The 72089-nt window shown below is 46.0% G+C and overlaps 1 protein-coding gene across 5 annotated transcripts; it reads left to right on the forward strand.

Moving 5' to 3' along the window:
- Positions 1-3574: 3574 nt before the first annotated feature.
- Positions 3575-49924, forward strand: LOC119952425 (potassium channel subfamily K member 10-like). Of its 5 annotated transcripts, XM_038776186.1 has the most exons (9): positions 3575-4625; positions 5142-5628; positions 5717-5855; positions 7718-8040; positions 13095-13212; positions 24454-24614; positions 31116-31302; positions 44330-44472; positions 48420-49924. In XM_038776186.1, exons 3-9 carry the CDS (start codon positions 5771-5773, stop codon positions 49023-49025), a joined length of 1623 nt encoding a protein of 540 aa, XP_038632114.1. In that variant the 5' UTR covers positions 3575-4625; positions 5142-5628; positions 5717-5770; the 3' UTR covers positions 49026-49924. The 5 variants fall into 5 exon arrangements, with proteins under 5 accessions (XP_038632114.1, XP_038632099.1, XP_038632106.1 ...); XM_038776171.1 differs by having other exon boundaries at positions 5142-5855; XM_038776178.1 differs by having other exon boundaries at positions 3575-4126; positions 5142-5855.
- Positions 49925-72089: the final 22165 nt, after the last annotated feature.

Consider the following 72089-nt stretch of genomic DNA (forward strand, 5'->3'; position numbering starts at 1 on the left):
AGCACCTCCAACAAGACAGCACTCCCTCAGCACTGCACTGGAGTGTCAGGCTAGATTAATAATTGTATACAAGGACATATCTTATGCAATGCCATGCCTGCTCTAGAGAAGTCATCACCGTAGTAGGGATTGGGGGAAGAGATGAAAATCCGCAGGTCGCTAACCCTCATCAGAAACGATAAGAAATTAGGGCAGCTCTGTTTAGGCAATGGTGAAATAAATCACTGGGAAAAGTATTATATAACTGCTGAAATTGCTTGGGAAAGTCGCCAGGATCAGTCACTCTTCACTTACTACCCAGCTGATGTGGGGAGTAGATGCACCATGTAATTCTCGGTCTAAGTTATCCTCAGTGTGACATGAGTGTAAAGGCAGGAAATTTGGATTTGTAACATCACAGGTCCTTGTTATGACATATCCAAATGAGGCCACTTTGGATTCAATGGTTGGATTGCAGGAAGGACTAAAAAGCACAAGAGTAATAAGGCAGAGAGTCAGCAAAGACTGTTTCTGCCCAAATTTCTTTCCACAATGTTATTTGTCCTGACTATGCACCTTACACACAACAAAATTGTTCACCCACAGAGCTGAAACAATAATGGGAATGAGATTAAAGTGAAAAAACTTGTTCAGGAACTAGCTTTGGCATCTTCTATAGAACATAGAACATTACAGCGCAGTACGGGCCCTTCGGCCCTCAATGTTGCGCCGACCCGTGAAACCATCTGTGTTGTAATTTCTATAATTTGATGTTCGGAATGAGATAGAAGGTACACTTACACAACTGTAGTGCCATTACAAAGTAGCCATGATGTGGAGATGCTGATGTTGGACTGGGGTGAGCACTGTAAGAAGTCTTACAACACCAAGTTAAAGTCCAACATGTTTGTTTCAAACACTAGCTTTCGGAGCGCTGCTCCTTCCTCACCTGATCGCCTTCCCTCAGCTGATGAATCAGTATTCTTCCATGTTAAACACTTGGAAGAAGCATTAGGGGTAGCAAGGGTAAAGAATGTCCTCAGGGTGCAGGCAATCAATGTCCATCACCAATATCGGCTTAATCGCACTACTGACCAAACTGGCCAAGCGGTGAATGACATTACTGCCTGACTGGGCTAGTGAAGGTAGTCAGAGAACCAACATGAGGAAAAAGCCTACTTGACGTCATCTTCACTGAGCTATCTGATGCACAGGTCATTCATGCCAGTATTGATAGGAATGGCAACCTCACAGTCCTTGAGGAGATGAAATGTCATCTTCACACAGAGGTCACACTCCATTGTTTGTGTGGCACTACTACTGTGCTAAATGGAGTTGATGCAAAATAGATCTAACAGTCTAAGATCGGGCATCGTGAGGCACTATATGCCGTCAGGAGCAGCAGAATTGTATTCCATTCTAGTTTGTAATCTCATGGTCTGGCAGTGCTCTCAATCTAACGTATCATCAAGCCAGAAACCAACCTTGGTTCAATGAAGAATAAAGGACAGCAATCTAGAACCAGCACCAGGCATACCTAAAAATGAAGTGCCAATCATCCGTGCTGATAGTAGAAGTAGTATGTCGTTCACAGAGATAAGTGATTCCAAAACCAATCAATCAAATCAAAGCTCTGCAGTCCTGCACATCCAGCTGTGAATGGTGTTGGGCATTTAACAAATAACAAGACAAGAAAACTCCACAATAATCATCATTCGCAATAATGGAGGACCACAGCGTATAAATATAAATGACAGGACTGAAGCATCTTCAGTCAGAGGTGCTGAATGGATGATCCATCATGATCGACTCTTGAGGTCCACACCATAGAACATCCAGTGCAGAAGGAGGCCATTCTGTCCATCGAGTCTGCACAATCCATTTGAGCCCTCACTTCCGCCCTAACCCCTCCTATCCTTTTTTGGACGCTAAGGTCAATTTAGCATGGCCAATCCACCTAACTTGCATGTCTTTGGACTGTGGGAGGAAACCAGAGCACCCGGAGGAAACCAAACAGACGGGGGAGAACATGCAACTCCGCACAGACAGTGACCCAAGCCGGGAATCGAACCTGGGACCCTGGTGCTGTGAAGCCACAGTGCAAGCGACTTCTACTACTGTGCTTCCCTCACCATCGCAGATGTCAGTCTTCATTGAATTAAATTCACTCCACATGAAATAAAGAAACAACTAAGCATACTGGATATAATGAGGTTTGTGGACCTGACAAAAACTGTCTGTGGAACTGAAGACTTGTGCCTTTCAGGTCAATCCACGCCCCTAACCAAGCTGTTCCAATACAATACATATAATACAATATCATATATTTGACAAAGTACAAAATTGCCCAGATATGTTCTATCCATAAAGAGCAATCTGGCCAAATTATATCCCCCCCCCCCCCCGTTTGCTCTCGATCATCAGCAAAGAGGCAAAAGGTATCATCTACAATTCTATCAAGTGACACTTAGTCACTAATAACCTGAAGTACAATACTCAGTTTGGGTTCCATCAGAACCCAAACCTCATTGAAGCCTTGGTCCAAACTGGAACAAACACGTTGAATTCCGAAGGTGAGCTGAGAGTCATTACCCTTGAACTTAAGGCAGCATTTGACTGAATGCAAAATCAAGGAGTCTTACCAAAATGGAAGTCAATAGGAATGACTGAGATAACTCTCCACTGGCTGGGGTTATACCCAGCCCAAAATAAGCTGGTTGTCGTTGTTGGAGGCTATCTTCTTAGTCTCAGAGCACCACTGCAGTATTTGTCAGGGGAGTGTCCTAGGCACAACCATTTTCAGCTACTTCATCAATGACCGACCCTCCATCAGAAGTGGGAATGTTTGCTGATGATTGCAATGTGCTCAATTCCATTCGCAACTCAGATAAGGAAATGACCAATGCCCACATGCAGGAAGACCTGGGAAACATTCCGGTTTGGATTGATGTGGTCCATAACAGTCACAGCAGTCAAGTACCTGGCAGTGACTATCTTCAACAAGAGAGTATCCAACCACCTCCCCATGATATTCAATGATATTATCATCAATGAACCCCCCCCCCCCCCAACAACATCCTGGGGGTCACCATTGACCAGAAAAATATTGTGGCTATTTGACCAGGTTAGAAGCTGGATCTTTAGTGGTGATGAACTGACCATATGACTCTCGAAAGCCTTTCTACCATTAAAAAGACGCAAGTCAGGTGTGTGAAGGAATACTCCCCATTTACCTGGATGAGTGCTGCTCCAACAACATGCCAGAGGTTTGACACCACCCAGGACAAAACAACTTCCTTGATTGACACTACCTTAAATGTTCACTTCTTTCATCGCCCACACACAGTGACTGCAGTGTGTACCATCTAGCAAGATCCAGCAACACACCAAGGTTTCTTCGAGAGCGCCTTCCAAACCCATAGTCTCAACCCTCTCAGAAAACAAGGGCAGCGGGTGACTGAAACACCATCACCTGTAATTTCCCTTCAAGTTTCATACTATTTGACTTGAAAATATATCACCATTCTTTCATAATTTTTGGGTCAACATCCTAGAATTCCCTACCTAACAACACTGGATATAATGACACCACGGGGACTGCAGTAGCTCAAAAAGATGACTCATTATTACCTTCTCAATTGGGAGAAGAGCAACAAGTGCTGGGTGACCAGCAATGTTCACTTCCCATGAACAGATACAAAATGGCATAGCAGTTGAATGGCTGGTTTCGCCTAATATTTAATGCGTTTGGGTCCGGCTAATTCCTGCCATGTGCCTACAATACAGAGATAGCCGCTAAGTTTAGTGGAGCAGGAGAGATGCCAATCGGTTATTGTGGATTAGAAATGAAGGCATACACGCTGTATCAGTTGTTCTAGCAATGAACATTAACAGGGTCAAACTACAGATACTAAAGTTGCAGAGGGCATTGACACGGTCACTTTGAAAACACTGTTGAGCTTTAGCACATGGAGGTGATGGTTGGTTGACTGCGGACTGACGAGTAAATCACTGGAAAGGGTTGCTGTGGCTTTATTAATGATAGCAGGTGGAGAGGAAACAAGGGATGGGCGAACTTTGGAGAAAGAAGCACCGCAGAAATCCTCACTCGGCTACTATGTATGATCTTACAGTCTGCCAAAGATAAGTATGGTTGATTATATTTACGCTATTGTATGTATCCTAATCTCATCCTGTTTTGTCCAGCGTTGACAATTTGGAAAAGGTTGCGTTTGTTGACACCTTTTACAATAAAAGGGTCAAACGAACCGGGTTTCCCTCCCAGTTATTTTTAAAAATGTAACTTTCTGTTGTCCAAGTCTCCTTTGTTCTCCTTGTCCCCCCCTCACTCGGGGCCAGCAGTGGTTTGCAGATGAAAGCGCCGCCCGGCCAATCCCGGGCTCATTAACATTCCGCACAGGTCCAAGATAGCGGCTGCGGCACAATGCGATAAGTCATGGAAAAAGCAACCAGCTGAACTTCTTTCTGTGTGACATCGATGCTGATTTGGTACAATCTCCCGCTCCCTTGTTTATCCCTTTTATTTGCTTGCACCATGGCCACGCCTGGACGTAGACGCATGGGGTGCACAGATGCGCTCCTCCATATGCATTAGCCAACACGTTAACACAAAATCAGATACTACAGTATGTGTTCATATTTTGGATCCGATTTGTAAAAGCGATGCACTGCACCCCCTCCCAGGGTCACAAATATGTGCAAGTTAGGTGGATTGACCATGTTAAATTGCCCCATAGTGTCCAAAGATGGGCAGGTTAGATGGACTGACCATGTTAAATTGCCCCTTACTGTCCAAAAATGTGCAGGTTCGATGGGGTTACGGGGATAGGGTGGGGGAGTGGATCTTGGTAGGGGTGCTCTTTCAGAGGGTCGGGGCAGACTCGGATGGGCCGAATGGCCTCCACCTGCACTGTAGGGATTATATGGTCCTACAATATTCAGATGTGCTTTTGGAATAATAACTTTTAAAGTATTTGCAATCAGAGATTTACTATTGCACCAAGTTATATGTGGTCCAATAAAGCTAACTGTGTGTGTGTGGGCGATGGGTAAATGGTGGAATGTTACAACAGCCTCTTAACGAGACCAATGCATATATAAGAGCCGAGATGCGAAGTGATATATCTCCATGTATTCTGCAGGTAGACAGGAGCAGCCATTGCGACCGTTCCCGAAGCAATAAAGTGGAGCGTAAACAGCCACCTCCCTGGAGAGGAGCCTGCCCATCCCGTCTGACGCTGCTGACCGTCTTTCCGCTCTTTTGTGTGGGGAATGTTTGATGAGGGTGGCTGCTGCCTGCCGCAGGATACTGCTATGTGCCCACCAGCCGAGGGTGGCTCCGACTCGCTACTCCACCTAACAACAGGAGCCCGCCACACACAACACACACAGCCCCCATCTCCAGCCAAGAGGAGGAAAAAAAACAACAGCCAGTGCAAAGCCACTCCAAGCCACTCCGGAAGCCAGAGCTGCGATTTTCTCCATTGATAATATACTTTGGTTTTAAATTGCCACAAACGAAGCAGACGCCTGCAATTCGCTCTGCAGTGGTGAGATCATCCAGGCATGACTCCTTTCTGATGTTGCCGAGCTCAGCCCGGTTTATGGTTTCCGCGTTAATATGTGTCTGTGGGTATATATTTTTTTTAAAATCTCTTTATTTTCTCGACTGGTTTGGAATAAAACACGGACCTTACACAAAATGTTGACTCCAAAGGATGGCCTTTCATCTTAAGACCGGGGATTCCGAGTAACTGACTGCAATTTGCGAATGCAAGGGAAAAGAAGATTTTGGCGATCCAAGATGAAATTTCCAATAGAATCGTCAAGAAAACACACTAGTTGTGACCCTCCAGGTTCGTCGCTGTACTGCAGTAAGAATGTGTGTGTTTGTGCTATTGCAATGCGTGTTCCACGAATTGAACGGTACCTGTCCCCTGGGTTGATAGTCTGAGCCTATTATTTAAGGTACAAATGCTTCCACAAAACGGTGGACAACTGCGTGAGCGAGTGTGACTGTTGTGCCCTGAAGTGGCCCAATCTCCCCCCCCCCCACCCCCCACCCCCCCATTTCACTCTCAATTGCTGGAAATAATTCATTCTAATGGGGTTCCCCACTCCAGGTCCTGGCCGGACCATTTTTTTGTTGTTGAAAGGATTCATTCTCTGCTGTTCGGGCTCCTGGCCCTTTCGATGGGTCACTTTGCATATGTAAATCTTTATTCATTCCAAAATGCATGGTGGGAATCGCTCGCTTTCCGTTTATTTCTTCTTTGAATCGATCGTTTCCCACACTTGAGCAGCTGTGGTGTGTGTGTGCCGAGCTGGTTGGCTGGTGTGTTTTTTTTTCCGCTTTATTGCAAGAACCCGGTTAGCAACACAGCTGAACACAAAAAAAAATACCCGCAGTCTGGTGCGGAGGAAGCAACAAAAAGCTCCTCTGGGCAAAATTGCTACGAAATAGATCTTTTTTTCTGACACTCTCCTGTACTTCGCTGACATGTCAAAAATGGCCAATGAATATGTTTGCACCCCTTCAGCGTTTAACCCCCTCCCCCATTCGCTATCGGGCTATTGCTGCATTGCCAATATTCCTGAGTTTGGTGAAAATGGTTCACCACCACACACATTTGGCACCACCATCACAGACCAGTCAACAGTCCCGCTTCCCTCCCGCTGGGAAAGTGTATTGAGGGCTGTATGTGAGGAGGGCAGTGTTAACCTTCCACAGTCAATGACATCATTTCCAAGCCTCTTTGCATTTTTCGCCACAGAATGGTCTTCGCCAGCACATCCGCCAATGTCCCCAACGGCTTTCGACAGGGGTATGCAAATATCCAAACCGATCTGCGGATTGACGGGGTTGGGCTATCCGCTGTTACAAACGCTCAGCACCCACCGGGAGTGGAGTGTGTGGTGTCTATAAAGGAGCTATCCTTGCTTTGCGCGCAGAACGGATTAGATGCGTTCAAACCGACCCTACACAAGATGCCAGTTCCCGCCAGTACTTTGAAAGCTCCGAAACCATCAGTGGCTCTTGAAACAATACCGAATAGATGCAGCCATATATATTGCAATAGATTTGAATCTGATCGAAATGCAAACGCATGGTATCAATTAACACATAAAGTTGGCATAGTTAGCCAGAGTCAGCATTATTTTAGCTGGGAAGATCTAGGTGTTGGTCGGGGACAAATGAAGGATTGAATTGGCAAAATGCACTCTCCCCCCCCCCCATGTCTGAATCCTACCCCAGAGTTGAACAGCCCCATTGACCCCCTACATGCTGAGGAGGCACTGACCCAGTGCCCCGGTGTCTTACCTCCCTCACTCTCACTCAGTAACTTCTTCTCTGAGAAACAGCACACAGTGCCAGGACCGTCACGAGGGAGCGCTACTGCCATTGGCCCCTGTTTAAAAGTATGAAAATACCATTCCGGCAGCAGGAACACATTTCACAGACTAAACTTGAAGGAGGGTGACTTGCACACACACTTTAAACAGAGGGCGTTTCACTCGCCCCACACCTCCAGGAAACATCTGTGATCACAAGGTCACACTCGGAAGGAAAGTCTGAAGTTAGTGTGTATCCTTAACTGGGTATCAGAGTGTCAATGAAAGCTGCAGATGTCCTTCCTGGGCTCGCCACAGAGCTGTAGGTTATTGCCCTCCTTCCATCCTGGGATAGGAGTTACTCTTCCTTTATTTTCTGTTTCAGTCGCCGTGCAAGCCACCGTGCAGGCCTGTGACCCAAAGAGCAACGGGCACTACCCGGTGTCCAGGTTGTCCATCTCCTCCAGGACCACGGTGGTATCCAGCATGGACACTGGCCCGCAGAGCTCGCCCACCGTCATGAAGTGGAAGACAGTGCTGGCCATCTTCGTGGTGGTTGTGCTTTACCTGGTGATCGGGGGGACGGTCTTCAGGGCGCTGGAGAAACCTTTCGAAAGCCAACAGAAGGACAAGATCACGATGGAGAAATCCAACTTCATTCGAAACCACCCCTGCGTGAAGCCCGGGGAGCTTGACGCGCTCATTGAGGTATGAACATGAACTGGTTTTGTGTGTGCTACGAAAATGGTTGGATAAATGCATTGTGCGGAGCAGCCCTAATTCTTCCCATCCAAATAAAAATCATGTTGAAAGAGAATTACGTTTGTTCGGTTTTGGTAAAGGGGAAGCAGTTTTTGTTTTTAAAGGGGGTTATTGTTCAGGCTATAATGCTCAGCCGTGTAGACAGGCCATAAGATCACCTTGAATCCACAATTAACCACTAACCACAGGAAATCACGTCAATTCATTCCCATCACAAACCCCTTTTTTTTTCAAATTAACACCTTTTATTTCCCACACTTGAGCACCTCGGACGTCTTAAAGATTGCACGCTGTTTGTGGTTGAACCTAAACAGGTCCGGGTTATTCATACCGCCCAGAGGTAATTTTTGAACAACTATCTCGGGTGTCGTTTATAACTCGCGTGGGCATTTCCAAAAGGCGCGGTGCCTTCAAACGCCACTGCACTAATTTCACTTTTGATTTCGATATTAACATAATGCATCACCATGACAACGCCGATAATTCCCCAGTCTCCCATCAGCCCATAGACAGTGGTATCACCCAAACAGTGAAGTACATTTGGTATTGGCATTGGGTCAGCCACTTGGCCAGTGGCTGCCAGTCAGATTGTGCAACGCAGGAGACAGGAAACAAAACACTGAACGCACGTGCTAAATCGGGCCGATCTTTGTTTTTTTAAAAGCCATCAATTGAACAAGCCGAGGTTAATGCATCATTTGCATTACCGTCGCATCATTTCTCCCGAATACAGAGAAAGACTTGCAATTAAACACCCATGCGAAGTGTAGGAAAGACAGCAGCCAATTTGCACTCAGCAAACCCCACAGCCATCAATAGCCGGATAACCTGTTTTATTTCGTTACGTTGGTTGAGGGATCATTCCTGGTCAGGAATGAATTATCCTGCTGTTCTTCATGCAGTGTCCTGGGATCTGTTACCTAGGGGAAGTGGGCGATTTAAGGACAAACTGACACATATTGGGAATGAGCAGAATCACAATTCTTGAAGAATAGTGCGCGAATTACCAGAATTTGTTCCAAAAAAGGCAGTTGAGTTATACATAGGAAGCTATTGTAAGATTTGTAACAATTTATTTTCGAGATTTTTTCCTGTAACTTTGTTACAATTGATATTGTCAGTTGAACAAATATGCAAGATATGATTATCTGACGAAAGGTCATCAACTGTTATATACATATTACTGTGAAAATCCCCAAGTCGCCACACTCCAGCATCTGTTCAGGTACACTGAGGGAGAATTCAGAATGTCCAATTCACCAAACAAGCATGTCTTTCGGGACTTATGGGAGGAAACTGGAACATCTGGAGGAAACCCAGGCAGATACAGGGAGAACATGCAGACTCTGCATAGACAGTGATCCAAACTGGGAATCGAACCTGGGACCCTGACGTCTGAAGCAACAGTGCTAACCACTGTGATACCGTACTGTCTGATGTTAAATGTACAGTGGAACACTTAACTGTATACGATGAAACTCATTCGTTCTCAAAACAGTTACAGTATAAAACACCAAATAAATAAAACACTTTAATTCCTGAGGCATAAAAATACTCCCAGCCGAGCTACATTACAAACTAACTTTAAATTTAATATTGTGGTTTCAACTTGCTGCTGATTTCTGGAATGGCCTGCAGGAGAGTATCGCAGGATCTTTACAGTGTACGAGAAGGCCGTTTGGCCCATCAAGTCAGCCCTGGCTTTCTGATTAGTGCATTGTAGCTACTAGTCCCCTTAACCTTGCACAGCACATGTCTTTTCTTTTCAGATAGCAATCCAAATCCCCATTGAGTACCTGGATTAAACCTGCCCCCACCACCCTCTCAGGAAGTTCGTCCCAGACTCCAACCACCATCTGGGTGAAAATGGTTTTCCTCACATTGCTTTTACTTCTTTTGCCAATTATTTTGGAATGGAGTAACTAAAGCAACAACTTGTATTTATATAGACCATTTAACATTGTCTCAAGGTGCTTCATAGAATTTACAGTGTAGCAGGAGGCTACTCGGCCCATTGAGTCTGCACCAGCCCTTGGAAAGAGCACCCCACCCAAGCCCGCACTTCCACCCTATCCCCGTGACCCAGTAACTCTACCCCACGTTTTTTTTTTGGGCAGTAAGGGCAATTTAGTGTTGCCAATCCACCTAACCTGCACATCTTTGGACTGTGGGAGGAAACTGGAGCACCCGGAGGAAACCCACGCAGACGCGGGGAGAACATGCAGACTCCGCATAGACAGTGACCCAAGCCGGGAATCGAACCTGGGACCCTGGAGCTGTGAAGCGATTGTGCGAACCACTGTGCTGCCATGCTGCCCATTCATAGGACCATTAGAAATGGCATGGAGTCACATAAGGAGATAGTAGATCAGATCACCAAATGATTGGTCAAAGAGGTAGGTTTTTAAGTAGTATTGTAAAGGAGAAAAGCAAATAGGTATAGAGATGGTAATTCCGAACTTGGGACCTAGGCAACTTCAAATGCAGCTACCAATGGTGGAGTGATCAAAATTGGGGATCTCCCGAGAACTCATAAATGGATGAGAGCAGGGAACTTGGAGAGTTGTGAGGCTGAAAGAGATGACAGAGAAAGGGAGGGGCAAGGCTGTGGAATGTTTGAGAACAATTATGAGAATTTTAAAATTAAGATGTTTCTTCACTGGGAACCAGCATGGGTCAGCAATCACAAGGGTGACAGGTGAATGGGACTGAGTTGAATACAGCAGCAGTGTTTTGGATACCCTTCAGGTTTTAGGAGGTTGGAATGTGGGAAGATGAGTGTTACAATTCCTGTTGAGGTTGTTAATGTCTAAAGGGAAATTTGAACACTCAGTGATTAACTGAAAGAGATTATGCCACAGGATTTCACGTTTTTAAACAAAAGCAAATTTTACTGCTCTATATATATATATATCTAAAAAAAAAATAAAGCACGCTCTACCAACTTAACGCTATAATTTATCAAGATCTAGATTAGAGTATATTTACTTCTCTTTTTGGAATTCAAACCAGTATGCTACAGCTCTCCGGAATTTGCTTTTATTTCTCCTCGGCATTCCAGCTATTCTCTGAGGTATGAAATTTCAAGGTGTTTCTTCCATTAACTTTTGACTAAGCGATCCTGAAACATTTGTTCGAAACCTCACAATTGTGGATTTCTCACCTGAAGCTAAGTTTTTACAATGAGAGTTATTGCAGTTTCATTCCCCGCTCCAAACTGGGAAAAAATAATCTCTTTTCCATCAAGAACTTTTGTCTCCAAACTGAGCTCAAGCTCCCGCCGCCCCCACACATTCCGCATGATGAATTATAAAGTTAGTATATTCTCTGCTTGAGGTGCAGGCCTGGCTAACATTTATCTTTTTGTCCATTGACTCAGTGGGCTGTAATACTATCTGCTGTTCTCAAATTGAATTGCTGACTGTCTGCTTCTGCGGGCAAACACACACACCGATTAACCCGACACAAAAAGTTAGTTCCTTCTTCACAAATTAATTGTTTTTTGAAATTCCATTCTTAAAGTTACAAAGCCAATACGCAGAATAGACAGGGCAAGACCTTCATCCATCTCATTGCTTGCTCAAAAATCCAATTCAAATTGAAAACAATTGATGGTCTCCACAGGTAAAAGGTAAAATCACCATATTCCCAGATGACCATAGGGTGCTTTCCCCTTTGAGGGGGAAAGCTGACTGGTGGTGTTTTAATCTGAGGATCACCACACCTCAGGCGACGGGCAAGGTTGAGAAGGCGAGACCTTCATGAATAACCTCCACAAGAGAGACATACAAGACCCAAGCTGACATAAAAGACATTGCACTTTGTCTTGGGCTCGATCTGACGCTTGATCTTAGCCAAAAGGCCAAGAAGTGATGCACAATTCCCTACAACCTATCTCTGTGGAAGCTTGGCATATCTGGGATGTTCCAAAACAGGAATTCACATTAATTAACTCTCGGCTTCAAAACCAAACCTTTAAATATGAGATCCACATGAATCATTCAATTTATAATTAAGCTCGGGCATTCTCCTTAGACTTACTGGTTCCACCAAGAACCTCCTTTGTTTACAAATGTCCTTTTAACTTTATTTCATCCAAGATGAATAAATAATCAAAATCTTTTATTGAGGTAAGTGTAAACCACCAGGTTCTATCACAAGCTTAGACATGGATCATTCATTGCTTAATTTTCTCCCTTCCAATTCTGACCTCATGAAACAAATATTCTGAACTTTAATTACCCATGACGTGTTTGCCCTAACCCTTACCAGTTCCTCAACCAAGTGTTACCGTTGAACTTGCATTTGATACTTTAATCCCCAATTTAAAAGGTACATTCCTAAAACTAAATGTTATGCCTCTAAAATACATGAATTTGGAATCAGATTTTCACACCAACCATAAGTGCATTGATATAGTTAAGTCTAGAGGTAATGAAGGCATGAATGAAGGTTTCAGCAGCAGATAAGCTGAGATAGGGGCAAAATCAGGCAATGTTAGGGAGGTGTAGATCGGCAGTCTTAATGACACATATATGAGGCTGGAAGCTCATTTTGGGGCTGATGTGACACCAAGGTTGTGAACAGACTAGCTTAATCTCCGACTGCTGCCAGGTAGAGCAACGGGAGTTCTGCAGTTAGGGAACGGAGTTTGGAGTGAGGACCATAAATAATGGCTTCAGTCTTCCCAATATTTAATTGGAGGAAATATTTGCTGATCCAGTCCTGGGAGTCCGATAAGCAGTCTGATAATTTGGCAATAGTGGACCAACCAAGTAGGGGTGGTCGTGAGGTAGAGCTGGGTGTGATCAGCGTACACGTGAAAACTAACAGAATACTTTCATAAGGCTTTGTGGGCCCTGTGCTCTAGGTGGTTACATGCATTATTTGAAGACCTCATTAAGCTATTGATCTGTGCTCTCACAATCAAATGCTTCTATTGCTTTACTGTGGATTTTTAAAAAAGTACAATTTATTAATGTTGAATTGTTTCTTTCCAGCATGCAATTGAGGCTCTTGGCGCTGGAGTGAATCCTGTAGATACTTCAGCTAACAATTCAAGTCACTGGGAACTTGGTAGTGCCTTTTTCTTTGCTGGGACTGTGATAACCACGATAGGTAATTTTTAAAAATGTTGTTACCAATATTAGTATTATATGTGAAAACCGTTTCACTACAATATAAAGCAGTCCAGAATAGGAGGCAGTGGCGTAGTGGTATTGTCACTGGACTAGTAATCCAGTAGAGGCCCAGGGCAAGATATAATAATAATCTTTATCAGTGTCACAAGTTGGCTTACTGCAATGAAGTTACTGAGAAAATCTATGGGGATCCGAGTTCAAATCCCACCACAGCAGATGGTGAAATTTGAATTCTTTAACAAGTCCGGAATTAAAAAGTCTAATGATAACTATTGTCGATTGTCATACAAACCCATCTGGTTCACTAATATCCTTTAGGGAAGGACTGGTCTGGCCTACATGTGACTCCAGGCCCAGAGCTTAACTCTCAAATGGCCTCGGAAATGCAGGACAGTTAGAGATGAGCAATAAAAGCTGGCCCGGCCAGTGATAACCACATCCTGTAAACAAATTTAAAAAAAATCTATATGAAGCTCTTCTCCTTTTTATTTTTTACAATCCCCTTCTCTTCGTACATAAACTAAACACATGCTGTACCAGTGTCGTAAATTAAGATGCAAACCTACGGTGGACAAACAATGGCTAAGGTCTGCAAATCCCTCTTCTCTTGTGTATTTGCTTTGTTCCCTATTTTGAATGTTAACCAACGAATGCACAACTGGAGTATGATTCAAAATGAAAAATAAGTCATCTAGTTGAAGTGTTGGATCAAGAATTCAGAATTAAAACTGAAGCGTGTTTGAGAACACATTATGCTGATTGCAGCAAAGCTGAAGTTACTGCTGTAAACCGTATATACATACATAAAAATCTGTCTCTGATACTATTTTCTTCCTGTTCTTCTCATTAATTTATTCCAAAAGTTTGTTTCTGTTCTTGAATTTGCTATTAATTTGGGGGAAACACGCAATGCAATAATAACCAGTATGCCCCTTTTCTGAACCTATCCTTCCTTCACATTGATTACATTATTCCTGTTTGTGCGTGCCCTGGAGTCTAGCTAGTGGAACAGCTACTTTCAAATGGCTCTGCCCTCTCCATTGAGCTCTCATGTTGGCCCCTTGATCTGATCTTCTTCTGTTCCTTGCAACAGCACCACAACCTCCACTTTAAGCAAAAAGGCAAAGGGGCAGGTCCCAAATCCACCCCAGCCAGAATGGGGATCATCTCCATGACATTGGCAACAATTTTCTTTATCTTTTCTTGGGGTATGGGCATCAATGGCATTTGCTGCCTTTCAAAGTGACTTGCTTGGCCATTTCTGTGGGCAGTGTAGAATTAACCACATTGCTGTATATGTGGAGGCACATGTAGTATATAGAAACTTAGAAAATGGGGCAGCATGGTGGCACAGTGGTTGGCACTGCTGCCTACGATGCTGAAGACCCAGGTTCCATCCTGGCCCTGGGTCACTGTCCGTGTGGAGTTTGCACATTCTCCTCGTGTCTGCGTAGGTTTCACCCCCACAACCCAAAGATGTGCAGGTTAGGTCGATTGGCCACGGTAAATTGCCACTTAATTGCAAAAAATAATTCGATACTCTAAAGTTTAAAAAAAATAGAAACATAGAAAATAGAAGTAGGAGAAGGCTATTCGGTCCTTCGAGCCTGCTCTGCCATTCATTATAATCATGGCTGATCATCCAACTCAATAGCCTAATCCTGCTTCTCCCCTAATTCTTTGTTCCCTGTGAGCTCAAGTGCTATAGCTAACTGTTTCTGGAAAACATGCAATGTTTTGGCCTAAATTGCTTTCTGTGATAGCAAATTCCAGATAAGGGTGGTAGATTTCCCTTTCTAAAGCACAATAGTGAACCAGATGGGTTTTTACAACAATCGGTGATGGTTTCATGGTCACCATTACTGAGACTAGCTTTCAATTCCAGATTTTATTAATTGAATTTAAATCCCCCCTGCTGCCATGTTGCCAGGACATTAGCCTGGGCCTCTGGCTTATTAGCCTGGGCCTAGAAATTGCTAGCCTCAGCCTCTGGTTTACTAGCCTGGGTCTCTGGTTTACTAGCCAGGGTATCTAGATTACTAGCCATGTGACATCACCACTATGCAACCATCTCCCTGCTATCTGATCCATACCAGCTGTCCCCAAAAGCAGCCCAAGCTGCTGTTGCAACATGCATGTTGTAGTCTAGAACAAGCAATAATGATGCAAGAGGTTCTGATTATTTTACCATTACATGGATGACCAAATATCACTGTTAATTTTACCAAGCACCATTGGTATATATTGGAAGAATTCACAAATTGACAACCTGTTTGACCACATTGTGAACACACCTTCCATCAGGTCTGGAAGCAGAATCTGAACCTAAGCAGGACTTAAACTTAGAGCTTCTGGCACTGTTTGATGCACTATCAATTGACCATAGTCACAGACCACAATTCACCTGAGGAAGGAGCTGCGCTCCGAAAGCTCGTGTTTGAAACAAACCTGTTGGACTTTAACCTGGTGTTGTAAGACCACAGAAGTGAAGTTGTAGTCTGAAACTGGAGGCTTTAATAGATAAGATGTTTCCCCAGCAGCTCAGGTACAGAAAGGAAGCTGTGGGGAACACACGGGCTCTTATACCCCGCCTTACAGGGCGGAGCTACCTTACAGCTCTAACCAATGGGTGACTAGTGTTACACACCATTGGGCCAGTGAGCAGCGAGCCTTCTCCACCAATAGTCTCTCAGCATTGCTGGTTACCGTAATACCTCTAGTCATACTACCACACTGTTTGTTGCAACACATGACGTCCTGTGCCTTAATCAAGTAGCGAAAAGCAATCCATTCCTAAATACTAATCATGCATTTAATGAATCTGGAGCATCAAATCATAAAGAATAAAAAGTATTGGCTGAATCTGACGGGAGTGTAAGGAAAGATTTACATTTATATAGCAACTTCCACAACATTAGTAGCCCCGAAGATACTTTACAGACAATGAATACTTCTGAAATGTAGCCACCGTTCTAATGTAGGAAAGGTGACAGCTAATTTGCACATAGCAAAATCCCACAAACAGAATTGTGATAATGATCAGAGAATGTGTTGGTTAAGAGATAAAAGGGACTTTCCGACAGTATGGCAGTGTCTGGTTGTTGTACTCCTGGTCAGCTGCGCAAAAAGAAAGACTGAATAAAAATGTCACCTAGTGAAAAGAACGTGCGCATACCTTACATCCAGCAACATCCCCCCTCTCCTCTTCATCAAGATAAATTTAACATTTGCCAAACAATAAGCAGCTATGCTGATTGTGACACGAGCAAGAATTTTGTTCCTGTTGGTGGCTGCTGGCACAATTGTGATGTGAATGGTGTAAAGTTAGTGGGGCTATTCAGTAATATTTACAGTGATGGTGGAGGATGATCTATATCATGCCACAGTCTGAAACTCTTCCTGCCTTTCTCCCTGACCCCAATCAAAGCTTTCTCATGCACGTCGCCTTCCTCAGGCCTTGTACTTATAAAAAAAACAAAGAGAAACAAACGCAAGGTACAAAATAGAATAAGAAAGGCAAATGGAATGTTAGCGTTTATTGCAAAAGGACTGGAATATAAAAGTAGAGATGTTGTTGCAATTGTATAGGGTATTGTTGAGACCACATCTGGAATATTGTGTCCAGTTTTGGTCTCCTTATTTGAGGAAGGCTGTGATGGTATTAGAGGCAGTTCAAAGGAGGTTCACCAGATTGACTACAGGTTGAAGGGGTTGACGTATGAGGAGAGATTAAACAGTTTGGTCTTATACTCACTGGAGTTTAGAAGGATGAGAGAGGATCTGATCGAGGTATATAAAATATTAAAAGGGATTGATAAAGTAAATGTAGACCAAATGTTTCCCCTTTTGGGGTAATCTAGAACAAGAAGTTACAGTTATAGTTGAGAGACGGTAGATTTAAAACTGAGATGAGGGGGAACTACTTCTCGCAGATGGTGGTGCGTTTGTGGAATTCGCTGCCCCATGTGGTGGAGTCCAAATCATTAAATGTTTTCAAGAAGGAGATAGATATATATCAGATTTTTTAAAAAACAGATAAAGGGGCATGGGGAACAGATAGAGAGGTGGCTGTGAGACCAGGAAGAGATCAGCAATGATCTGACTGGCGGAGCAGGCTTGAAGGGCTGAATTGCCTACTTCTGCTCCTAATTCCTATGTTCCTACGTTCCCAATAGGAGAATTGAATACAAACATAGGGAGGTTATGCTTCTGTTGTACAAGGCTCTGGTGAAACCACATCAGGAGTACTGTGTACGGTATTGGTCACCTTATTGAAGGAAGGCTGTGAATACATTGGAAGCAGTTTAGAGAAGGATTACCAGACTAACACTTGGAATGGGAGGGTTGTCCTATGAGGAATGATTGGACAGGCTATGCTTGTAGCTGCAAGAGTTTAGAAGAGTAAGAGGCAACTTGATTAAAACCTTGAAAATCTCAAGAGATCTCGACAGGGTGGATGTGGAGAGGATGTTTCCTCTTGTCGGACAACCTAGAATTTGGGGTAACAGGTTAAAAATAAGGGTTCGCCCATTTAAAACAGAGTTGAGGTGAATTTTGTTTCTCTGAGGGTCGTGAGTCTTTGGAGCCCTCTTCCTAAAAAGGCGGTGTAAGCAGAGTCTTTGAATATTTTATAAGCCAGATGTGGATAGATTCTTGGTAAGCAAAGGGGTAATAGGTTATCGGGGGTAGGTGGGATGCAGATTTGAGGTTACTATCTATTCAGTCATGATCTGCAGCGGTTAAATGGCCGACTCCTGCTCCTTGCTCATATGTCCACGCACTACTGGTTGCTTCACTGACAAATCCACAACAGATTCACTAGTTGTCTGTGCATTGGCTCAGTGCTCATTCCTTTTTTAAGTTACGTTTTTATTTGCTTGTTTCAGATTGAAACTTGACTGCATTGCTCTTGTTAACTTGGAGCGGAAAGTGGTCGCACGGTGGCGCAGTGGGTTTGCCCTGCTGCCTCACAGTGCCAAGGTCCCAGGTTCGATCCTGGCTCTGGATCACTTTCCATGTGGAGTTTGCACATTCTCCCTGTGTTTGTGTGGATTTCGCCCCCACAACCCAAAGATGTGCAGTCTAGGTGGATTGGCCACGCTAAATTGCCCTTAATTGGAAAAATTAACTGGGTACTCTAAATTTATTTTTAAAAACTTGGAGTGGAAAACTCCTAACATCATTCACAAAGTGGCTCACAGCTAATGAGTTACTGGAGATTCTTCCTTTTTTTTCCCGTCTGAATTTGAAAAAATTAAAATCGCTTATTGTCACGAGTAGGCTTCAATGAAGTTACTGTGAAAAGCCCCTAGTCGCCACATTCCGGCGCCTGTCTGGGGAGGCTGGTACGGGAATCGAACCGTGCTGCTGGCCTGCTTGGTCTGCTTTAAAAGCCAGCGATTAGCCCTGTGAGCTAAACCAGCCCCTGTAATTTGGAATGACAGGGGGGAAATCTTGCAGTATCGTTTGCCCAAGCGTCCTCACTCCCCACTTCCTCACACACACACTTTATGGTTGACTGAAGGGAACTGGGATGCTGACTGCACCACTGTATGAGAACCAGTTGAAAATCACTGGGTCTTTGAGAAGCATTTACAGTGCAGTATTTACACAGGCTTAGATTTGTGTGGATCTGGTACTAATTGGGTGGGCCCAAGGGAGAACTGACTTTAAGGTAAGTCCTTTTGCGAATAAGTGCTCATTACTAATGGTTTTCCAAAATTACCTATATTTCACAGAATCGTGACCGTGCAGAAGGAGGCCATTTGGCCCATCATGTGTGCACCAGCTCATCCAAGTGAACATTATTACTGCCATCCTCCTGCCTTTTCTCCGTCCCCTTGCACATAAATTAAACAATCATCTAATGCCCTCTTGAATGCCTCGATTGAACCTGCCTCGATCACACTTCCAGGCAGTGCATTCCAGACCTAAACCACTCGCTGTGTGAAAAAGCTTTTTCTCACACCACATTTGCTTCTATTGAAAATCAGTTAAAATCTGTGCCCTGTTGTTCTTGATCCTTTTACGAGTGGGAACACTTTCTCCCGATCTACTCTGTCCAGCACCCTCATGATTTTTAACACCTCAAACAAATCTCCTCTTAGCCTCCTTCTCTCCAAGGAGAACAGTCTCAACCTCTCCAATCTATCCTCATAACTGAAGTTTCTCATCCATGGGACCATTCTTGTAAACCTCTTCTGCTCTCTCTCCAATCCATTCACATCATTCCGAAAGTGTGGTGGACAAAACTGTACACAATACTGCAGTTGAGGTCTAACCTGTGTCTTGTATAAGTTCAGCATAACTTCCTTGCTCTTGTATTCTATGTCCCTATTAATAAAGCCCAGAATATTGTACACTTTAGCAGTTTGGATCAGTAATTGGCTAGCTGAAAGAAAACAGAGGGTGGTGGTTGATGGCAAATGTTCATCCTGGAGTTCAGTTACTAGTGGTGTACCGCAAGGATCTGTTTTGGGGCCAATGCTGTTTGTCATTTTTATAAATTACCTGGAAGAGGGTGTAGAAGGATGGGTTAGTAAATTTGCAGATGACACGAAGGTCGGTGGAGTTGTGGATAGTGCTGAAGGATGTTATAGGTTACAGAGGGACATAGATAAGCTGCAGAGCTGGGCTGAGAGGTGGCAGATGGAGTTTAATGCGGAAAAGTGTGAGGTGGTTCACTTTGGCAGGAGTAACAGGAATGCAGAGTACTGGGCTAATGGCAAGATTCGTGGTAGTGTAGATGAACAGAGGGATCTCGGCATCCAAGGTACATAAATCCCTGAAAGTTGCCACCCAGGTTAATAGGGCTGTTAAGAAGGCTTATGGTGTGCTAGCCTTTATCAGTAGGGGGATTGAGTTTCGGAGCCACGAGGTCATGCTGCAGCTGTACATAACTCTGATGCGGCCGCTCCTGGAGTACTGCGTGCAGTTCTGGTCACCACATTATAGGAAGGATGTGGAAGCTTTGGAAAGGGTTCAGAGGAGATTTACTAGGATGTTGCCTGGTATGGAGGGAAGGTCTTACGAGGAAAGGCTCAGGGACTTGAAGTTGTTTTCGTTAGAGAGAAGAAGGCTGAGAGGTGACTTAATAGAGACATATAAGATAGTCAGAGGGTTAGATAGGGTGGACAGTGAGAGTCTTTTTCCTCGGATGGGGATGACAAACACGAGGGGACACAGCTTTAAATTGAGGGTGGTAGATATAGGACAGATGTCAGAGGCAGTTTCTTTACTCAGAGAGTATTAGGGGTGTGGAACGCCCTGCCTGCAACAGTAGTAGACTCACCAACTTTAAGGGCATTTAAGTGGTCACTGGATAGACATATGGATGAAAATGGAATAGTGTAGGTCAGATAGGCTTCAGATGGTTTCACAGGTCGGCGCAACATCGAGGGCCGAAGGGCCCGTACTGCGCTCTAATGTTCTATGTTCTACTTTATTAACTACTCTGTCATGCCAATTTCAATGATCTATGCACATCTACACCTAGATCCCACTGCTCCTGCACCCCTTTAAGAATTTTACCCCTTATTTTATATTGGCTGTCCATGTTCTTCCTACCAAAATGCATCACCTCGCACTTCTCCACAGAGAACTTTATCTGCCACCTATCTGCCCACTCCAACAGCCTGTCTATGTTCTATTGATGTTCAACACTCTCCTCACAGTTTACAATGCTTCCAAGTTTTACATCATCTACAAACTTTGGAATTGCCTACTGCAAACTAAGGAAATGACATCATATATCATGAAAAGCAAGGGTCCCAATACTAACCTCTGGGGAACTCCGCTACAAACCATCCTCTAGCCCCAAAAATATCCATTGACCAATACCCTCTGCTTCTGATTATTCAGCCAGTTTTGTATCCACATTACTACTGTAATGTGCCATGAGCTATAACCTTTCTCACAAGTCTGTTTTGCGGCACTGTAATTTTTTTTTAATAAACATTTTATTGAGGTATTTTTTGGTATTATAACAACAACACAATAAACAATGTACATGAAACTATAAACATAGTGCAAAAGCTGTCTCCCTCCCTTACAGGTCCCATCTTTATTAACCCCCTAGTCTAAGCTCAACTAACCCCCCCCCCCCCCCCCCCCCCCCCCTTCTGCTGACGATTAATTTTCCGTGAAGAAGTCGACGAACGGTTGCCACCTCCGGCTGAACCCTAACAGTGACCCTCTCAAGGCGAACTTGATTTTCTTCAAACAGAGAAAGCTAGCCATGTCCGATAGCCAGGTCTCCGCCTTCGGGGGCTTTGAGTCCCTCCATACTAATAGTATCCGTCTAAGGGCTACCAGGGAAGCAAAGGCCAGAACGTCTGCCTCTTTCTCCTCCTGGATTCCTGGGTCTTCTGACACCCCAAAAATTGCCACCTCGGGACTCAGTGCCACCCTTGTTTTTAACACCGTGGACATGACGTCCGCAAACCCCTTCCAAAATCCCCTAAGCTTCGGACATGCCCAGAACATGTGGACATGGTTCGCTGGTCCTCCCGCACATTTTGCACAGCTGCCTTCCACCCCAAAGAATCGGCTCATCCGGGCCACTGTCATGTGAGCCCGGCGAACGACCTTAGATTGTATCAGGCTGAGCCTGGCACATGTTGTTTGGCGCTCTCCACCATATCCGGAACCCCCATCCATACTTCCCGGGGCAAACTGGTGATTGCTACAGATTGGGGACCAGACCAATGTCCCTCTGCTCCCACATGTCTCCTCCATTGCCCCAGACTCTCAGGGCCACCACCACCACGGGGCTGGTGGAGTACCGTGGCGGCAGGAACGGCAGAGGCGCAGTTACCAACGCCCCCAAACTGGTGCCCTTGCATGAAGCCACCTCCATAAGCTCCCATGCCGACCCCTTTTTGCGGCACTGTATTAAATGCCTTTTGGAAGTCCATAAACACCACATCAACAGCATTACCCTCATTGACCCTTTCTATTACTTCTTTAATAGAAAGTCCTTGGTGAAGTTAGATGGAAAGTATTCATTTAATACCCCAGGCACGCTCCCTGCTTCCATGTGGATATCCCCTTGAGGTCCCTAATCGGCACTACTCTTTTGACCACTCTTGATTATTTTGTCAATGCCTATTGAAGACTTAGGGATTCGCGTTTATGTTGGCTGCCAGTCTTCTCTCATAATCCTTCTGCAATTTTAGCCACATACTCTGGAACTTTTTTACTAAACCCCACCACCTCTTTACCGCCTTTTTGCTTGAGACACCTCCTCAAAACCCATCTCTAATTAAGCCTTCATTCATCTTTCAATGCTCGGTGGCGGTTTCTTTTCTGTAAAGATTTTTCGGATGCTCACTATATTAAGAGGTCAAATTAATGTTTTGGTTTGCCATCAGCATATGTGAGTTAGTATTGTAAAAGAGGATGCATTTGTGATCTGAATTGACAACTCTACTGTTCAAATCTTTCAAAGGCCCAATATGAAACAAAAGGATATACAGTGTGCAACCAAACCTTTGAAAATGTTTTTCATGACATTTTGTAAAGGTTCATATGAATTCAATGTGTATCAACTAAAGCGTCCATGTTTTGCTAAAACTATCCAGAAGTGATAATAGTTAGGATTGAAGAAATAAATAGGCATGCTCTTTGTTTTTACCTATCTTAGTCAATAAATAAATGTATTGTTGAATTCCGGAATCACTATTTAAAATCATTTTATATGCATTTGATGACAGAACATTCAGTAACAATGTATAGAGAGATGGAATGTAGTCCGTTCTGCAAATTCATACATAGCATGATTGGTAGCTAGAAATGAAAAGTATGCTGTTCTTCTAGCAAGGCGTACAAACCTCACAATAAGGGTTTCCGGATGACTAGAATTTTAGTTTTTTGTTCAGCATTGTGGTGTAGCAGGATATTACACCATTGCATTAACAGGTAAGGCATTCTGAAATCCCACACCTTATATAGAGACAAGTGGAGTACACTTAATTTTCAAAAGGCTTCCTTTGAAGCACTAATCAAAAAATAAATTAGTTTCAAAATGGGGAACTGCTTTTCTACCAAAAATCTGAGGTGAAGCTTCTTCATCAGTGCTGGGCCTATAAGGTTCTGAAGAAGACTTTACACTACAGCAGGACATTTCAGAGTGCAGGGTTCCCCATCCCATCACTGAAAATATCATCACTCCCGATGACTGCCCCGCAGCTATCCAACACTCTGTTGGCTGCAGACAAGCCTTCCATCCAGATCTGGAGAGGACGTCTCACCTCAGAGAGCTGCTGGACAATCCGATTGTCCGGCAGCTCTCCAGTCCCAGCAGTGTTGGGAAATGTAGAACAGATGTAGGCTGCAGACTTCCTTTGTGCCACTAAGGAAAACCAATTATATAATTAAGCAAATTTTGAATTACAAATTAAATTCAATGATAATTGATCAACGATCTACTATAATAGTGGAACCCTTAGTCAAAGCTCCATTGAGATGTGCCTTTGTAATTAGCTAAACAGTTTAGGTCTAATTAGCATATTATATGAATGTGCTATCTATAATGGCTACAACCGTCATGTATTATAAACAAAGTATGCACAATTAATAACATGGAGAGTTAATGCTGATACCATTCATTTCTCATGCTTATTTTCTCCCTAATATGCAGGCACAGTAAAAACTACAGAACAAAAATAGATTTATTGACACTATATTTCAATCCATCATCTCTGAACTGTTTCTTCTGGGACATCACTGATTTTATCGGTTGAACATTTCTGTTGGGTACACAGGACATTCAGATTTCAAAATAAGGTATCAAAGCTTCAGAACCTAAGCAGAGAAACTGAATATCAATTTTGGATTGCTGTGGTTTCTAAACAGAACGCAAATCGTGGATTCTCAGATACAATATTATATGCGTTGCTGCAGTACACTGAACTAACCTACCCTTTTAGGACTGAACTAACTATATAATTGCTGAAAAGTATTTTTTGTTTCTCCAAGGGTTAAGACACCTGGGAACAAAAGATAGAGTAGTAGTTTAACTGTGCAGGTTTATAGTTCACTGATTTGATCCCTGTTGCCTCTTTCATGAACCCCTGTTGCCACATACATCTTTTATGTATATCTCTGAACTGTTTGATGGTATCGTGTATTCATTCCTGACAACTATCTGTTAAGTAGCATGAGATCAGTATGCCTTTATCATTATATCCCCAAAATCTTTTCTTATTTATTTTAATAGGTTACGGGAATATTGCACCCAGTACTGAAGGAGGGAAAATATTCTGCATCTTGTATGCATTGTTTGGAATTCCTCTCTTTGGCTTTCTGTTAGCAGGGATTGGGGATCAATTGGGCACAATCTTTGGTAAAAGTATTGCAAGAGTGGAGAAAGTATTCAGAGTAAGTTGACAGACATTCATTACTTTATTATGTAATTTTATGTACTATTAATTGTATGGACTACAGAGTGTTCATTCTCAGGAGATTTTAATATACCAAACAACAAAAAAACTAGATTCTAAAGAACAAATAATGTTGCACTAAAATATCCAGGAGCCACACTTCAATGGTGTTATTATATATTTCAAATTATTTTTGTGAGGTAGACATCACTGACAAAGTGAGCATTTATTGCCCCTGTAAAAGGTAGCAGGGAACCATATTCTTGAACTGCTGCATAGTTGTCTTCATAAAACTGAATGGCTTGCTGGGGCACTTTAGCGGGCAGTTAAGCATCAATCATGTTGGTGCTGTACCTGAATAAATGTACAAACCAGAGCTGGTGATGACGGTGGACTGCCTTTCCTAAAGGACATTAGTGAATCGGTTGGGTTTTTACGACTGTCCGGCAACTTTGTCACTTTTATTGTGCCAGCCATTTATTTCTAGAATTTAAAAAAAAATGAGCTCATGTTCCCAAATACCCATTCTCTTTTTGATTAGCCAGTAACAAACCAATACACTTCCATGCTCAATGCCATTCTAATTATTTTTCTGTCATTAAAATTACCAAAAGAAATTGGATCATTAATTCTTTAATATTATGTAGAGTTAAAATAAAGCACCCTTGAAAATACCACACCCAGAACAAAGGATGTTCATTAGCCTCAAACATCCATATTCTTGTTTAAAATTATGTTGACATGTTGAGATACAAGGTGGCTATTTTGCTCTTTTGACCCCAAAGTAGACAAACAGAAGAATTATTTTGCACTCGCCCCCAATTTTGATGACAGTCAGTTCTGAGATAGAATGGCGCTGGGTAAAAGAGGGACTTGAAAATAACTGTTTTGTAAATGCAACACTCCGGGTGGTCGGGGACAGGGCAGGATGGAACCCCGGCACATAGGACCCTTGGCACTGCCAGCATGACACCCTGGCAGTGCCACGAGGGCACCCTGGCACCATCAGGAACCATTGCCAATTTTAGCAGGTGTAAGGGGGGAGTTCCAAAGCGACAAAACAAGGTTGTGTGAGGAGAGAGGCGTTGAGAAAGGGCCGGAGAAAGATCGGTATCTGCTGATCAAAATGGCACCCCGATCTGTGAACAACGGTTTCTGCTGGCGAGATCAACTTGCCAGCTGGGAATCCCTCTAAGTACAGCCTTGGTGGGAAGGCCACACAAAATGGCACAGTGCCGTCGAACCTGTCCAAAAGCAGACTTAAACATTTGTCCGCTGAATGGCGGCCAGAGATTAGTAATTTGTAAAAACAAATGCGAACTCCCAGTTACGAATTGAAATAATTACAGCACAGGGTTTCACATTTTAAATACAAACATTTACTGCACAAGATTTAAACAAAGCAAGCAATACTAACTGAACACTTCGGACGCGATTCTCCCAAAAGGTAACAAAGTCCCCTTGCGAGCACATTTAGCTGCATGTTTCCTGGCGCTCAAAGTGCCGAGAAAGATATTCATTTCGACTTGCATTGTATAAAGTGCCTCAATGGGGAATGCATGGCCGAGGCCACACATAGCCCCATTTTGTACAGTGGGGAACTCCTTGGGCCGGAACTCCCCAGTGCAAGAGATTGGTACACCATTTTTAAATGGCACTGTGAGTGCCGGGAAGCACATGGCTAAACGTGCTCGCTCGGAGACGATCTTCCCTTTTCGGAAGATCACGCTCATAATCTCCAATTCCAAAACTTCTCCTTTGGTCCGGGAAACCATTTCAATCATTTAAACACCTGATTGGTGCAGCTGTAGTTGTCTCCACCAAGGAAACTGAGAGAATTAGCCCATTGTTTAGTCTCCAACACTTCCCACCATGACCTTATTCAAGAATCATAGGCCACTCTTTGATTTGCTGTTACTTCAGGTTTGTTTACCAGTTTCTCAAACCAGATGTTTTCAATTATCCTAGAAACCCCACCTAAAATGTATATGCCTGAAGTATATGAATCATAAAATTACAGGGGCGGGATTCTCTGACCCCCCCGTCGGGTCAGAGAATCGCCAGGGAGTGGCGTGAATCCCCCCCACCGCCGGCCGCCGAATTCTCCGGCACTGGAAATTCGGCGGGGGTGGGAATCGCGCCGGTCAGCCCCCCCCCCCCCCCCCCCCCGGCGATTCTCCGGCCCGATATGGGCCGACGTCCCGCTGCTGTAATTCCTGTCCCGCCGGCGTGAATCAAACCACCTCCCTTACCGGCGGGAGAGGTGGCGCGGGTGGGCTCTGCGGTCCTGGGGGGGGGGGGGGGGGGCACGGGGCGATCTTGCCCCGGGGGGTGCCCCCACGGTGGCCTGGCCCACGATCGGGGCCCACCGATCCGCGGGCTGGCCTGTGCCGTGGGGGCACTCTTTTCCTTCCGCGTCGGGCATCAGCCTCCGCAATGGGCGACGCAGAGGTGACCCCCCCCCGCGCATGCGCGGGGATGACATCATCAGCCACTGACGCTCCAGCGCATGCGCGGACTTTGCCGGTGGCGGAGTCCCTTCGGCCCCGGCTGGCATGGCGCCAAAGGCCTTTCCCACTGGCCGGCGGCGCACCAACCACTCCGGCGCGGGTCTAGCCCCTAAAGGTGAGGGCTTAGCCCCTAAAGGTGCGGAGGATTCCGCACCTTTGAGGCGGCCTGATGCCGGAGTGGTTCACGCCACTCCATCCTGCCGGGACCCCCCCGCCCCGCCGGGTAGGGGAGAATCCAGCCCCAGATTTGTAACCATGTTTGGGATGTGAATTAATTCTCTTGATTGCTACATCAGGAAATTGAATGAAGATCACTAATTTAATTCAGTCATTACAGATGATAAGTAGCAGGAATTTAAAGATTTTCTGCAAGTCAGAATTTTGTTTGAGTTCTATCAAAGGTTCATCAGGCAATGTACAGCTCACAGAACATCCACCCAAGAGAGGATGTGACTTTGAAAATAGCTGACAACAAAAATACTTATGTTTTGCTGTCTCTTAATTTGAGTTACTGCGCACTTAATCCAATTTTAAACGGTGAGGAAATAAGTGTTAGCTGTAATGGTGGTGCATGAAGCAAGTTCATAATTCCACAGATCTTTTTCAAAGACTACTTCATGAAACAATATGTGTGACAGTACATTACTACAGGCAGTAGATAGACATGCATTTTCACTTTCATTCTGCATGTGGCATTGGTTGTAGTATCAGTGGAGTTGAGGTCTTTCTTCATATAGAACACTGCAAAATTGAAGGCATATCACTCAGGAACTTTTATACATTCGTGTAGATGGTTATGGAGATGCCTAATTAGACACCAGGTAGCAAAACAACCATTAAACTGTCCCTCCAAGAGAATGCTGTGTGACACCTTTAGTCCTAAAGAGGGAAGAAGACAAAGTAAAATAAATTTTAAAAAGGGATCCTTTTGCATTATCGTGTTCGAAATATGTTTCAATCTAGCTTCTTTAAGGAAGTAGACTTTCTAGCAGAATATTAATAATTCAGAAGCTATTGGAGTCACAATCCCCTACATTTGGCAAAATGTGTACATTTTTTTAAACTCGCAATTGTAAAATCATGGAACAGCAACCTAACTTTGAAGTAAACATTGAAAAGTGTCACACCGTCCTTTCCAGTTAAATGGATCTTCTAGATTTCATTTGTCATTTTCATTATCAGTAAGTCATTGAAGACGTATTCTGGTGTGTATTTGTAATGGTTGCAAAAATTCCAAAGAGTAGTGAAATTTCAACCATAATTTATTAATTGATTGTATTTTAATATCATCAGACTAAATCTGTTGGTTTGCCAAGGCTGTCAATGAAAACAGCTCATACATTGAAAAAATCTTGCCCTAAGTTGTTTGTGGAGATTTTAAAGATGAAACAGATTTGCATCTTTAAATCCTGGCATGATGGTTCATGAAATATCTTACACTGGCCAGCAGTTCTTGCAAATGTTCTATATCCACCCGGGTTCAGAACTAATTTCCATTCAGATTCAAATGACCTCTTCCTCAATGGGCATGTTTATCAGATCCTGGCCTGGCTATTGGATGGAGCATTGCATAATAATGCAGACCAAAATTAACCCTCCCACACTTTATCATTCAGTTGCTGATAATGGAGAAGTCTATGATAAAGGCTAGCATGCCTTTTGGGGAATTAACTAAGAGATGTAAAGAAAATGGAGACAGAGTTGGGATTGACGCCCCAGGCAGGCATGGGACAGGTCTGGGGTCAGATTGCCCGACTGGTGACTGGAAAATTGATTCTTTCCAAAGGGCAAGGTCCATGGATTGATCTTTGACCTGATTTACCCCGCCCCCATCAAGATCAAGAATGTCTGCCTTGGGGGAGTTCCTGGGTTGCAGTGGGAATTTTGTCATTTACACCTTTTAAAATGGTTTAATTACAACTCTCACGAGTTAAAAGTTGGGTTGTGTTCAGCTGAGGCCATAGGAAAGGTGCCAGACATTGCCGACTGTACAATAATAAATCCTGGATGGGATTGATTATTTTATGCTGCCAGAGCAATGGCTCCATTGGAATCACAAATCGTTCAGTGCTGGCTTCTCTTAACCTGGAGACAAACCCGTTATGCAACCTAATGGGATGTATGCATGTGTGCCATTCTATCTTCTGGTAGGCAGATGGGAGTGGGTTCTGTTTAAGCCTTGCAGTTATCAGCTACCGGCTCTCAACACATGAATGGCCCCCACCCCCACAATTTGGGATCAGGTTAATGTTGTTTAAAATATCAAAATATTTGGCACAGTAAGAGCCAAACGATCTGAATTTGGTTAATTTATTCAGATTTGGCCTGCGTCCCGTATGTTTTCTTTTAATTTGAAAGTTCTTCCCTTATGCCACATCTTACTGAGGTGGCTATTAATCAGACAGTATTTGCTCTTGAGTACAGTACTAGGAGGTGTGCAAGAATGCCCTGGTTTGTCTTGCCTTTTGATTTTTCCTCCAGCCTGTGTGGAAATATCTTGCTTTTGCTCTACACCTCACGCTGATAGCATCTGATAGCATGGCTAAGGATAGAAATTCACCATATGGTCAATTGGAAAGGAGAACCCAAATCCTACCATTTTATGGCATAGTGCTTTGAAGTGCCAACATGCTGTGCCACCATCCAAACCTTCAATGCAGAGTTTCAGATCAATTTGGACTTCAGATGGCTCTTGTGCACTTTTCAGGTAAATGTAGTAATAGGCACTGTGAGTGGTAACTGCAAACGATATCAAAATAATTATTTATTTCATAATCCTAATGAAGGCATTGACTTCATGAGTTAAAAATCAAAATGTGAACTTCACATTCAGTTTTGGATTAGAATTTGCCGCAGTGGTTCTGGGACCTTGCAGATGTGTGCCTGGAATTTCCACGCATTTTCTCGACTGGGTGATTAGCAGAATTCCCGGAGAAATGACATAAATTGCTGGAAACAGACGTTTAACACCGTTTCTCCAGGGCTACAAACTGAGCTCCTAACAGAAACTTTGTCAGGCAGTAAGAATAATTTTACGAAAACATTCTCTGCCATGGTCATAGATTCAATCCAGAAATGGGTCACCTCTCTCTGTTGACCATTTGACAAGCATTTGTTTCTACTGCTGGCTCAGACATTTAGAGGACGCCCTTATGAATTTAATTTTTGTTCATTAAATATTTTGCTAAATCATTTGTTTATAGGTTGAGGAATGTTAATGCTAACAACTAGACCCCTAATAATGTCTTATTACACCACTTCCTACAGCAGTCATTTTAGATCTTTTGCTGGTTAATTTACCGTCTTATATTCCTGGGCACATGCTCATTGGTGGAAGATCAACAAAGTTAATTTCACATAAAACCCTTACACCCAGCAGAGAGAGGCGACTGCGGGCACATTTGATTTCTAGAAGTTGGCCAATGACAAATTCACAGTCCTCCCACTGCCGGCTGTACTTGGAAATACAAAAGATTTGCTTTCATTTGGTAGCAGCGGCCCTCATTTCCACTGGTCTTGGGAACTGTCGTCATATTTGGTGGCGTTGTCTTTGGACACAGTACAGTGGCAGGTGGAAAGGTAAATGAGTGCAGCTATGGGAGACCAGTACAATGCTGGTCTTTTATAACTTGTGCAGTACCTGAACAGAGCCCCTAGAAGTTAAAGAGCAATATAATAACTATTGCACCACTGCCCCTATCCCTCCATCCCCACATAGTGGAACCCCGAGCTCAGAGGTAAAGGACACAGTCTGGCCCTCAACTGTGCTTTCTCCTAAAACCCAAACTCAGAGGCTTCACATCACCGAGTAGGAAAAATGTTCCACTTGTCAACATCTGTGAGCATAATGATGACTACTCAGTTACAGTTATATTTTGTAGCAAACAAAGCATTTTGCCATTTCAATGTCTACAGTATTCATATTAAATCAAATTAAGTCTTCAGTTGTAGATATTTATAATTATTAATCATTTATCTCTTCTTTTCAGAAAAAGCAAGTCAGCCAAACTAAAATCCGAGTCATCTCCACAATCCTTTTCATTCTAGCGGGCTGCCTTGTTTTTGTGACTATCCCAGCAATTATTTTCAAGCACATCGAAGGTTGGACAACTCTGGACTCCATCTATTTTGTTGTTATAACCTTAACAACTGTAGGATTTGGTGACTATGTAGCAGGTAAACAGTGTACTGGCATAAGAACATTGCAGGTATAAATTTATGACTTTAATCAATTGATATATTTTACATGAAATGTTTGGCAATCAACCTGATATTTATTTTGAAAGCAAAATGTTGGAAATTTGAAGTAAAAGTAGAAAATGCTGGAAACACACGACAGGCAAGGCAGGATCTGTGGAGAGAGAAATGTTTAAGGTCTGTGATCTTTTCATCAGACCTGAGGTGTGAATGGCTGGAACATGAATAGCGGCCATCTGAAAGCAAATAAAACTAAATATGAGAGGAACCCATGGCCGGGATTCTCCCCTACCCGGCGGGGGGGGGGGGGGGGGGGGGGGTCCCGGCGGGATGGAGTGGCGTGAACCACTCCAGCGTCAGGCCACCCCCAAAGTTGCGGAATTCTCCACACCTTTAGGGGCCAAGCCCTAACCTTGAGAGGCTAGGCCATGCCAGAGTAGTTGGCGCCCCGCCGGCTGGCGGCAACGGCCTTTGGCGTCACGCCAGCCAGGGCCGAAGGGACTTCGCCGGCTGGCGGATGTCTGCGCATGCACCGGAACGTCAGCGGCTGCTGACGTCATCCCTGTGCATGCGCAGGGGAGGGGGTCACTTCCACGTCCGCCATCATGAAGACTATGGCGAACGCGGAAGGAAAAGAGTGCCCCCACGGCACAGGCCCCCCCGCCGATCGGTGGGCCCCGATCGCGGGCCAGGCCACTGTGGGGGCACACCCCGGGGCCAGATCACCCCCCCCCCCCGGACCCCGGAGCCCACCCGCACCGCCTGGTGTCACCGGTAAGGTAGGTGGTTTGATTCCCGCCGCTGGGACCGCATGACAGTGGCGGGACTTCGGCCCATCGCGGGCCAGAGAATCGCCGGGGTGGGGGGGGGGGGATGCCAGCCGATAGGCGTGACACGATTCCCGCCCCCGCTGAATCTCTGGCGCTGGAGACTTTGGGAGACGGCGGGGCGGGATTCAAGCCGGCCCTCGGCAATTCTCCGACCCGGCGGGGGTCGTAGAATCCCGCTCCATATTCCTCAAAAACTAAACAAAGTGTAGGCAGAGGTTACAATCTAAAATTGCTGGATTCAGGGTTGGGTACAGAAAGTCAAGTGCACATTGTAAAGGTGAGGGGCGTTTTTTGAGCTTGCATTGTACTTCATTGGAAAACTGAAGGAAATCATGGACAGAGTGGGAGGTAGGTGGAGAATTAAATTGATTGGGGATTGGGCGCTCAGGGTAAGCTGTCAATCAAAGGCTAGTGAAAGATACTGCACTGTGAAATTGAATGAATGGTATGCATTTCAAAGGATCTCGGGGGATTTCAAAACTTTTCAAATCTTGTGTGCTTTCTAGGAAGGCTGACACTTCAAAAAGCAATCATTGGGCTGAAGGAGCAGATGTGAGGAAAAGGAAGGTTTTCTTGGCTTGAATCCTCAATCAACTGCCTGATTTGTTCATCAGCTGTCAGGCAGAGCCACTTAGAGTTTAAACAAGTCAGACAGGGATGATGATTTTGAACAGAGGGCTGCCTGAGATCACCACGCCGAGAGTGATCTTCAGGTTGCACAGAACTGGAAGGGGCAATCCGGACACGGGACCCCCCCCATCCTGGGGTAAGCTCCGGGGTCAATTCCATACCCACTACCTGAGCCCACCCAATCACCAAGACCCTTGTTGCCCCTCCCTCTACAGCCTGGCAATGGCAGAGGGGCACAGGAGCAATGGTCTGACACCCCTCCCTCGAGGGTCCAGCACGCGTGGACAGCGCTTGTCCATATTTGCACCAAAGCCCGCCAGTGGAGTTCCCACAGGGAGGGGCGAAGCATAACAGGAGAAGGGGGAGATTCAGGATTCAAGCCCATTAATTGCATTCTAATGAATGCAGATCAGCTGTTTGCATCTTCCCGCTGGCACGGGGCGGAAAGCTCACTTTGGCCGGCGAGACGGGTCTGTCGCCTGTTACCGATCCTGTTTTTGGGGCGATCGCTGAATTCTCTGCCTGATCAGAATTCCCGAACCTATCGGCGGGGTGTGGCGAATTCCCCCCTACCCTATCATTCTGGGAAGGAGGAGAAGAGTTGAGAGCAGAAACAGAATGGATGCAGCCCAGGGCCCTGTTCACCATGGTGAGTATTCCTTGGTTCACAGTAAAAGGAAGATATTGGAAGTGCTAATATGGAAGATTGTGTAGAAATTTATTGCTGCCTATTATTAGCTCTGATCGAATTTGTATGACTAGAATAAGGACTAAAGGAGCAGGCTATACTTCGCCTGACTAACGATGAATGTAAATCCATGTCAGAAACCCGAGCTGTCCAAAATATGAGGAAACATATCAGCCCATGATTAGAAAATAATGACATTTGGAGTTGATCCTTGGCAAGCAGAGCATTGCACTAATTGCTGTGTGAGTGACCCTGGCAATTTAAACATCCAGTCACATAAATCTTACCAAGTGCAGCTCTGCTGTAGCTATGCCTAATTACAATTACATCCAATTTATTTCACATTCCTGGAAGATTTTATCTATTTGTAATGAAAATAAATATAGCGAGTGCAAACAGCGAGTGGTTAGCACTGCTGCCTCACAGCTCCAGGGACCCGGGTTCAATTCCGGCCTTGGGTGACTGTCTGTGTGGAGTTTGTATATTCTCCCCGTGTCTGCGTGGGTTTCCTCCGGGTGCTCCAGTTTCCTCCCACAGTCCAAAGATGTGCAGGTTAGGTGGATTGGCCATGCTAAATTGCCCCTTAGTGTCCATAAGGTTACGTGAGGTTACTGGGTTACGAGGATAGGGTGCAAGTGTGGGCTTAGGTAGGGTGCTCTTTCCAAGGCCTGGTGCAGACTCAATGGGCCAAATGGCCTCCTTCTGCACTGTAAATTCTATGACTTTGTGGGATAAGATGGCCAGAATCACATTTACTCGAGAGCTTTTCCTCACAGGTGTGAAACCTCCTCGGGAGAGAGCAGCTCCAATTAAATTAGCTGGAGTGCCAAAGCACTCTAGCAACATGGCACCACCAACAGTGTTCACCACCCCCCCCCGACAATATTCACACCCCTTGACAATGTGCACCCCTTTCCCAGTAATGCTGAAACACAACCACACCCCCTGCCAATAATCACCCACTTCTGACAATGCTCACCCTCCCCTCAACAATGTTCCCCCCTCAACAATGTTCGCCCCCTCAACAATGTTCTCGCCAACAATGTTCACCCCCCCTCAACAATGTTCACCCCCTCTATGACGTTCACCCCCCTCAACAATGTTCACCCCCCCCTCAACAATGTTCCCCCCTCAACAATGTTCACCCCCACCCGCTCAACAATGTTCACTTGCTCCTGACAACGATCACCACCCCCAACAATGTTCCCCCCTCAACAATGTTCCCCCCTCAACAATGTTCACCCCCTCTATGACGTTCACCCCCCTCAACAATGTTCCCCCCTCAACAATGTTTCCCCCTCAACAATGTTCACCCCCCCCGCTCAACAATGTTCACTCGCTCCTGACAATGATCACCACCCCCAACAATGTTCCCCCCCAACAATGTTCCCCCCTCAACAATGTTCCCCCCTCAATAATGTTCCCCCCAACAATGTTCACCCCCCCTCTCAACAATGTTCACCCGCTCCTGACAATGATCACCACCCCCAACAATGTTCCCCCCTCAACAATGTTCCCCCCTAAACAATGTTCACCCCCCCTCAACAATGTTCACCCGCTCCTGACAATGATCACCACCCCCAACAATGTTCCCACCCTAAATAATGTTCACCCCCCAACAATGTTCCCCCTAAACAATGTTCACCCCCCCTCAACAATGTTCCCCCCTCAACAAATATTCCCCCTCAACAATGTTTCCCTCTCAACAATGTTCCCCCCCTCAACAATGTTCCCTCCCTCAACAATGTTCACCCCCTCTTCAAACAATGTTCACCCCCCTCTCAACAATAATCACCCCCTCTCAACAATGATCACCCCCCTCAACAATCCGCTCCTGGGATTGTTCACCCCCTCCCGCCAGTGCTCACCCCATCTGTCAATATTCACTCCCCTCTTGACAATGTTTATCCCTCCCGCTACTGCCCAGCCCCCCCTGACAATGTTCACCCCTTCTGACAATTTTTACCCCCTCCCAGCAATGTTCAGTCACCCCCCAATAATCTTCGCCTACCCCCTCCAGACAATGTAGACCCCCATCCGAACAACCTTTACCTCCTCTGCACAGTATTTACTTCAGTCCTGACACTATTCACCCCTTCAGACACATCTTCTGAAATCCCTGCCTCCTACTGATTTTGGAAGTGGCAGCAATGTTGGGGGGTGTGTGGGGGAGGACGTGAAGGGCATTGTTTAGAGTGAGCTGGGGGAGAGGGATGGGTAGGAGAGAAAGGGCAAACATTGTCAGGGGGTTGAACCCTTTCGGGGGCTGAGGAAGTGAATGAGTTTTATTGGGGCTGAGCGAGGTAAACATTGTCTGGCTGTACAGTTCAGGTGATTGGCAGCTCGATTCAAAACATTTTAAGTTCTTGAACTGAAGACAGATCTTAATAAGAACACAAGAACTAGGAGCAGGAGTAGGCCATCTGGCCCTTCAGGCCTGCTGCGCCATTCAATGAGATCATGGCTGATCTTTTGTGGACTCAGCTCCACTTTCCCATCTGAACACCATAACCCTTTATTCCTTTATTCTTCAATAAACTATCTTTATCTTGAAAACATTTAATGAAGGAGCCTCTACTGCTTCACTGGGCAGGGAATTCCACAGATTCACAACCCTTTGGGTGAAGAAGTTCCTCCTAAGATCAGTCCTAAATCTACTTCCCCTTATTTTGAGGCTATGCCCCTTAGTTCAGCTTTCACCCGCCAGTGGAAACAACCTGCCCGCATCTATCCTATCTATTCCCTTCATAATTTTATATGTTTCTATAAGATCCCCCCCATCCTTCTAAATTTCAATGAGTACAGTCCCAGTCTACTCAACCTCTCTTCATAATCCAAACCTCTCAACTCTGGAATTAACCTAGTGAATCTCCTCTGCACACCCTCCAGCGCCAGTACGTCCTTTTTCAGGTAAGGAGACCAAAACTGAACACAATATTCCAGGTGTGGCCTCACTAACATCTTATACAGTTGCGGCATAACCTCCCTAGTCTTAAACTCCATTCCTCTAGCAATGAAGGACAAAACTCTATTCGCCTTCTTAATCGCCTGTTGCACCTATAAACCAACTTTTTGTGATTCATGCACTAGGACACCCAGGTCCCTCTGCACAGCAGCATGTTTTAATATTTTATCATTTAAATAATTGTTCCTTTTGCTGTTATTCATACCAAAATGGATAACCTCACATTTGTCAACATTGTATTCCATCTGCCAGACCCTAGCCCATTCACTTAAACTATCCAAATTCCTCTGCAAACTTCCAGTATCCTCTGCACTTTTCGCTTTACCACTCATCTTAGTGTAGCCTGCAAATTTGGACACATTACACTTGGTCCCCAACTCCAAATCATCTATGTAAATTGTGAACAATTGTGAGGGACAACACTAGCTACTGATTGCCAGCTAGAGAAGCACCCATTAATCCCCACTCTTTGCTTTCTACTAATTAACCAATCATCTCTCCATAATACTACTTTACCCTTAATGCCATGCATCTTTATCTTATGCAGCAACCTTTTGTGTGGCACCTTGTCAAAAGTTTCTGGAAATCTAGATATACCACATCTATTGGCTCCCCATTGTCTACCGTACTGGTAATGTCCTCAAAATATTCCACTAAATTATTTAGACACGAGCTGCCCTTTATGAACCCATGCTGCGTCTGTCCAATGGGACAATTTCCATCCAGATGCCTTGCTATTTCTTCCTTGATGATAGATTCCAACATCTTCCCTCCTACTAAAGTTAAGCTAACTAGCTTATAATTACCAGCTTTCTGCCTACCTCCTTTTTAAAACAGTGGTGTCACATTTTCTCATTTCCAATCCACCGGGACCACCCCAGAGTCTAGTGAATTTTGCTAAATTATCACTAGTACATTTGCTATTTCCCTAGCCATCTCTTTTAGCATTCTGGGATGCATTCCATCAGGGCCAGGAGACTTGTCTACCTTTAGCCCCATTAGCTTGCCCATCACTACCTCCTTAGTGATAACAATCCTCTCAAGGTCCTTACCTGTCATAGCCTCATTTCCATCAGTCACTGGCATGTTATTTGTGTCTTCCACTGTGAAGACCAACCCAGAAATCCTGTTCAGCTCCTCAGCCACTTCCTCATCTCCCGGTTAGCACAGGGCTAAAGAGCTGGCTTTTAAAGCAGACCAAGGCAGGCCAGCAGCACGGTTCAATTCCCGTACCAGCCTCCCTGAACAGGCGCCGGAATGTGGCGACTAGGGGCTTTTCTCAGTAACTTCATTTGAAGCCTACTTGTGACAATAAGCGATTTTCATTTAATTTCATTTTTCATTAAATCTCCCTTCTCATCCGCTAAAGTACCATTATTTACCTTAGCCACTCTTTTTTGTTTTATATTTGCAGAAACCTTTACTATCTGGAGCAAGTTTACTCTCATAATCTATCTTACTCTTCTTTATAGCTTTTTTAGTAGCTTTCTGTTGCCCCCTAAAGATTTCCCAATCCTCTAGTCTCCCACTAATCTTTGCCGCTTTGTATGCTTTTTCCTTCAATTTGATACTCTCCCTTATTTCCTTCGATATTCATGGGCAATTTTCCCTCTTTCTACCGTCCTTCCTTTTTGTTGGTATAAACGTTTGCTGAGCACTGTGAAAAATCTCTTGGAAGGTTCTCCACTGTTCCACCATAAATTCTTTGCTCCCAGTCTACCTTAGCCAGCTCTTCTCTCATCCCATTGTAATCTTTTTTTAAGCACTAGTGTTTGATTTTACCTTCTCGCTCTCCAGCTGTATTTTAAATTCCACCATATTGTGATCGCTCCTTCCGAGATTAAGGGTCTTATCTTTAGTTCATGCTGAAAAACGGGGCGTAGCTCACGTGGAAAGCTCCAGTGTAGAATGTATGTGGGCAGATTAAATCGTAGCCAGCAGTGAGTCGCACTGCTGACTGAGAGAGCTGAGCCAAAATCACAATGGGCTGTAACCGTCAGTAATCCAGTGTCTGATTGGGGGGGGGGGACCCCATGGATGGGCTGGGGAACCCCTCTTGGAACATCCCTGTAAGGTTTAGGTTTTCACAGCAATTATCCAGAGGTGCAACCTCCCCTGGGCTCAATTCCTGCCTCGGGTGACTGTGTGGAGTTTACACTTTCTGCCATGTCTGCGTTGGTTTCCTCAATGGGCCGAATGGCCTCTTTCTGCACTGTAAATTCTATGATTTTATCTTCTGGGTAACTATTGCACAGACCCAAATTGAACCTCCATGGGACCCCCCCCCCCACCCATTTAAATTCATTTAAAGTAATTACAAAATCAAGAAGAGAAACTGACCAAGGTCAAGTTTCAGTAGACTGCCAGGTAGATCATTAATTCTGAATTAATGTGAGCACGGATGTCTGTGCACCCTTGTGTCTGGGCACAATGTCCTGAACTTTCCAATAGGGGGAAGAGCGAAGGAGTTAAATTAAGTTGCTGGTGCACCTCAGGGACAGAGGAAGCCCTGGGGTGAAGGAGGGAGTGAGTATTGTCAGCGGGGCAGGGAAGGAGGGAGTGAGTATTGTCAGCGGGGCAGGGAAGGAGGGAGTGAGTATTGTCAGCGGGGCAGGGAAGGAGGGAGTGAGCATTGTCAGCGGGGCAGGGAAGGAGGGAGTGAGCATTGTCAGCGGGGCAGGGAAGGAGGGAGTGAGTATTGTCAGCGGGGCAGGGAAGGAGGGAGTGAGTATTGTCAGCGGGGCAGGGAAGGAGGGAGTGAGCATTGTCAGCGGGGCAGGGAAGGAGGGAGTGAGCATTGTCAGCGGGGCAGGGAAGGAGGGAGTGAGCATTGTCAGCGGGGCAGGGAAGGAGGGAGTGAGTATTGTCAGCGGGGCAGGGAAGGAGGGAGTGAGTATTGTCAGCGGGGCAGGGAAGGAGGGAGTGAGTATTGTCAGCGGGGCAGGGAAGGAGGGAGTGAGTATTGTCAGCGGGGCAGGGAAGGAGGGAGTGAGCACTGTTGGTCATGTGAGGAGGAAGTGACCATTGTCAAGGGTGAACTTTGTTGGGGGGTGAAGCTGTGCAGTTTAGGGGGTTGACAGGCCCATTTGAAAACAGCTCTCAAGGTGCATGCCTTCAGTTCATGATGAATACGTGGGTGTGGCTTTGCTGGAATTACAGTCATGGCTTAGTCTTCTGACTCTGCTCATCAATGGGTTCGAACTGGAGCCAGGATCGGAAAGCTCCCGCACAAAGCAGTAAGTTGACACTTAAAATCGCAGTCAATGATGGGCACACCCGCTGGGCCTCTGACTGGAAGTTCTCAACCATTATAGAAGATAGCACATACAGTGCAGAAGGAGGCCATTCGGCCCATCGAGTCTGCACCAACCCACTTAAGCCCACACTTCCACCCTATCCCGATAACCTAATATCATCTCCTGCTCTTTTTGGACACCAAGAACAATATAGCATGGCCAATCCACCTAACTTGCACATCTTTGGACTGTGGGAGGAAACCGGAGCACCCAGAGGAAACCCACACAGACACAGGCAGAACGTGCAGTCTCCGCACAGTGACCCAGCGGGGAATCGAACCTGGGACCCTGGCGCTGTGAAGCCACAGTGCTAGCCACTTGTGCTAAAGTGCTGCCAATGTTATGTTATCATCATCCCTGTATGATATGCAATCAGCAGAAACTTGCCTCTCTAATCTGGGAGCATAGCAGTTTTGTGGATACAGACTGCTTCAGGCAAGTGATCTTGTCAGTTAGCGTTAGAGATTGTGCGTGCTCGGCGCATAAAGTGATTATGCACGACGCACAGTTCAAAATCTGCAATCTTTAGCATTATTTCATTTCTGCCTTTATTGCGCTGATATCTGGGATAAATGGTATGGGAACACCAGGCCAGCAATGTGCCACTAAGGAAGAAATCCAATTTGATCAGATATTCCTCCACATGTTGCCTTTAAGGATGAATTGTCCATATTGGCTGAACTTTAGGAATAGCACTGAGCAGGACTTGCATTAAATAAATAATTATTCACATAGGGGTTTCAACATTTGTTAAACCAGCAACAATAATTTGTTTTTTACATCGTAACTTAATTTATGTGACTTTGCAAGGACATTGCTATACGAAAAATGTAGGGGGCGATTATCCAATATGGAGCCAAAGTGCGACGGCGTTCACGATGGCGCGAACTGGGCCCGGGTGCGACTGATTCTGGTTTACGCCGCTCCAGCCTCCTTTCCTGGCACCAAATGGGCGCCGTGCCAACCGATGCATGCGCAGTTGGGCCGCGCCAACCTGTGCATGCGCGGGGGACTTCTTTAGCGCGCCAGCCCCGACTCAACATGGTGTCGGTGTTCAGGGCTGGCCGCGCCATAAAGAAGGCCCGGGGTGGGAGAGGCCGGCCCGCCGATTGATGGGCCCCGATCGCGGGCCAGACCCCATTGGAGGCCCCCCCCCCCCCCCAGAGAAGGAGCCCCCCCCCTCCCCCCCAGGCAGCCCCCCCCACCATTCACGCAGAGTTCCCGCCGACAGTGACCAAGGGTGAACAGCGCTGGCGGGACCCTGTTGGATCCTCGCGGCCGCTCGGCCATTCGGGCCGGGGAATCGACGGCCCCGCCGATTCCAGCGGCCCGTGGCCGGCGCCGCGCCAAACGCTCCGGCGTGAATGGCGCCGATTCTCCGCACCTCGGAGAATCGTGCGCCAGCGCCGGGGCGTTGAGGCGCGGTTGTGGTGATTCTCCAGCCCGGCGTGGGGCCCGGAGAATCGCCTCCATAGTGCCTTGGTGGATTGATGTAATTTTCTCAAATATTTACCTGTGCCATTTTTAAATGAGTAATTTTTAGAAAAAAAACTTTTAGGAAAAGAATTGTTTATGAGGTTGGTTTTTAAATATTTAATAATTCATTTTCTTCTACAATAGCCTTTTCTGTTACTTGATCTAAGTTTATTTCTGCGGCAATAGAGCAATCCCAAGGGGGCTACAACTTGTGCTTCAATGAAATTCAAACCATAATAATAAGTAATTATTTGCATCTCGAAATGCTCACCTACAGAAAACATTAATGACTTCTAATACAAGAATCTGAAGACTTGCGTATGATTTTGGAACATACGTTAATGCAATTGTTGAAGCATTTCAGACCCTTGCATGTGTAGTGAAGATAATCATATGGATTATGACAAACTTGAATAGAAATTGTGTTACTTTTTGAGGAATTAGTTGTCAGCAAACCTTTTAAAAAAAAATTAGAGTGCCCAATTCATTTTTTCCAATTAAGGGGCAATTTAGCTGATCAATCCACACCTACCCTGCACATCCTTGGGTTGTGGGGGTGCCATCCATGCAAACATGGGTAGAATGTGCAAACTCCACATGGACAGTGACCCAGAGCCACAATCGAACCTGGGACCTCGGCGCCATGAGGCAGCAATGCTAACCACTGCGCCACCGTGCTGCCTGTTGTTCGCAAGCCTGATATAATGTTCATTTAAGAGCGTTCAAAATGGATTCACGTGAATATGTATGGTACTGTTCAGTACCTTTTTTGTAATGTCATTACTGTTGTAATGTTGGAAATGCAAAAGCTAATTTGCATGCTGCGCATTTCCAATAACAGCAATGAACTAAACGATAAAATAATATTGTTTCAGTACTGGTTGAGGGATTAATGTTACTCAGAATGCAAACAGCCACCACAATAACTAAATTGCTACAATGACTGTTCTATTAGTCCTTTGCCCTGCTTTTGGAGTTTCTTTTTTGATAAGTACCACCCCTTTTGAAAATATCGCCCCCACATTACAGTGCAATTAATGTCTTGACTACAATATCAAATGATTAGTTAGTATGATAGCAATGTTGCGATTTGAACACATTTGAAAAAATGAAACAAAAAATGAAAATCGCTTATTGTCACGAGTAGGCTTCAAATGAAGTTACTGTGAAAAGCCCCTAGTCGCCACATTCCGGCGCCTGTTCGGGGAGGCTGTTACGGGAATTGAACCGCGCTGCTGGCCTGCTTGGTCTGCTTTCAAAGCCAGCGATTTAGCCCAGTGTGCTAAACAGCCCCTAAAAAATTTAGAAATGTTTATTTCAAATGCATTTATTTCTGTGTTTAATTATCACAACTTAGTATTTTCCGCCTTGTTTTACACTTATTTTACTTGACCACTATCCTGCAGGATCATCACCCTGCCCTGTAGGAAATTTACAAAAATTGATGGGCCTAAACAGGCTGAAATTAACAACAAAAATGGGGAGAATTAAATGATAAATGAAACAATCAATATTGAACATGCTACAAGTTATTGAAGGGATCTGTCCTTTAACATATTGGCAGTAGATTATTTAAGTGCGTATAAAAATTGTTCTTTTGAACAGACATTTTCAAATTCATCTAATCAAATTGTAGTTTTCACCTTTACTGTTCTGTTATGGGTATCAGTCTCAACTGATAGGTATTCATAATTTTGAAGTTCATTTCATAAGACTAGTTCAGTTCTTACATAGAACTCAAAACCAAATTAATGATGAATAACAATTTAGTCTCAAACTTGTTTGTCTAAATGTCCTAAGTTCTATTAGTTTACTTCAATTTTTGATACCTTGCCAATGTTAGGGCCCTGTGTTCGACTAATGTTGTGGCTTAATGGATTACTCTATATAAATAGATAAATAATTGAAAGAGCAGGATGTACAACATAAATTAGTGTAAATGTTAAGATGGCAGCAAGGCTGATGTTCCGTTTTGATGACAGACAAATCAGTGGTATTGTACTTGAGGGTGGATGGAGAGGAATATATTTGTGTCAGTAAAATACTGCTGATTGTGACACAGCCTGTGCTTTTCCTTTGGTTACTGAACAGAAATAGTAATTTTAGCTGTTTGCTTTCAGCTCTGAGTTTGATTAGTTTAGGCCAGTTTCATTCAAACCGAGGGCTGGATTCTCCAATATTGAGACTATGTCCCACGCCGGCGTACAAATGGTGGAGTTTTACTCTTGAACTTCCTGCAACAAAGTTAAATAAATTCACAGCCCTGCTTTTGCTGCAGATATGGGCTCCCGCACATCCAGGTCAGAGGCCGCGCATGCGCATGGCGGCGGCCTCCAGCGGCCGCGTCGTGCTCCATGGCAGACTCGGACAGCGGAGCCAGACCCCCTGATCGGCCATGCGCCCGAGCCTCAACCCCCGCATATTAAATATCCGCTCGCCTATAAGGCCCCCCCCGGTCTCCGATTCGCTCACCCCCGACCAGGGCGGCCACGGACTGAGTCCGCAGCTACCACGCGAGCATCCTGATCGGCAATAGGTGGTTAGTTCCATGCCGTCGGGAACTCAGCCAGTCGGGAGCGGAGGATTGCTGGATGGGCCTCTGGCAATGGCTCCCCGGCGGCGTGGTGTACTCCACGGTGACGCCGATTTTCGGTGCCCGGAGAATCACTGGACCGGCGCCGGGCCCGATTACGGTGTCAAACTGGATTCTCTGCCCCAGCGCTGGCCGCGATTTCGGCGTTGGGCTGCGGAGAATCCAGCCCCAAGTATCTGAACAAAGGCCACTTTACTTGATGCTATTAAGATCTGCTGTTGTTTTGAGTGTCTTATGAGTTGGTGAGCATTTTTGAGAACTTTAATATTTACAAAAAATGCTTTTTAAGTTGTTAGAGATCACCAAATTGTCTCACGAGACTGAATATACATCTGGGCTTTATGTTCCACTCTCACTGAATGATCGCGGCAGGTGATCGAGGTTAGCAGTTGCTGTGACATTAGATCTGCTTTGAAAATTAAACAATGGGCTCTCATTCTCCAATATACTGTGCAGAATCAAGAAACAATGAAAGGTTTTTAAATTATAATATGTGCGCACTTAGTTCTGTGTAATCTGTTTATTCAGGTGGCAACATATCTATTCATTATCGAGAATGGTATAAACCATTGGTCTGGTTCTGGATTCTAGTGGGTCTGGCCTACTTTGCAGCTGTCCTCAGCATGATTGGAGACTGGCTACGTGTGATATCCAAGAAAACAAAGGAAGAGGTAAGATGTTGATAGATACGGGCAAACCCTTTTTGGAGCTGAAGGCCACCTACTAATTAAATTACAAGTCAAGGATGGAAACTGCAGAGAAGGCTAACATTGTATCCCAGATCCTGGGAACAAATACACAAGAGGTTTGCTTGCACCAGGAGAAATACAAAGATCAGTAAAAAAAAAACCATGTTTGTGCACCTGTGTCTTCCTCAGCCACCCATGGAGAAAATCTAAAGGTTGAGCTGTCTCGCTCTCAGAGGTAGCAAGTCAGGTTTGGATATAACTTCTGCCCAATTTTTCAGCGCATTATTGTCGAAAAAGAAATTGTAGGGCACAACTCCTATGGACCAAATTAGCACATTGCACAGCAGAGTTTGAAGTTCTTCTCCAAGGAGTACAATCAATGCAAACTCTCTGTGCGCTAATTTTGCACAGTGAAGGAGGTGGGAGGGGCTTAAAAATAGCAGTTTTCGGTTTTGGTGTAAGGAATGTATGGCATGTTCTTGGATGGGTCAATGTATGGATTTTCACAGCAAAAACAAATTGTTCAGTGGCGTGTTTCGACTGCTGGAAGAAGTTCCAGTCACCGAATGTCTCACCAATCCCCCTGCCTGCACATCAACTCCTTCCATGTTGATCTGCTGCCCTGCCTTATCCTCTCCCTGTGGTCCTGCAGGCCCATTGACCTTCTACTTGATGCTCCTTCCTTGTTGGACATTAAATTATATTTGCCAATTCTGTAGTTTCCACAGGTAGGCATGGCTTCGACCACTTTTTTAATACAATCTTTATACAAAGTTTGTCTGTCAGATGTCCTTGCCATGACTTGGAAGGATCCCATTGCATCACACTTTGGTGCCATTGAGATCTTTGCAATGAGATGTGAAGCTATTCCAGACATTGAAGTTGCCTGTAAGCTAAAGTGGAGACAGAAGAATTGAGCTTCCTCCGACTTAATCAGAAAGCAGTGTTGTAACGTATGTTGCTTGCATATTGATGGAAAATAACTTATCTGCTCCTGGTGTGCAGGTTTTGTCTCCTCATGAAACTGATATTGTCAGATTTATACAGCACTATGGGAACTACAATTGCAAAGACCTCAAGAAATTGAACAGCTTATAACAAAAGGTCAGAAATGCACAGACCAAGGGCAGCACGGTGGCGCAGTGGTTGCCTCACGGCGCCAGGTTTGATCCCGGCCCTGGGTCACTGTCCGTGTGGAATTTGCACATTCTCCCCATGTTTGTGTGGGTTTTTCCCCCACAACCCAAAGATGTGCAGGGTAGGTAGATTGGCCACGCTAAATTGCCCCTTAATTGGAAAAAATTAATTGGGCACTCTAAATTTGTATTTTAAAAAAATGCACAGGCCAGGAGGCTATGCAAGAAGTTAAATACAATCATAACTCAGTGCTCATTGCCAAGAAACATCTACACTTCCTCATCAACTGAAAAACTTTGCTTCATGTTCTAATTTGCTGCAGCTTATACCATTTAATTTTCATTTTTATGGGCAAGGTGCACTGGGGCAGAGATTCACCAAAGTCATGGATTGGAATTTACTCCTCGGGAATGGGATGGCAGTGGGGAAAGGGAGAGATGTGCTAGGCGGGGCATGTAAAATCAGATGCCATCCCTGGAGTCTCCCTACCAACCCCCACTGCAATTATTCCCACGGTGGGGAGGTGTTAGGTGACCTGCTCGCCTGTGGACCAATTAAGACCCTTAAGTAACCAATTAACGGCCACTTAAATGTCTCCTCCCACCACCGCTGTGATTTTACTTGCAGTAGGAGAGGCCCACACATGGCCACCACCTGGCGAACCTTGGGGTTGGGCTGGGGAGTACCTAATTGATGCACTTGCATCGGAACCTGCTGCCAAAGTGCAATCCTCCTCCCATGTTTTCCCCCACTTCTCCTTTCCAACCATGACTCTCACCCCCTTGCTATGGCCTGCCAACCTGACCCCAGCAGGACCCCAGACTTACATCCTGTCTCCAATGCTGAACACCTTCTCTCAGCCCCACTGCAGTCCCAAAAGAAGCACTGTTCCGGTGGCGTGGCATTGCTGGCACATGAAGAGTTGCCGGCCCTCTGATCGACTTCTCTGAGGCAGTGGAAAATTAGGTTTTCTCCGACTTAAATCAGAAAGCAGTGTTGTAACATGTGTGTATAGGTCTTTGCATATTGATGGCAGAGAACGTATCTGCTCCTGGCGTGCAGGTTTTGTCCCCTCGTCAAACTGATCTCATCAAATTCATACAGCTCTTCGTGAAAGTCTCGCCTCTGGCCAATTAAAGAGCCGTTGGCTGTTTAATGACTGTGGGGTGAATCAGCCCCTGATTTTTATGCAAGGGGATGGAACCACTGCCCCTGTGCAAAATTCAGCCCATGAAGCTGGATTAAAATCTGGGTTCTGCTTTGTTAGCACTGCTTCCCTTGGCTGATAAAAATCACGTTACATAATTCAATGCACAAAGTATCAGGTACCTGAGTTTGTGATATATCCACCACCTGTGTGCCTCCCTACTGTCAGCAGAGCCTCAAAAGTCAGAGTTACAGTGCAAGGTTTCACTAGTAAACCATGAAGTGTACTTTATCAAGGGATAAACCAAGAGTCAAGAATGCTACATGTATTAATGAGGGGCATTATCTGCAAAAGCTGATGAGTAGCTGATCAAGGTTAATAGTTACCCTACATTGGCAGGGCTGTCGTTTTGATAAGATATGTGGGCATTTTATGGTGGATCACTCTTCTTTCCATTGTCGGACCTGCTCTGACAGGTGTAATTAAGGTGTTCAGTCTAATTAAGGCGTTCACTCTAATGGGCTCTCTAGAGTGAAATGAAGTCAGGTTGTCTCCATTTATTTCCTGGGGATTTGAAACCAGCCACAAGGAATGTCCCTCAGAAAGCATTAATTGGCTTGCCATACTGTTATTTGGTGGTTGATCCCAAAGGTGTCTTTTATAATCTTGAGGCTCTTTGCCAGCAGAATCAGAGATGGTTGTGCAGTCTAGTGCTTATTATATTGCAGTCTTTTGTCATTTAAATATTTTGTTCCGTTGGTATTCAAAGGCTTTGTGAAACTCAAGGAAAAGCTCCTATGTCCGTCTTAACAAGTAGCTATTTCAAGAGACTGGTTAAATATCCACAATTCAACCACTGGTGTATTGTTTGTTTCCTTGCTTCACCACTTTTCACCTCATGTGGTTAGGAAATTTAATAATTCTTATCTGAGGGAAAGGAAACAAAATGTTCAATGCACTGCTGGATAACAGTCCGTTATCTAAAATAAACGAAAAAATGCTTTTGCTTCTGGTCATACAAGTTGCAACATTTTTCAAACTTTTCAACATGCAGAGATTTAACAAACAAACCAATCTGTAACTTTAGAATGCCTTCAGACTTTTGTGGGCGGCACGGTAGCACAGTGGTTAGCACTGTTGCTTCACAGCTCCAGAGTCCCAGGTTTGATTCCCGGCTTGGGTCACTGTCTGTGCGGAGTCTACACGTTCTCCCCGTGTCTACAGGGGTTTCCTCCGGCTGCTCTAGTTTCCTCCCATAGTCCAAAGATGTGCAGGTTAGATGGATTGGTCATGCTAAATTGTCCTTAGTTTCCAAAAAAGGTTAGGTGGGGTTGCAGGAATGGGGAGGTGTGGGCTTAAGTCTGGTGCTCTTTCCAAGAGCCGGTGCAGACTCGATGGGCTGAATGGCCTCCTTCTGCACTGTAAATTCTATGATTCAAAGTGGAGAAGAAACAAACCTGCAAGATGATGGCACCGCCAACCGAATGGAAACTGATACTGCCCCAAAACACAGACAACTTTTGTTTTCTTACCCGTTTTATGTGTGAAGTTGCATTTATTTAGCACTGTTGATCCTGCGTTTTACCCTTGCCCTTACTGATTCATTCTTGTGTGAGAATAAACAATGATTCCTTTGTGCCTGCAGGTTGGTGAAATTAAGGCTCATGCCGCTGAATGGAAAGCGAATGTAACAGCAGAGTTCAGGGAAACGCGGAGGCGGTTAAGTGTGGAAATTCATGACAAACTTCAAAGGGCAGCAACCATCCGAAACATGGAGCGAAGGCGGCTTGGTTTGGACCAACGAGCTCATTCCCTTGACATGCTCTCCCCCGAGAAGCGGTTAGCGTTTGCAGGCTTAGAGACGGGTCAATTCAAGGCATCATCTCAGGAAAGTATAGATGGCAGTTCTAGCAATCTTCAGCAGAAAGAAACGAGGCAATATGACAAACACATGCAAGGATCTTCAGAAGACAACATCGTCAATAAGGTGGGATCTTCGTCAAGAGGGCCCAAACGATATAAAAATAGGGAATTAAAGAAAGAGATACCAGAGAACGTTAGAAAACTATACGAAACATTTGGAAAGTGCACGTTGGATGAAGAAAACAAGGAACAGGAAATAGAGAAAGAAAACAATACAAATGTTCCAGCTATAACAAGCTATGTTCAACATTCGGAAGTTGAGGATGATAGAACGCCCAATGAAGCCAAAAATCCAGAGAATAGGAAATTACTTGAAAAAAAGATATGAAAACACTACGGTGAACAATATAAAAAAAGTTTGTTGGGAGCTTTTTTTTTTAAACTATTGACATGTGCCTTATCATTTTTAAAATGTGAGAAAACCATTTTCACACACGCATGATCAACACAAACCTTTAGATTGATTTAGTGTGCCACTGTGATATAAGGGTTGAAGTACCAAATATCAAACATCGGCTTGAATTAATCTGTTTGAACTGTGGGATTGTTGAAGATTATGTTAGTATCAACTTGGTGAAAATTATACATGGACCTAGTGCTCATTACCAATGCAGTATATCTTAGGAAGGAAGTGGATGGCTCTGTATATTACCAGAAGCCCCACTAAATCACGTTTATTACTGAGAGGATCCAGCTTTGGGATATTTATTTCCACTAATTTATTAAAACTGTTTGACAATTTTTAAACAAACATCAGTTTGTTTTAAGAGCCCTGTGCATCTGCTTGACGTGTGCTGTACAACCCTTGGAAAATGTTACATTTCTGATAGGTGTAAGGATTCTGCAGCAGAGCAATCAATGCCGCAGAATTGAAAGATTGCAATAGCTGAGTGCAATTGTTGGAGACTGACATAAGCACTGAACAACAGACTGCGATCTGCATGTCCTTGTCTTGTAATTTAACAAGTAACTTCTGAGACTGATCTTGATAAATGTTGATATCTCAGGGCTCTCCTGTCCTGCTTTTACAAAGTTTCCTATATTAGGTTTTGAAAAAAAATTTAGGGTGTTGGGAATAATATTACTCTAAAGTAATAATTCAAAGAAAGCATGTTGGTGTATGGATCTATGATCATTCTCTTGTTGTCTGTGATTCTTCTGCAATGAATACAATTAATTCATATGGGTTCTCTAACATCAATAAAATGAAGACAGAAGCTGATAAAATTAAGCAGGTATTTTTAATCCACGTTGTGCTATTTTTGTCTTTTCCTGCTCTGTTAAGACAACTGCCCTAAGCCTCCTGTTGAAGAGGCTGATAAAACAGGTTACCACCACCTTTGCACCCACTCCCCCCCCCCCCCCCCCCCCACCCCCCACTCCAGTTGCCCAGAATGTTGCAATTCAAAAATGGCCAAAAGAATATTCGCCACGAAGCAGATACTTCCCTGGTGTAGAATGTCTCATTTAGCAGCCAATTAGGGATTGGTGCTACTTATATTTGTAACAGATATTGCCAGGACTTGAATCTGCGTCCTCGGCAATTTGAAAGGAGTGGTTTAATTGGTGCACAACAGAAAGAACTTGAAAATCCATGGAGTGGAGGACTGCATCCCAGTTAAGTGCCAGCTATCCGCTCTGGGACTCTGGACTCAGTTTACAGACTGGGGAAGAACTGTAAAATCTGGATGGTTTGAGGTGTATTCTGCCTGTTGGTAGAAGAATCTAGAAACACCAGTTAAAATCTACAAGCTGTATGCAGCCTGTTTTCAACCTCCTCCCTCAGAAAGGAGCATCAGGGAGTCATTTGTAACGCATTTAAAAAAGAAATGGCCCTTCTTTGAGAGCTCAGGCTCTGGTCCAAGCCTGACGCCCCCAGATTCACCAGATATCTGGAGGCACAGGTCTCTTTCTCCCTGGGTATTGCGCTGACCTTACCCAGAGTCCCAGCTGAGAGTTTGTGAGTGGGGTATAGGGAATCCCTGCACCAGGTTAGTAGTACCCAACATATCTGAGGCCTGGTTGATTTTGCCGCTGTTCCAGTGGATACCTGTTAAGCTTACAGCAGGAGTCTGCCAGAATGGCCAATGAATTTCAGGGCCAAATTGTATGTGCTGTAAGCCAAAGAATCATATTATTTTAAAATAGCACAGGAATAATGTAAGATTTACAGTGAAAGGGACCCAATGTTACTGGTAGAGCATTTCAAATGAATAATCCAATTTCCATATACCTTTATTTCTCTGAATTTGTACAACTATTTTCTTACTAAAAAATTAATAACTTTATGATGCTTTCTTTCTCTGAATCTTTGTCAGTGTTGATGACTGTATTGTACCAGGACAAAATTATGTTCCTAAAGTAGGAGTTAAGTAATGGCTCCGATCTTGCAGCCGACGAAGAATCAGAGGCTTATTAAAACTACATTCTTACCCTTCCCATAGTTTGCAGCAGAAACTTCCTCTCTTGATTTCAGTGTGGTTCCATCAACAAGGTGAGTGGAGAGGCCTTTTGGTGAGACAGTTCCAATGAAGCCTGGGCCCCTTTGATATCATCAGCTGGAGACATGCCTCTTGAAGACTGCCTCCCAAGTCCAAGTACACTCCGAGAGCTCGTGATTCCAAATAAACCTGTTGGACTTTAACCTGGTGTAAGACTTCTTACTGTGCCCACCCCAGTTCAACGCCGGCATCTCCACATCATGACACAAAGGTAAGTGTTTTAAAATGTTTTCTTTATTCTACTTCTAGCCCTCACAATCCAGATCCCCGCCACCTGACACTCCTGCTCCCACCTCCACTCCATCATGCCCCACCCACCGGCTCTGCTTTGACATGGGCGGAGTGACGGGTGAGGGATAGGAGTAGAGCAGGAGTGATGAGGGAGGAGGTTAAATAAAGCCGATGTGAGGGGTTGGGAGGGGGGGGGGGTGTTGTTGGGAGAATGAGGGTGACACACCTGCTGAATTAAAAGGCTGTCTTCCTGAGCAGTTTTTTTACATCTGCCACAAGTAGACCAAAATAAATCTGCATCACTATCAGCATGGGTGCAGGGTAATCGGCTCACATTCTGTTAGGACCATCAGCATGGGTGCAGGGTAATCGGCTCACATTCTGTTAGGACCATCAGCATGGTCTCCCCTGATGCCAATTCTGGCAAACCGCAACTTCCGGATTTGAGCATAAACCTCTGTGTTCGCTACGATCATATACAATAGTGACCCAATAGTACACTTCTTTGTTATGATTCTTCAATACTAAAGCAGCAGGTGAATTCCACTCAGCTAAAAATGGGAATTTTCCGCTAAAGCACAGTGTAGGATATGAATACTCGGATAGTCAGGGGGAGAAGCAGAGGCTATTGAAGCCTCGTCTTTGTTCTCATACCTGGTATTGTTTACGCTGACACACAGTGGTTACGAATAGCTGGCCGTGTCCCACCGGGATCGGAGCAGGATGCCGCCGGTATATCCCAGGAGAGCCCTCCCCCCCCCCCCCGGGATTCCCAGCATCCATTACACCTCGCGAGATCTAACCAGAGACACGGTCTTGTATGGTTAAGTGAGTTTAGAAACTAACTTTGCTGTGTTTGCACGGGATCTAATGGCCACCCGGCATCTATTGGCGTTGCCGAGGAGACCCCAGCTGGGCGTCGTTCAGCACTGGTCCCCACAAAGGGTCACCAGGCGGACCGGCACTCGCTGAGGGAGGGGCCTCCCAGGAAATTGGGCAGGGTGCCACCTGGGCACTACCAGCCGGGCACCTGGGCAGTGTCATCTGGTTGCCCGCCTAGCACTGCCAATCTGCCCAGGTGGTAATGCCAGGCTGGCAGAGGTACTACCAGGATGCCAGGCTAGCATTTGGTTCATGCCAGGTATTGGGCCCAGGGGGTGCCCTGCCCATCTGAGGTGTGGGGAGGGGGGGGCCCCAAGGAAAATTGGTGGGGTCCAATGGTCGCATCGGGGGTCAGTGCAGGAATGTTAAATTGAGGTCTTGGGGAGGGAGTGGGCATTCCCCGCCAGCAACAGAGGCCGGGATTCTCCAAGCCCGCGCCGGGTCGGAGAATCGGCGGTGACGCGGAAGATTCCCGCCATGTGCTTCTGACGTCAGGACGCGGAAAATTCCTGCCATGCGCCTCTGACGGCGACTGGAGAATCGGCGCCAGTCGCGTCCGCGCGGTCGACGCACCGCCAGTCAGGGGCCGCTGAAAGAGCCCCCGCAGCCATTCTCCGCGGTCAATTGGCCGAATTCCCGCCAAGTTCCGCAGAGTCCCGCCGGTGTAGTTCCAACCTGGTACCACCCGGCGGGAGCTTGGGCCGGTGGCGGGGGTGATCAAACTCCGGTGGGGGCCTCCATGACATCCAGGCCTGCGATCGGGGGCTACTGATTGGCAGGCGCCCGCAATGTGGAGAGGGCCTACCTCCTTCCGCGTGGGCCCTCTGTAGGGCTCAGCCATGTTGCGCAGCGCCAGCGTGGAAACGGCCGGCGCACGCATGCACGGACCCACGCCGACAGTGCAGGGCCGCGTATCGGCCCCGGAGCTGCGTGGAGCACTCTGGCGCCATGCTGGCCCCCTGAGGGCTGCTGAATCACAGGGCCAGGATGCCTGTTGACGCCGGTGTGAAACATTCCAGTGTTTATGCCGGCATCAACACTTATCCGGATTGCAGAGAATCCTGGCCAGAGTGCGTAGGCAATGACCCGGCTAATCCCACCCAGAACGGACTCTGATTATTTTTGTTAGATCACACCGAATGACTGCCAAGCTCCTCCAACAAAAAAAAACCTCTTTCAGCCTATTCCTACGTATCCTTGGAGCACAGGTGAGTCCCCAGTTAATATCCACTGCCTGAGTATATTGACTATCACTGACACACAATTTTAACAGGAAAAAGCAATTGATCCCAACATATTTTAAATAGATTTTTTTTCCAACTGATATTACGCCACAATACCTGCACATGACAATTTACTTGTAGACTATTAAAAGAACACAAAGTTAGTTTAAAGTTGCATATATTGCATTTATGGGTGATTTCCACAACCACACCCTCCAAAATATTCAAAGAGATTTAGTTCCATTAGTTTGGGTGTCGGTGTGAACATATATCAATTTAAACTTGTCACCATGGTGAGGAGCAGAGAGAAATCCTTTCTACTCAGTACGGTGTGCTTTGTCGCAGGGTGTGATACCATTGTATCTTTGAAGGGGAAAGTAGATGGATTTTTGAGGTGGGGCAAGGTGCAGGGCTATGGAGGGAGGGCAGGCCAATAGGATTCGGATTACACTATTGAAGAGCAGGCACAAATACGGTGGACTAAATGTGTGGTTAAAAAACCCCTCATGGTTCTCTACTTCCACAGTACTCTATTTTCAAAATTTGACCCCTGTATCGCTACTTTATTTTCAAAAAACCCTGTTTATCTCAGACATTGAAGTTGGCTTGATTTCTGCTTGCTGGTGTCGAGCTGCGTAATCAAAGATAGATCACGTTGGTCCTTTACAAATTCCTTTCCTGGAATATTGACAACGAATCTACTGTTTGAGTTGATCTTTTGCACTCTATGTGCACTGGTACTGATCGCGTTTCTGGCATAGATAGTGGAGTAAGATTGATTTAAATCTTGTAGTCTGTCTGAAAAAGCCCATTACATAATATTGAATTTGAATTGCCAGGAATTAATTGTTCTTGTCTTTGTAATTGTGTAAACATAGTGTGCATATAAATATTTGTCCGTGCTAAAGGTGAAGGGTGCACATGAATGGATAGCTCCGGGAGGCACATCTTAAATTGGGCTCCAGGTCTCATTGTTGAACTGAAAGACTGTGGGCACTTAATGGGTGGTCCCAGCCAATTCGTCGAAGGGATCAAGAGGATCAAGTGGCTGCACTGCTGGCAATGTCCTTTGGGTAAGTCCTCAAAGGGGACAATGACAGGGGAATGACGAGGAGCAGGCAATGATCAGGAGGACAGTAACTGGGATGAGGGTGTTGAACTCACATAGTGGTGATCAGAGTGGGTTGAGTTTGCAATTGGAAGATGACGATAGTGGTCAAAAATGGCCTATGATTCTAATGTGGGTTTAGGAGGAGCATTCCTGCCACATCCAGATCTACGTTTTAGATAAATCATTTAAACAAAGTTACATGGTTGGCCCTCCAACAGTCATTTTAAGAATCACCTGTTAAGCCACATGTAATAATCTTTATTGTCACAAGTAGGCTTACATTTACGCTGCAGTGAAGTTACTGTGAAAAGCCCCAAGTCGCCACATTCCGGCACCTGTTTGGGTACACAGAGGGAGAATTCAAAATATCTAATACTCCCGACGTCTTTCGGGACTTGTGGGAACAGACCAACAGGTTTGTTTGGAATCACCAGTTTTCGGAGCACAGCTCCTTCCTGGTGTTGTAAGAATTCTTACTGTGCCCACCGCAGTCCAAAGCCGGCATCTCCACATCACGTATAGACCTGGCACTGGCTCTTTTGGGCAAACTAACATTGCAGAAAGGCCTTAATCAGGCATTGAGTTCTTTATATGCAAGTAGACACCTACTTTTGCTTGTTTAAAAATTTGACAAACTGTGCACTTCTGGCTCAGAGCAAGCCTGCAGTGATGGGCTGCAATTTTGAAGGCTTGGAGCCCAAAGAGGACATGATGCCATTGATTTTCTCAACCCTCAATGTTTCTTTTTTTCTTAAATTTAGAGTACCCAATTCATTTTTTCCAATTAAGGGGCAATTTTAGCGTGGCCAATCCACCTAGCCTGCACACCTTTGTGTTGTGGGGGCGAAACTCACGGAAACACGGGGAGAACGTGCAAACTCCACAGGGACAGTGACCCAGAGCCGTGCTGCTCTCACCCTCAATGTTTCTTGATGATTAATTCAGGCTGTGGTGTAAGCTGTCCTTTTAAAATAGTTCAGTAAAATCACGGACTTTTGTTACTGGAGATTATTACACAATTCCTTGGAGACCCAGAAGGTCTGGGTAGAATGACATCATGTGTCTAATTTATGTTTTGTTGTGTTACGTAATTTTCCATTAAATTCTAACTCATAAGATTTCTTCTCCCAGACGTGTCACTTTGTTTGTGAAACAATATTTGATGGAAAGTTGTGCTGTGCAGCTGCAGAGTCAGGATAAGCACTGAAGACCACCAATAGAAGCATCAAAATGCTGCAATGCTAAAAGCCTATGGTTGAGATCATTCAGTAGAGGACAGTGATTGTAAATGATCAACATTTATTATTGCAACAATTCTTCAGTATTCGCGAAATAACTTCAAAGCTTAAAACCACTACGAAAAACACTGCACAGCTATTGACCAGAACATAGAATCCCTACAGTGCAGAAGGACACCATTCGGCCCATCGTGTTTTCAATGAGTCTCTGAAAGGACACTCTACCTAGACCCACTCCCCTGCGCTATCCCCATAACCCCACTAACCTGCATGTCTTTGGACACTAAGGGGCAATTTTAACATGGCCAATCAACCTAACTTGCACATCTTTGGACTGTGGGAGGCAACCAGAGCACCCGGAGGAAACTCACAAAAACACGGAGAGAAAGTGCAAACTCCACACAGACAGTCATCCGAGGCCGGACTGGACCCAGGTCCCTGGCACTGAGGTAGCAGTGCTAACAATTGTGAGACTGTGCCTGTGATTACTGATCTCTATGATAAAAATGTTATCTGTTTCTATCTCATTTTGATACACTTTGTTATCCTTTTACGTAAAATACCAGGAAAAGAATAAGAGAATTGCAGAAGCATAGGAATCAGGGCCGGAATTCTCCCCTACCCAGCGGGGCGGGGGGTCCCGGCGTGTTGGAGTGGCGTGAACCACTCCGGCGTCGGTCCGCACCAAAGTTGCGAAATTCTCCGCACCTTTAGGGGCCAAGCCCTCACATTGAGGGGCTAGGCCCACGCCGGAGTGCTTCCCACTCTGCCGGCTGGCATGAATGGCCTTTGGCGCCATGCCAGCCGGGGCCGAAAGGACTTTGCCGGCCGGCGTAAGTCCGCGTATGCGCTGCCGTGTCAGCGGCTGCTGACGTCATACCGGCGCATGCGCAGGGGAGGGGGTCTCTTCCGCCTCCGCCATGGTGAAGGCCATGGCGGAGACGGAAGAAAAAGAGTTCCCCCCATGGCACAGGCCCGCCCGCCAGTCGGTGGGCCCTGATCGCGGGCCAGGCCATCGTGGGGGCACCCCCCAGGGTCAGATCGCCCCGCGCCCCCCCCCAGGACCCCGGAGCCCACCCGCGCAGCCAATCCCGCCAGTAAGGTAGGTGGTTTAATCCACACCGGTGGGAAAGGCCTGTCAGCGGCGGGACTTCGGCCCATCGCAGGCCGGAGAATCGCCGCGAGGGCCCCGCCGACCGGCGCGGTGCGATTCCCGCCACCGACGAATCTCGGGGTCGGAGAATTCGGGACACGGCGGGGAAGGGATTGACGCCAGCCCCGCCCCAGAATCCCGCCCCAGATGTGAACGAAACAGGTGGAATTGCATAAATGAGATATTTACCTCTGCAGGTAAATATCAAAGACTGCGCAGAAAAGAACAATATGTACTGATCACAAATGAAATATGAAGTCCTATACTGGCCCCTTACTCCTCCTGCCGCACCCCACAGAAAGAAGGTAGACCTTTGGGAGGGGAGAGGTAAATCGCTGTCCTTACTCCTCTGAACTGACAGGAACTACCAGAGTTCGTACACGTACAGCCAAATATGGAAGTTCAAAGGTTGCTGTCAGAGATTCTGTGCTTCTCTTAAAATCACCGAAGGCTGGAATCAAATAGAAATGATAGAACTGACAAGGACTTTTTCCTTTTATGTTACAATATCAATGTTAAAAATTGGCACCTTATTACTGTCATAATAAGTTCTAACTACTGCTGAACAACCAAATTGTTTATTTCAGCTTCTCATGTGTTTGTCAAAAATAAGGCTGGTTAGTCCAGTTGGTTACAGTACAGTGCTTAATAACATTTGCAATGCAGGTTCAATTGGCAGATAGGCTGAGGTAGTTCTTGCTGCCTCGCTCTTCCCCTTGCCCCATTATGGTACCATAGCATTATTGAGCCATGATTAGCAATATTGCACAATGAGGATGCTGCATGGAGAGAGGGAGAGAGAGAAAAGGTGTGTGTCACAATCATTTGTTTTTCTCTAGGAATAATTTATGAAAGTGAATGTTAATCAGTGCATTTTATTTCTGGTTTGCTGTCAGTAAGAATACTTCAATGTGATTGGCTGCTTATCCTGCTTGATAATATCGGTATTGCTGGAAGCTGGATATCCTCATTATTTATTGCCAAATTCAAACTTGGGAACGGGGAAATCCACACAACAAATATCACTCAATCTTTGTGAGCAACTTTCTTTGAGGTCAGCCGTGAGCGCAATCTCTTCATTGCTGAATACAAAATACAGGGATAGATATTTGCTCAGATCAAGAGAGATTTAGAAGAGTATCATAATAGATAAAGTGATGGCTTCAGGTCAATTTAAACAAAATAATTTTTTTTGTTTAAAAGAGTACCCAACAATTATTTCTTTTTCCAATGAAGGGGCAATTTAGTGTGGCCAATTCACCGATCCTGCATGTCTTTTTGGGATGTGGGGTGAGACCCACGCAGGCATGGCGAGAATGTGCAAACTCCACATGGACAGTGACCTGGCACTGGGATCGAACCCGGGTCCTCGGCACAGTGAGGCAGCAGTGCTAAACACTGTACCACCGTGCTGCCTCTTGCTGCAGGTGAATTTTAAGATAGATTACCGTGTATGCAGAATACTAGGGGTTGAATTGCCATGCATTTGGCCATTTCCCAACTTCGAAAACCCAAGACTGTCACCTCTGCCAATATTGCCATATTTTCATCACTAGGAGATGTGGGCATTGGCCCAGTTCTCCAATATAGATTTTCTTCTTCTCATATTTATTCCTCCATGTTCCTTCATATTCCCCCATGGCTCCTCCATTCCCCTGTTAACCCCCTTATCTCTCTATACACCTATATTCGCCTTGCGCCCTCATATCTCTATGCTCCCTCTATACCCCAATATTCTCCATGCTGCCCATCTACACTTGGTATCCACTCTATGCATACCTCAGGAGTTATGTAATAGCAATAGGATTAAGTGGAAAAGTTCTATCCACTTTTAAGTGATTAGAAAAAAAATTAAACCTCGAGCAACCTAATAGAGTTGTAATTGGAAAACACAAATCAGTTATTTTTTTTAAAATCCAGACCCGATGAAAGAAAGGTAAATCCCCTCAAGTGATCATTCAGTTGTAAAGACAAACATCTATTCACTAACCACATCAAAGACAGATAAACATTTATTAACCTTTCAGCACTGTCAATCAAACTGTGAACATAACCCCCTACTGAGATAATTGGTTCTGAAGCTTTTGAAACTCAGCCAAACATTTGTAAAGGATTCAATTGACAATCACAGCTCCAAACAATAAAGCCTATTGAAACGTCAAAAGCAGATGGCTTTCTATTTTTTAAAAATTACTTTATCAGAGTTACAAAGCCAGAGCTCAAGTGTGGACGGGGGCAAACCCCTAATCCAGCTCCTTGCCTGCTCCAAAAAACAATTCAAATTGAATTTGAATCCAATTCATGGTCCCCACAAGAGAGACATCCAGGCATTAACCTGACCTCACCCTCATCTTAGCCAAGAAGCGAGAGATGGCTTTCTTTGAGCTGCACCAGATAGGCTGTGAATCAAAGAAGTCTAGGAGCAGCTCACTTTTATTCTTCTCTAAGTGAAAGCTTCAGGTCCATTTTTTTCCAAAATTACAGCAATATAGACATTCAGATCACTTCAGGTCATGACACTAGCTTTTGCAAGATTAAGCCGTGTAATCGATCACTGCAGTAAAAACACATCAAAGTTATAATACAACATCTGAAAATTACATTTGAAGCTGTTAAACCATCTAACACTTACCTGTCAGAATGTTCCCAACTCCTCAGCAGGCGTCCCCCAATGTTCACTGTTGTGTTATGTAATTTGGAATAACACAAGCTGCCACTTGATGCAGTTTTAAGTAAAAGATGCTCCAGACTTTGAAGTGAGTTCAATGTGTTTATTGAACTATTAGCACAGTTCTCAATGAGTTTGACTCTCTGCTAATCTAAATGTCGTAACTCGGTCTAGCTGAACCAGCCTTGCTCTAAGCCACGTGCTGAGGTGTGATGCTGAGGATTAACCCTGTCTCACTCTATAGATGTTGGTCTGTGGAAAGAGGCGGGGTGTGAGTGCTTCATCCCTTTTATAGTGAGATAACACCCCTGAGTGTCCTGACTGCTCATTGGTCGTGTCCTATTCTATGTGTTCATTCGCTGCATGTTTGCATGTCATAACATTCACGAACTGTCAAACAAGGCAAATTTTCAAAAGTCTTCCGAAACCCGGCCAGCCCAATGTAGGACATGGAAAATAAATTTCCCATGGGGCGGTCAATGATGACCCTGATGCCAGACGGCGTATGTGTAGGGTCATAACCTGAACCTAACCCACACCTCTTCCTGCTTTAGGAAGCCTGTGTGAGCTGCTTTTCCGATGGGACATGCAAAATTGCAGTCGCGCAGAATTCTTTTTTGTCAAACCCACTCATTTCCAACTTTTTCAGAACACAAAAATTCAACCCCAGGAAACTAACCTCTCCTGACTGCCAAGGACTTTGTTGGGCAGGGAGCAGCAAGATGATATTAGAGGTCATTACCTTAGAAGTTGTCTATGTACTTTCACAACTAGCACAAATCACAGAACAATCATTATCATGTGTGAAATGTCCAACTGTTCCCTCTTCATTTCACCAACTGCTTATTAGCCAACCTGATCTATGATTTACTTCCTGGGCTTCTTTCAGATTTCTTGCCCTCAACTATGCACTGTGATCTCCTTCATGCCCTCCAACAAGCCGTGTTTCCTTCAATTCGACTCTCAACCTATTTGACATTGGAGTCACGAAGAATTGGCTTTCCCATCAACAATTTCCACTCAGATAAAACAGAAGAGTTCTGCAAGAAGCAGTGTAAATCTCATAGTGGGTACACCGACCTGCTATGTACAGAGGTCTACACTCTTTTAACTCACACCCACATAATCACAGTGGAGAAACATCAGGTGCTCTGTTCCCTTGTAAGTTGATCCAATGCTGTAATAATTGGCTGAATCTTAACTCCCAAAAATAGATGGGTCGGTTCACGTCAGAGGTTCAAACATAAATGCTGGCAATAGGGGAGGACCAGTCGGGGTTCGTTAAGGGACAGCATCTGGCGACCAACATTAGGAGGTTGCTTAATGTAATTATGATGACTCCAGAGGGGCGGGAGGTTTAGGTGGTGGTGACCATGAATGCAGAGAAGGCCTTTAATTGGGTGCAGTGGGAATACTTATGGGAGGTCCTGGGGCGGTTTGGGTTTGGGCAGGGATTTGTGGATTAGGTCCGATTGCTATACCAGGCACCGGTGGCGAGTGTGCGGACGAATCGGGTGAGATCAGATTACTTCAGGTTACACCGAGGCATGAGGCAGAGATGTCCACTTACCCCACTGTTGTTTGCCTTGGCTATAGAGCCAGTGGCATTGGCATTGAGAGTGTCGAGGGTCTGGCAGGGGATAGTACCGAGGGGGGGGGGGGGGGGGGGGGGTTGGATCACAGGGTTTCACACCACGGACGATCTAGTTCTGTACATATCGGACCCATCTAGAGGGATTGGAGGGATTGTGGGGATATTGGATGAATTCGGCTGCTTTTCAGGATACAAATTAAATATGGGTAAAAGTGAAGTGTTTGCAATGCAGGCAAGGGGCAGGAGAAGAGATTGGGTGAAATGCCGTTCAAGGTGGTGGGAGGGAGCTTTTGATATTTGGATATCCAGGTGGCGCAGGAGTGGGAGCAGCTGCACAAACTAAATTTGGATTGGTTGGTAGATCAGATGAGGGGGGACTTTTGGAGGTGGGATGCGCTTCCGTTGTCATTGGTAGGGTGGGGTTAGAGGTTAAAATGACAGTCCTCCTGAGGTTTTAGCTTGTTTTTCAGAACCTCCCAATTTTTATCCCCAAGGTGTTCCTCAAAATGGTGAATGCAGTGATCTCGGGATTTGTTTGGGCGGGTGAGTGAAGAAGGTGCTGCTCGAGTGGGGCCATTAGGGGGTGAGGGTGGGGGGGCTGGCTCTTCCGAAATTAATTCATTATTACTGGGCGGCGAATATTGCGATGGTCAGGATGTGGGTAGTGGGGGAGGGGTCGGTATGGGAGCAGGTGGAGGCGGCATCATGTAAGGACATGTTTGGGGCATTGATAACGATACCTCTGCCGTTCTTGCTGGCCAGGTACTCCACAAGCCTGGTAGTAGTGGTAGCCCTGAGGGTGTGGGGACAATGGAGACAGCACATGGGATTTGAGGGAGCATCGGCGTGGGCACCGATATGTGATAACTACCGGTTCGCTCCGGGGGGGCTGGATGGGGGGTTTCGGAGGTGGTAGCAGGTAGGGATTGAGAGATTTGGGGATCTCTTTATTGATGAGGGTTTTGTGGTGAATGTAACTTAGTAATTCACACTGTATTTACCAATACCATTGTAAGCGCAGTAGCGTTATCCGACCACTCGGGGGAGTAGCTCTGGGAATGCTCAGGAGTTTGTACAGGGCTCCACCCTTGGCTCCGCCCATGATTCCTCCCCCTGGACTGCTGTATACATACCCTTGTCCAGAGCCAGCCTGCAGTTCATCGAGAGTTCAACGGGTAACATGCTGGCTCTGTAGTAAGTAGATTAAAACCACTGTTCATATCTTAAAGCACGTGTCTAGTGAATTGATGGTTCCATCAATTTAATCTACTTAAGAACAGTCAGGATCGATCATGGAATCAGCCCTCAAGCCTGGACGCCTGGAACTCGACCCACAGGATGCAGAGGCAAAATAAATCTTCTCCCACTGGCTGCGGTGCTTTAAGGCCTACCTGGCAGAAGCGAGCCGAAACAACAGAGGAACAGAAGTTAAGTCTACTGCACGCGAGGGTGAGCCACAGAATCTCTTTGCAACTAAACTCGGCCGGTTCATATACTGCAGCGCTAGCGATACTCGATAAGATGTATGTAAGGCTCATTAACGAAGTTTACGCACGCCATGTGTTCACGACTCGCCACTAGCGGCCTACAGAATCACTCGCCGAATTTTTAAGGGAACTCAATAATTTATCAAATGACTGTAACTATCAAGCGGTTACCGCGGCTGAACATAGAGAACTTGCTGTACGCGATGTTTTTGTAGCGGGCCTCAGGTCTAATTATGTGCGCCAACGACTGCTGGAAAAGGGGACCCAAGACTTAGAAACAACTGCGGAAATTGCTACCACGATGGAGGTCTCCTTCCGCAGCCTCACCTTGTTCCCCGCGGACCCCGCGACCCAATCATGGGCCCCTGACCAGCGACTCCCCCAGGCCTGTGCCACACGGCCGCCCAGCCACCAGGCTGCTCCAGCCAGCCACTATGCTGCTCCAGCCTGCCATTTCTGCGGCCAGAATCAGCACCCGCGGCAGCACTGCCCGGCCCGCAACGCGACCTGCAGCAGCTGCGGGCGGAAAGGCCACTACGCGAGAGTGTGCGTCGCAAAAAGGGCCCCAGCTTCCAACTCCCTAGCGGCACAAAGTAATCGCTCCTGCACCCGCAGGCCCGCGGGGCCCGCAACGCTGTGGCCTATGCCCCGACCCTGCCCCCTCCCCACGTGTGATCCATGGGGGCCGCCATCTTGGCAAACCTCCACCACGCCGCCGGCCACGTGCGACTCATAGGGGCCGCCATCTTGGACGCCATCTTCCACGTGCGATCCACGGGCCCAACCTGCATCACCACGCTCGGACAACTCATCGGAAGAGTACGACCTCCCCGGGCGCTCGTCATGCGGCCCGCAACTCGGCGCAGTCACCCTGGATCAATCACGCCCGACGCATCTGCGAAATTCGATGGCAGACGTCCAAATCAACGGGTACAACACGCCATGCCTTTTCGACTCCGGGAGCACTGAGAGCTTCATACACGCAGACCTGGTAAGACGCTGTTCGCTCCCCGTTTTCCCCATGCGGCAAACTATCTCGCTCGCTTCAGGCTCCCTTTCTGTCCAGATCCAGGGGCGCACCGCCGCGACACACAATCCGAGGCGCTAGCTACTCAAAATTTCAACTTTACGCTTTGCCCGACCTCTGCGCGTCACTCTTATTAGGCCTAGATTTTCAGTGTAACCTTAAGAGCCTCACCCTCAGCTTCGGCGGGCCCCTGCCCCCACTCACTATCTGCAGCCTCGTTACGCTGCAAATCTCCCCCCTCCTCTCTTCGCCAATCTCACAAAGGACTGTAAATCCGTAGCCACTCGTAGCAGGCGATACAGCCTGCAGGATAGGGTATTTATCAGATCAGAGGTCCGAAGGCTTCTCAGTGAGGGGATTATAGAGGAAAGTAATAGTCCCTGGAGAGCTCAGGTGGTGGTCGTTAAGACCGGGGGAAAATTCCGCATGGTTGTCGACTATAGTCAGACCATAAATAGATTTACGCTCCTTAACGCGTATCCCCTCCCCAGGATTGCAGACATGGGAAACCAGATCGCCCAGTATCGGCTCTTCTCCACAGTGGATCTGAAGTCTGCATACCACCAGCTCCCAATCCACCCGGAGGACCGCCACTAAATGGCATTCGAGGCCGATGGCCACCTCTTCCATTTCCTCCGGGTCCCCTTCGGCGTCACTAACGGGGTTTCGGTGTTCCAATGAGCAGTGGACCGAATGGTGGACCAGTACGGGCTGCGGGCCACGTTTCCGTACTTGGACAATGTCACCATCTGCAGCTATGACCAGCAGGACCACGACGCCAACCTCTACCGTTTTCTCCAGACGGCTCAGAAATTAAACCTCACTTATAACAAGGAGAAATGCGTTTTCCGCACAACCAGACTAGCCATCCTCGGCTATGTGGTGGAAAACGGAGTCCTGGGCCCAGACCTGGACTCTTAGAACTCCCCCTCCCTCATTGTCCCAAGGCCCTCAAACGGTGCTTAGTTTTCTTTTCCTACTACGCCCAGTGGGTCCCTCAATATGCGGACAAAGCCCGCCCACTCTTTAAGGCCACACGATTTCCCCTGTCAGCTGAGGCACGCCAGGCCTTCAACTGCATCAAGGAGGACATCGCCAATACGGCCATGCGGGCGGTGGATGAATCCACTCCATTCCAGGTTGAGAGCAACGCCTCAGAGGTAGCTCTAGCAGCCACACTAAATCAGGCAGGGAGACCAGTCGCATTTTTCTCCCGTACCCTCTCTGCTTCAGAACTCCGACACTCCTCAGTCGAGAAAGAAGCACAAACCATTGTGGAGGCTATTCGTTACAGGAGGCACTACCTCGCTGGTAGGAGGTTCACCCTCATCACCGACCAAAGATCGGTTGCCTATGTTTGATAACTCGCAAAGGGGCAAAATAAAAAATGATAAAATTCTTCGGTGGAGGATCGAACTCTCCACCTATAGCTACGATATTAAGTATCGACCCGGGAAGCACAACGAGCCTCCGGATGCCCTATCCCGCGGGACATGCGCCAGCACGCAGATTGACCGACTGAAAGTCATCCACAACGACCTCTGCCACCCGGCGGTCACCCGGCTCGCACACTACATCAGAGCCCGAAACCTGCCTTTCTCCAACGAGGAGGTAAAAGCGGTCACCAGGGACTGCCCGATCTGTGCGGAGTGCAAACCGCACTTCTATAGACCAGATAGGGCCCACCTGGTCAAGGCTTCTAGGCCCTTTGAATGCCTCGCGATTGATTTCAAAGGGCCACGCCCCTCAACTAACAAGAACGTTTACTTTCTAAACGTCGTAGATGAGTTCTCCAGTTTCCCATTTGCTATCCCGTGCCCCGACATGACCTCCCACACAGTCATTAGGGCCCTGCATAGCATTTTCACCCTGTTTCGTTTCCCCAGCTACGTACAGAGCGACCGGGGTTCGTCCTTCATGGGCGACGAGCTGCGTCAGTACCTGCTCGAAAAGGGCATCGCCTCGAGCAGGACTACCAGCTACAACCCCAGGGGGAACGGGCAGGTGGAAAGGGAGAACGCGACGGTCTGGAAGACCGACCTACTGACCCTCCGGTCTAGAAAGCTCCAAGTCTCCCAGTGGCAGGAAGTCCTCCCAGACGCGCTCCACGCTATTAGGTCCCTCTTGTGTACGGCGACCAACCAGACCCTTCACGAGAGGCTCTTCATTTTTTCCAGGGGCACTACCACGGGGGTCTCACTTCCGGCATGGCTGAGGACACTGGGCCCCGTACGCCTGAGGAAGCATGTCAGGGCACACAAAACCGACCCCCTTGTTGAGAAGGTGCGCCTACTCCACTCCAACCCCCAGTACGCCTTCGTCGAGTTCCCTGACGGCCGTCAGGACACAGTATCCCTCCGGGATCTGGCACCCGCCAGATCCAGCGCCCCCTCTACCCCCACAGAAGGACCCCTCACCCTACACCCCGTGCTGCCGACCCTCGCGCTCCCGAGCCCACGAGCTCGCTCCCCCAGTTCCGTGCACCCGCGCCGGCCAGCCCCCAGCCCCCCAGTCCCCGGTCGAACCAGAAGAGTATGAAGCTCGGACACAACCCTCCCTGGAGTCCGCCATTGTACCCCAGCACACAACACCCATCCAGCCACCGCAAGAGGCTGCAACCCCGGTGCTCCGCAGATCACAGCGGACAGTTCGACCACCGGACAGATTTACTTTGTAGACCACCACCCCCACTGGACTTAATTTTTTTGCAGGGGGTGAATGTGGTGAATGTAACTTGGTAATTCACACTGTATTTACCAATACCATTGTAACCGCAGTAGCGTTATCCGATCACTAGGGGAGTAGCTCTGGGACCGCTCAGGAGTTTGTACCGGGTTCCACCCTTGGCTCCGCCCATGACTCCTCCCCTGGACTGCTGTATAAATACCCTTGTCCACAGCCAGCCTGCAGTTCATCGAGAGTTCAACGGGTAACAGGCTGGCTCTGTAGTAAGTAGATTAAAACCACTGTTCATATCTTAAAGCACGTGTCTAGTGAATTGATGGTTCCATCAGGTTTCCTGAACCTGGAGGAGCTGAAGGAGGAGTTTGAGTTGCCTGGGGGAATGAGTTCCGGTATCTGCAGGTGAGGGATTTTGTGCAGAGGCAGGTTTCGACCATCCTGCACCTGCCGCCCCAGGGGCTACAGGATAAAGTGATGTCGAGAACAGCAGTAGGAGAGGGGACGATGAGAAGAGAAATTGGGAAGGTGAGCTGGGTGGGGAGTTGGAGGCCGGGTTATGGGAGGAGGCCCTGAGGAGAATTAATGCATCCTCGTCATGCGCCAGGCTCAACCTGATACAGTTTACGGTGGTCCACAGGGCACATATGACTGTGGCCCGGATGAGCAGGTTCTTTGAGGAGGTGGAGGATAGGTGCGGGCGCTGTGCGGGGTGGGGGGGGTTCCTGCGAACCATGTCCATATGTTTTGGGCATATTCGAGATTGAGGGGGTTCTGGCATGGATTTGCTGGCGTCGTGTCAGGGGTGTCTTACAAACGAGGCTGGTTCCGAGTCCAGAGGTGGCGATCTTTGGTGTGTCGGAATACCCGGGAGCTCCTGGTGGCCCGGAGACGGATCTTACTAGGATGGAGGGACCCGGAACCCCCGAAGTTAGTGACGTGGCAGGGTTTCTCAGATTGAAAAAAATGAAATTTGCATTGAGGGCTTCGTTGCGGGTGTTTGCTCGGAAGTGGCAGCCGTTCATCGACTTCTTTGAGAAAAATTACGCTGTCAGCAAGTGGGGGGAAGGGTGAAAGGGGAGGCATGGGAGAGACGAGTAAGGATAGGAGAACCAACCGAGGGGTGGCAGGGGAAGGTGGCACTGTTTGTGTAAGTTATGTTGGCTGGGGTTTGTGCTTGGGGGGGTTTGTTGGTTATATTGTTGTGTTTTTGTTTTTGTTGAAATCTGATGTTGAAAATTGTTAAAATTATAAATGCCTCAATAAAATATTTTCTAAAAAGAAACCCATAAATGCTAGGGGGTTTGAAGGGGATTGAATCATTACAGAAGTCCCTTTACAGCACTGTTTATGGACCAGAAGAGCACAAGTGCTTCCACTTGACCCAACAATCTAGTAAACCTCATCCCTGTGATCTGTCAGTTCTATGCCCCTCCTCCCTGAACCACTATCCTGCTCCACCAGGAGGCATTGCCAGTCCCATACAACAAAAATCGGGAACCCACCAAAATCTGGATCACCACCCTGCAATGTAAGTGCACCCAACCCCCAAACTGGACCACTCCCATGATCTTTCTGACTTTTACATTTTTAAAAATCCTTCCACAAAGTTACAAAGCCAATACACAGATTGGACAGGACAAGCCCTTAATCCATCTTTTTGCTTGCTCCAAAAAACAATTCAAATTCAAATTGAATCCAATTCATGGTCCCCTCAAAAAGGACATACTAGTTCCAACCTGACCAGAACAGGGATTACACCTGATCTCATGCTTGATTTGAGCCAAAAGGCCGAGAATAAGGAGCAGAAGTAGGCACCTCGGCCCATCGAGCTTTCTCTGAAAGAATGATATTTCTAACTCTCTCACTATTGCTACCTTAATGGATCAGGCTTCCCACCCAAGCAAAAGGCGTCCAGCCTGTTAGTCAGGCTGACTGTTGGCAGGGATTTCACAGGAAAAAAATGAAAGCCGCACTGCGGTTAAATTCTGCAGGACATTTGAGAAACCTGTTCTTCAGGGTTTCCCCACCTCACAGGAACCCCAAACCCCTCCCGCACACACATAACTCCAATAGCATGGGGCACATTCACTAGATCTCTGCCATTCATTGTACCTGACCCAGGTTATTTGTTTTCTCTGGGACGAAGCACTTCAGCTTCAGAAAAAATATTCAAGAGTATTTTTCCCCCCAAAAATAGACTCTTTTCAAATAGCCAGGAGTTGCAGGTAAATTAGGATACTTGATGGTTGATAAAATAAAATCTGAAAGTTTTTTTCCTGCAGACAAGTCTTGCTTACCATTAGTGTCCATTAATATTACAAAATGTTTTATATAGTACATATATATGTATTTTGCTTCTCCGCTTAACTTTATAATTTCTGTGGGGATATTGTGCACATGTGGAAAAGTAGAAAAATACAGAGTTCAGAGGAAAGTAGCAGTAACGGAAGGAAAGCAGAATCAGAAAGTAACAAGTTAAAGGTAGTAAGTATAAAGAGGGGTGATGTGACCATCAATTCACTAGAGACACGATAGGAAGTAAACTGTAGCTTTAATAGACTTACAACTGAGCCTGCCTGCGACCAGAAGAACTGAGGGCAGACTCACAAGGCTGCAGCACTTTATACTTCCGGTAGTGGGAGGGGCCATGGGCGGAGCCATGGGCGGAACTGAGGGTGGAGCCCTGTACAAGCTCCTCATCTCCCCCTGTGGGCAGAGCCGCCCAACGGCTCACAGACCGAGCCCACAAGGACACAATACTATACTGTGTGAACACAATACTATACAGTGTGAATTACATGATGTGCATTCACCACAAGGGGCTAATTTTGGCCAGTGTATAATAATGAAAAGAGTGTGCTCCCCAGACTGTCCTCAGGGCTGGTTTTCACCCATTCCACCATTCTGCCAGCCCAGATCTGGCAAGCTGCTTCAGGATACCTATTGGTGACTGGCAGCTCTGCTGTTTTATTTAAATGAGGCTGGAGTCTCAAAATGATTCTTTTATAATAATAATTGTTATCATTGTCACAAGTAGGCTTATACCAACACTGCAATGAAGTTACTGTGAAAAGCCCCTAGTCGCCACACTCCAGCACTAGTTCGGGTACACAGAGGGAGAATTCAGAATGTCCAATTCACCTAACAAGCACATCTTTGGACTGTGGGAGGAAACCGGAGCACCCGGAGGAAACTCACGCAGAAACGGGGAGAACGTGCAGACTCCGCACAGACAGTAACCCAATCATGCAGTCTGACCTAATTCTTACATCAGCAGCTTGCATTCTTCTGGTGATAACCTTTTACAGTGTAAGCATAATTTTTGGTTCCACTTGGTTTACAAGATACCTTTAAATGCTGTTATTTAAAAGAAAAGTTTAACTTATCTGAGTCTCCTGAAGCCAGGATCCTTGCTGGAGTTACAATAGCACAACATAGCAACGGCTCCAATGCAGCTGGATATCAAGTGTTACATATAACCGGCGGCTGATTCAATATTACCCGTTTTGTGCACTGTCCAGTGAAACTCCAGTAAAGTAAGTGAAGGGTGAAGTAGAAAGATTGTGGTCATAGGTAATTGCTTTAAAAAAAAGTCACGGTTTAAAAATTCCAAAGCAATTTTACTGTTTGAGGGTCTGATTTCCATTTTTTCCTCTTGTTCAGCAAATGTATTGCATTAAGGAATCGTAGGAAATTAATTCTCTCTCTCCATTAGAAAAAATGTTTCTGCACGCAGAAAGATTGGACCAGAATATTCTACCCTTCACGTGAGAATTTTTACACCGACATTCTCTATTTCACAAAGTATCCAATTAAAATTGTAGTCACAACTAAGTACCAACTCTAGTGGGGCAGTACGATGGCACAGTGGTTAACACTGCTGACTCACAGTGCCAGGGACCCAAGTTCGATTCCAGCCTCGGGTGACTGGCTGTGTGGAGTTTGCACTTTCTCCCCGTGTCTACGTGGGTTGCCTCCGGGTGCTCCGGTTTCCTCCTGCAGTCCAAAGATGTGCAGTCTAGCTGCATTGGCCATGATAAATTGCCCCGAGGTGGGGGAACGGGGATAGGGTGGAGGTTGAGCTGAGATAGGTTGCTCTCTTCAGAGGGTCAGTGCAGAGACGATGGGCCGAATGGCCTCTGTCTGCACTGTAGGGATTCTATGATATTCTATGTCATATTCTTAATAATGAGAAGTTCAGCTGGATGAAAACAGACAGAAATTATGTGTGTGTTGGCTTTACTTGCAGTTTACTATTCTTGTTCTTCCCAGGTATTGGGTAATAACTCATGTTAATGTCTACTTCAATACAAGGGTGTGAATTATTTGTCAACTCTGTAATGGATATCAGTCCCTGGATAATGCTAGATGATGTCGTTGACTCAGAAGGCACAAATTGATGCTACAACGGCAATATGAAGTTGCTAATTTAGAGAAGCTGAGCCTAACAATTCTGAACATAATGAAATAGCATCATCACAAGATTCACGAGTAAGCAATTTGTCATTTCGATTTTGACAGGTACAAGACGTAGTGTTCACAAAAGCTTCCATTTAAAAAAGCAAATTTACTTTCAATGTCTGCCTTGAACTGGTTGCTAAATGTAATAATTAATGAAGGTTCAATGGTAAAATATAACCGGCAGACGAATGGAGCTGAATTTTGTGGCAGGTGATGGGGATTACCAGTAGGCTGTCGCTGGAGTTATTGGCACATTGGATTGCCAGCACTCGCTGAAATTGATCCAACTGCAAAGAAGCATTAGCGGGAGAACTGAGGAAGAACGGTCTGGCGAGTAATGGCGGAGGAAAGATCCCAGGTGGCCATACAGTTCCGTGCTGATCCCCTGCAGCTTCTCCTCCAGGCTGCCCAGTCAAAGTGGGATGTTCCTTCCACCGGGATGAGAGGAGGAGGCCTACTGTCCAACTAAGGAAGCCCCAACCGAGATTACAGGAAGTGTCAACTGCTGTGGGGTCATCCCTAGAGCAAGTTGCTGTGCTGCAAGCAGGGGCTACTGACCTCAATCTGCCAAGGTGAGTGTGCTGCACATTGCTTTCTGGAGGGGGTTTATATGCAGCAATGTGAGAGGGTGAGATTGGTAGATGGAATGCCAACCCAATTAGTGGTAGTGGCCAGGCAGCAGCATGCCAGATGTTGAGACAGCAGTGGAGAGTGAGGTATTTAAAGGACACCCAAAAGAGAGCTCGTGGCAAATGGCAGGCATAATGTTCATGTGTCTGCTTGGAATTAGTGGATCCATTGCCATATCGGCAACTGTTCCCGCCGGCCAGGTACTAGTGGGTCCAGTGGTGGTGCCAGCCGCTGTGGGGGTAGTTTAGGCAGCATTTTGGGGCTGGAGGGTATGTTGTTGTGGGAGGCTGTCTGCAATAACCATAGGTTTGTGCCAACGGGGCTGGACGTGAGGTTTCGGCGTGGGGGTGGGCCTGAATTGGTGATACTTGTGAGTCGGAAGACCCGGGAATCCAGGGTGTGGGGGTGGGGGATTGGTTGACGCCTATGTGTTGGCCTTTTTGTTGGGTTGGAGGGACTCGGAGACACCAAAGGCAGGGCTGTGGATGAGTGACCTGGCAGAAT

The sequence above is a fragment of the Scyliorhinus canicula genome, chromosome 2 (assembly GCF_902713615.1).
Source record: "Scyliorhinus canicula chromosome 2, sScyCan1.1, whole genome shotgun sequence".
Classification (NCBI taxonomy): domain Eukaryota; kingdom Metazoa; phylum Chordata; class Chondrichthyes; order Carcharhiniformes; family Scyliorhinidae; genus Scyliorhinus; species Scyliorhinus canicula.

Excerpts from the sequence above, each read along its gene's own strand:
- LOC119952425 (XM_038776171.1), top strand. The coding sequence starts at position 5,771 with ATGCAAGGGAAAAGAAGATTTTGGCGATCCAAGATGAAATTTCCAATA. Across the intron at positions 5,856-7,717 it reads CACTAGTTGTGACCCTCCAG|TCGCCGTGCAAGCCACCGTG; the intron begins GTTCGTCGCTGT and ends TTTCTGTTTCAG. Across the intron at positions 13,213-24,453 it reads GACTGTGATAACCACGATAG|GTTACGGGAATATTGCACCC; the intron begins GTAATTTTTAAA and ends TTATTTTAATAG.